The following is a 72,089-nucleotide window of genomic DNA, read 5'->3' on the forward strand; positions in this document are numbered from 1 at the left end:
AAAACTATCATTACTTTCAACCTGTTCCCCTTTATCCTCCTTGATTAACAATAAAACAAATAATTCACAGAATAATCGACACCAATCGTGTAATTAGAATAAATTATTATGCTCGAGAAACACCGCAGATTGTCTGAAATTGGTCTGCTATTGCGAAAGCTATCAGACTGTTTAATTAAGAAGGATGGCAATTTGAATAATTAAGTGGCAAGTAATCCCAAAGCTTTCTCTTAAATGTTTCACATTATAGCTTTCTTGCTTTACAAAATTCAAATTACAAAACGGAGCTAAATTTAGTTAAAATGATTTAAATTACTGAGAATAAACTTATAGGTTAGGTTGAGTGCAATGAACTATGGCGTTTAGAACACAGACCTCACAAAAGCTGTGATGTGTCATGAGCATTTAACGTAATTTAAATTGAAAAATGCCATCCTTGTTAATTAAACAAGTTGTATCTCAAGTTGTAGCTTTCGCAAGCACACAAACTACAGACAATCTATATCGCCCAGCCCTACCTTCAAGCTTTGCTCAGGGTGGCAGACAAAAAGATGCAACCATTAAGCGACAAAGAATAGATGCAATGAGCAGCATAACAGAGAGAATGTATGCCATTTATTGTATACATATATGAAAATATGGGTACATACGTGTATATCAAATAACGGTTTCTTAATTGTAGCCCCTCAGTTCCACCCTTTCATCCTTCCAAGACTCGCTGAATATTTTACACAGTTTCTCAGTAGTCTTCCAGTGAAAATATGCATTTATGATTCTCTATATGGCACATGTAAATGTTCGCCTCAGGACTGTCTTACCTATATTCATTCGCAACAATGTCCCAGGCCTTTCAGAGGGTAGAAAACAAGCAAACACGTTGTGTTGCTTTTAAATAAATACTCTCAGTTGACATATTTTGGGTATTTCAAGGCATATTGACAAAAATCACACTTTTGTATGAATTTGGGGCAAATTTCACAATTACTACAACATTATGACATGCAGGTCCAGATTCGTCTCTGTTCTTGGATTCATTTCAGTAGTGTTGACAGCAGCAGTAGTATAATGGTAGTAACTATCATGGTCGCAGTTCAGAATTTTTTTCTTTTTTTCCCCATTATAAATACATTAATTAAAAGCTTAGGAAATCGGTAATTAAACCCAACGCTACTAGTATACAAAACTAAATCATTGGCAATGCTTAAAGGTTTCATTGATTATTTTACATGTTTGAAATAAGTTTTATGACTTCATACTTCATTAAGCAGTACAACATTGATCATGTACACGGTGTATTTCGCACTTAAAAAGAGAATTTTTCAATATTTGTCAGCTTTGAAATACTTACATACAATTTTTGGCAATGGAATAAGTGCACAACATATTGTGGGAATTGAGAACGCAGTTTCATGTTTGCAGTTCCTAGACTGACTTAGGTTTCTGTTTCACCATTTTCAAAGGGCATGAAAGGGATAGTGACATTTACTCATTCAATGACAATTTATGTACCTATACCAAACCCGTCATTTTTCAAGTTGACGGTAAAACTCATAGTCCTGTAGGTTCCATCCTGAAAAAGTTTATTTCTCAGATTGACGCAACAACGAGGAAAATCCTTGCGTAACACATTACGGGAAGCACCGCCCAGTATGTACGTATCATCTCTACAAGACTGTTTTGATATTCTGGGTTAGTCGGTTGGGTCTGTGGACACGACAAACTTCAAAATGGGAAAAGTAAACAGCTGTTTAAAACGGGTGTTCATCTTCTTCAACTTCTTATTTGGGGTAAGAAACTGTTATTGCAAGAAGCCTAACCAGGCAATCTACGTATTGTTTTAATTAAGGTTGACGCCTTAAATTATAACGGAAATAAGCATCGTAACAGTCCTGAATTAGTGTATAGGCTGATCTGATAACAGATGAGCATTTTCGTTAGTAGTAGTTATTCAATAGTAGTTTGGTTTTCTACGGTGGCCGTTTTCTTTACTGATACATACGATAAAGTGTGCCAGTAATACGACCGCTGCATAGTGTATGCGTATCTGAAGGGTTTTTGATAGGGAAAACTGGTGTTGTTGGTGTAATTAGTAATTTTATGCACGTATTTTCTAACTTGACCTAATGTTGAAAGGTTGGATTTCTGATAGGGGTAGTGTATGTGGTGTGGAACTGCAGTAGGGAGGGTTCGCTTCTAATGCGAGAAGACTACGGATTTCTTTCCTAACTCTCTCTGTATGAAAGACGCAGCATGAATTCCCCGAATATCCAGCAGTCCGGGGAAAAAAAGAAAGAAATCAAAAAGTCTTACCTTTAACTGCGTTTAAAAGAGCCAGAATTGCATCGTGCTCTTGCTGATTGAAAATATTGCGCAAAAGTTACGTAGACTACTTTTAGTGTGTAACATGGGATCTGTTGTTAAAGCTAGAAGAACATATAACTTGAATGTTACATTTCAATGACTTTGGAGAACCTTGGCATATCGAAAGTAAACGTATGAATAGGTATACGCCTATTTTCTAAACGACATCTTGCCCACTTCCTCTAATCATCTATTCAAAATGGTGGTGAATTGCATGTTTGAGGATGTCCCAATTCCACTTCCCAAACCATCGTTTCCGCCAGATGGCGTACGTTGACGCTTGTTTTGCTTTTGTGCAGGGTCTTAACACAAAATACAGTAGTTAATTCTGAACATCACTGCTCCTCTGGGCAAACCGGTTATTGTACTACCGCATGCAGATCAAGCCTGCAGCTGTTTCAGTTTGTACAATGATGCTTCTGTCCTCGCTGACACGAAATTGGCACGCATTAACTATTTGCAAGCAGTTGAAAGATCAGGCAATATATTGGTCTTCAGCCAATGTCATACTGAAACCTAGCTCTTTTTTACTTTCTCTTTCACCCTTGAGTGCTTGCAGACTCAGGAGGATATTGGTGTAAGGTACTGTGACTGAAGATGGTGGTCCCAAACTATATTTGTTATTTGCTCACTTGCCCTAACCAACTTCCTCTCAAAACTGAGTTGAGAAACGTGATCCAGTGTCCCAGACTAGAAAGAAATATTTGTTTGCTCTCAATTGATCCCTTCAGCTTTAATTGCTCTCTTGGACTGAGGTGTGGCTATGCTTGCTTCATGTTCCTCAAGGCTTTGGTGAGAAGGTGAAGTCCATGTTCAGTGCGTATGCACTTCTCTTCTTGTAACCCAGCACTCCATCTCCCATCCTCTTGGTATGTTGTGCAGTGTTCTCTTTCCTGTCAAACTGACTCAGTATGTGTTGTTTGTGTTCAGATTTTAGGGGGAGTTCTCTTGGTGTTTGGGATATTGGCACATGCTCTCCACCATGAGCAGGTAAGGCTCAGAAAAGGCATAGCAATAGCATCAGTAACAGTGAAGTATATTGGACAGGATTCCATCCGCATCTTGTGATTTAGCCAGTGAGTAACCAAGGTTAAGGAGAAATTAGATCAAATGAATTTATCTGTAAAAAGAATTGGGAGAAATTCTTCATAAATGAAACCAGGGGTGGCCAACCCTCTCCTGGAGAGCCACATGTCCTCCATGTTTCAGATCTCTCCCTGCTCCAACACAGCTGATTCAAATTATTAGTTTGTTATTCAGCAGCTTCAGAAGTTCATAACGAGTTGATCATTTGAATCAGCTGTGTTGGAGCAGGGAGAGATCTAAAACATGCAGGACATGTGGCTCACCAGGAGAGGGTTGGCCACCCCTGGATGAAACAAAGGAAAACATTTTGTAAGGACAGGATTTCATGCCACCCATGGTTTATAGCTCATATTTGTGAGACGTTAGCACCACTGGCCAAAACTTACAAACTATAAACAAAGTACCAACACTCAATATATGCAATCTCTGATCTGTAAGAAATATCTGATGCTACCTGTCTGTGGCTTTTCAGATTGAAAACAAGATGATAGGGATATTTTTTCTATACATCATCGGAGGAGCCACCATGGCCATATCATTTGTTGGCGCATATGGTGCATACAAGGAAAAGAAATGGGCACTGATTGTGGTAAGCATTCTAAGTGATTTTTTATTATTATTAATGGCATGAGTAAATAATAGAAATGTAAACTCTTGCCATGTTTCAGAAAGCAACCCCGTTGATCAGTGTGAGAGCTGAATATGAAGTCTTCAAGGAGTGTACATGTGAAAGTAAATGACAAGATGGGGTTCTAACCTGTACTTCTCTCTAGTTTGTAACAGTGATGAGTCTGGGAGGCATTGCCCTTCTGTGGATCGCAGTCCCCCTTGTGATTTCACGTCCAACGGTAATTTTTTAAATTCATTATTAATAACCCCCCTTACCACTTGAATTATGGTCTATCTGGCATCATGTCCATGTAACCAATATTTCACCTCTTAAGGTCTATTCAGTGATCGAGGAGCAGTTCCGCTCTGTGGTGCCTTTGGATGAAGCTGATCCACAAATACAGCAAGCTGCCGAAACGCTTCAGGCCCAGGTGCCTCCCAGACGCCCTCATCTCCACCCACCTCTCACTACCTCCACCACTTTGAAAACGCACACTAGTATCTACGCATGGCTCTCAAAATTGATCAACTAACCATCATCTGTCCATGAGGTCTGGTCAAGCGGTCTGTGGATACGCTGCGTCATCATTAAAACATTGAAAGAAAATGACCATAACCGCTTAGCACAATATTAAATAGTTTCAAAAGAGCATTTTTCCAAATAATGAGATGTATGCAAATGCTAAGTATCAGTCTCCCATAATTTACAAGTGGTCTGCTGAAGAAACAAAGTTGGGGACATGAGGTTTTCTCTCAATGTAAAATTGATGAACCCATTCTCACATAAATTAATCAACACCAGTTCATCCTCTTGTAATGACTACACATGTTTCTACTGCATCTTTGGTAAAGTCGCAGTAAATCTTCTGTAGTGCTCTGTGGAGAGGTTCTCGAGGTTCTCATTGTTTTTTTAACAGTTTAAATGCTGTGGACTCTTTGATGGCTACAGAGATTGGAGGAGCCACATCCCACAGTCTTGCCTGTGTTCACCTGATCAGTCAGCCGATAAGTGTGAGAAAGCTGAACGCTCCTACCGGGTAAGTCAGCCATGCCCCATATGATCGCTTAGATTCACGTTTTAAAGCGGGCACAGCTCGTACTTTTTATGTTTTGTGCCAGTCTGATTGTTGTGGTTGGAGGAGAGATGATCTCCAGCCAAAAGGCAGTGAGAGCTGGAGATGGGGTGAGGAGAAAGGGACATAGCTTGCAAAACAGAAATGCTGAAATTCCCCCATATGCCCCAAAGCAGTTATTTCCCATAGTTTTGTTTTGCGAGGCTTTTTTTGCTGCACACATTACAACTTATTTCAGCGTATTGCCCTTGCCAAAGTGAGCGCAGTTCTGGTTTTGGCTATGCAGTTTGTTAAAACCTTTCGGATGGTTCTTTATTTTCCACCTACCATGACTAATTTCAAAAATGGCATTTTGTTTTTACATTAAAGTGTACTGTATCCTTACCTGTGGAGTGTGTGTGTGTGTGTGTGTGTGTGACAGTGAACAGTGCAAAAGTATTTACTTTCAACATTTTTATACACCACCCCCAGATGCTAGACTTTAGCCGTTTCTCTGACAGACTTCGTGACACAGAGAAGCTGGTGTACAAACAGGTAAAACCATGTTTCTTCAATTTCCATCACCTTGCATTTTCCTCACCAGATATGAATGACACTTGAAGTTCAACCAGTGTGTGGTCAACACTACCAGTGTTCTAACTGTAATTAAGTATTTATCAGAGGTGGAAAACCCCAGCTTCAGAAAGTAAAAGTCCTGCCACGTGTTTGTTCCACGCATGCACTACATCAGTTGAATTTAATTAGCACAACTCTTCAGCGAGGTAGAGGAGCTAATTAGTGAAGTCACCCTGTTTAGTGAATGGCTAGAAGAAATATATGGTAGGACTTTTACTTTCTGAAGCCGGGGTTTTCCCACCTCTGGTATTTATGAGGTCTGTTTGTCCTTTCAGTCTTGCTTTCCCATACTTATGACGTACGCAGAGAAAGCGTTGGACATAACACTGGGAATACTCTTCGGGCTTGCTGTCCTGGCGGTATGTACCCCTTTGTTTTCTCTCTACGCTTGCTCACACAATAGATGTGGGGGAAAACGTTTGTGGTGATTTAGCATTTCTATACTCTGATTTAACTCTGGTCAACATTATTGTAAGTGCTGATCCATAATTGCTGACCCATTTTAGCTCATTTTTATGCAAGGGGCTCTTACAGTATGCTTGATTATTGCACAGGTGACAGTGGATGCTTAAAGTTTACTTTGTCATGGAATATGCACAGCTGTATTTGGAGCCTGAAATTTGTTTGTGGTATGAAATATGGCATTTGTAAATGGTCCCCAAGAAATATTAAATTTGCTGTCTGTACTTGGGTCCCCAGTCAGCTCTTGCAAGACTGATTTGCAAATAATTGTCCACAAGACCTGAATTTTATTCAACCCCTCGCTCTTAATTGTATCTTTTGTCTTTTCAGCTGTTGGGGGCGTTGATGGCTGTGATTATGCTCTGCCAAATCAAAGACCAACCTGTGGCGGCACCGGCAGTCTTCACCGTGAATCCCCAGCCACCCAAGTACAGTGAGCTGTTCAACAACGATAACTGTTAGACGTGCCGCTGCAGGAAGCCGTGCTTGGGGTTCCATTCTGTAAGATACACGGTGTAATGTCATAATCTGTCTCGCGCGCAAATGCAGGTCAGATTGGGGTATGGATGACTAAAACCAAAAAAATAAATAAAAATGTTCAGGAGGTTGTATGAGAAGAATTGTACTGCGATTTTCTTTTGCCACTATCACACCCCTATGTTTACCTTAGGTTTTCATAAGGGATTAATCAAAGGGAAATATTTACACTGAAATTTAAAAAACTGAGCAGCTTTACTTTTGTGCTTCTTTTTTAATGGTACAAGCAGAGCGAGCTGTATCATCCAAAACAGAATGTACTGTATTTTTTTGCACCTTTATGTAAATAAATGCATTTGTATGTGATTTGAATAAAGAGTGTTTGTTTAATGCCGAGGGATTCTCTTAATCTTCCTTCTTTATACACCCGCCTTGCTTCACCCATGAGTATTCAGGGATCAGTAGCAGGGATCCCAGTTTTCCTAGGTGAAACAGTGTTTCTTCAGCTGTAGTTTACATTTACATTTACTTTTATTCATTTGGCAGACACTTTTATCCAAAGCATACAGTTACCTTACATAGGTTACAGTTCTTTACAATGTTATCCATTTATACAGCTGGATATTTACTGAGGCAACTGTGGGTTAAGTACCTTGCCCAAGGGTACAGCAGCAGTGTTTCGAGGGGGATTGAACCGGCAACCTTTCGGTTACGAGTCCTGCTCCTTAACCACTATGCTACACTGCCACTGCCTAGTTGGTAACTATGCTTAGTGTGTGATGTGTGCATTTTTTTAACTGGACTTTTAACTGGACTTTTAACTTAGCAAGTAAATGCTCATCCTTCAAAATGTAATGAACGAGCTCAACAAATAATTTTGGCTCAGATTTACAAACGTGCTCAACTGAGAGGTCACATGCTGAAGAGTGGTTGTCTGTAATAAATAAATAAATAAATGTCCTGTTTTCTGTGGGCAATGTTTTCACTCAACAGGGCATTCATATTACAACAGTGTTTATTCCTCTCTGGGAGAATGTATTCCATGAAGTGCTTCATTCAACTCAGCAAGTGTGTGTGTGGTTGTTACCATGGTGCGGCATGCCAGTACAGTGCATCCCAGGGGTGCTCTGCTGAAGTCACAGTCCAGAGGGGCTCACGTGTTTGACGCTGGAAAAGTCTCACTCCTGAAGCTGTGAATTGTCATGCGTGAATGGGCGAGTGTAATATTTGTGCAAGCTTAGGCTTAATGCTCCTGAAATCCTCATGGCTATGGGTTAATTCTCAAGGGTCTTGTTTTAAGAATTTTACAAATTTCAAAATGAAAAGAATGCAGCTCTTTGTGATCATCTGTAAATGTTTCATTGACTTAATATTCTGCATGTAGTTACGTGGTGGGTGCCCCTCGTGGGATGGTTGGAAACTCTGTGATTTCAGTACTTTTGGGGTTTCACTATGAATTTTATATTTATGTATTAACTTCTTACTAATGTTTAAATATTTACTTTATCTGTAATTGCATTGTATAAAGCTAAGTTCTTTGAATGAAGTCCATCTGAATTAGGGTGTATTGTTAAATATCTTAATAACTGAACATCTTAACAACTACACGATCACTACTTAGTTTTTATCTGAGCACCATTTAATATAGTGCTCTTAAACAAAGATGTGTCACAGTACTTTAGAGATGGAGCTTCATATGTGCAGTTTACAAAATCATTGCTATGGTTGTCATGGTGCTAATAAGGCAACTTTAAAAATTGTGTTTTGATTCGTTAAAACACTTGAGGAAGCATCGAACAGTATGCAAGTACTCAGGTCACTCCAACAGCCATTTCCTGGTGCTGAGGTGTCAATCAACGATTCATTCCAATCAGTGATTAGTGGCTTCTATTGTATTTTACATCACAAAGCCACAGAAGATGAAGCAAATGCAAAAATGCTTATCACCAAATGTCTTTATTATTTTATGGATTAGCAGCAGTGGTTGCAATATTGCTATGCAGCAGATGTCCTTAACCATGCAGTTATGATTCAATGTCAAACAAGGTCAAGAATAAAATTAAAATAATGGATCAAGAACATATCACATATATTAAAGTTGAAATACAAGCTGAACAAAATCTGATAGGAAGGATACAAATCTTGGGATTTAAGGAAAGATAAAGTCATTTCACATTAAAAATGAAGCTCAAGGAAATTTAGCTGTTTACAGATAATGAATAAAGTAGTAATGTCCGACCTGTAATTAAGCAATATAGTTACAGTAGCGTTTATTGAGGGTGTGTGTTTGAGGGTGTGAGTTCAGTCAATTTACTGCTCAATGGCTCTGTTTCTCAGGATGATGTGATAACATGTTCATTTCTCTCAGCCCTGCGCACCCTTTGTTACCAATACCATGCGAAAAGCATCAAATATAATGCTGGGAATCTGTTTTGGATTCGCTATAATGGCGGTATGTATTCCTTGCCACTTTTCCCCCTTTTTTACTGTGCTTTGTTGAGCTGAGCTCTGCCAGCTGGATGTAGGCTGGCAATGGTTGCTTTGTTTTCTATTGAAGCCTGCCGCATTTAAAACATATCACAAAAAATTTGAAAAGAAGAGATGCGTTTTTGTTAAACATAATTTATTTACTGATGAGAAAAAATAGCTTTGAGAAGGAAATGGCTCGGTGCTCAACATCTGGACCAATAACTCTTGAAATTTGTGTGGTAGATTGACACAATGTCATCAGGCACTGACAAAAAATGTTATGTATGACAAACTAGCGAAATACAGAACACCGTTGCTCACAGTTGCTGACAAACTGCATTGCAGTCAGATTTAACTTTGTGTTTGAGACATTGGGAAGAATTCAGTCTAACTGCAAGGTCATCCTTAAGGTTGAGCAATGAACTGAAGCAACTTTTACCTCTTTGTCTACACTTGTTGAAAATCACGGGGCCACCAGTTGTTGATATTTGCTTAAAGAGGCATAAATTATGGACAAAGTACACTGTGGTTGGTCTGGATAGGTGCCTCTGTGCTCATACAGTACGCAAGGAAAGTCTTTGCAGCTGCTTAGTCATCATCATTCAATAGGTGCAGTTCTCTACAATATTCATAAAGTACAAATCCTTACACATGTGTTTTGTTTGGATTCTGCATATGCAATAAGCCTGTGTTCTTGATTGTGATGGGGGAAAATGCAAAAGCTGGCCAATGGAGCAGGATTCATTGAGGGAGTATGTATAGTTGTAACTGCATATAACTTTCCCTAGACATGCTTGAGCTTGTTGCACTAAAAAACAACCACTTCGATGTCTTTCCAGGAGGGAACTTTTGTTCCTCTGCTTAGACATGCAGAACAGATTAAATCAGAGGCCCTGGCAGCACTGTTAGGAAATAGTATGGTAACACCTAATAATAGGTGGGTGGGAAGAGAGGTGGGGGCTGAGTGCGGAAGGGGCGGAATTATATCCTGAATATTTTAAGGACACATTTATGTAAATTTGGGGCAAAAAATATGTACAAAACAAGGCCAACTCTATTTAGGGAAACAGGAAATAGACCTCCAAACAGCAGAGCAGTTGAACCTTGAAATGTATTTGCGATATCTGTTCACCAATACAAAAATACAGTAAGTCCACTACGAAATTATATTCAGCATTCATTACATGTGTAGGCTATTTCAAATAGACTTCTCAGACTGACAAATGCGCATATTATTCTGACCTATCCATTTATGGTGATCTCTGTGCCTTATGGACATGGCCTCCACCATGACACTTGGGAATTTACAGTAGAAAAAACCCAGGACAGCTCCCCCTCACTGACTTTGTGGACATTGTGCACTTACCTCCATCACGCTCCATTATTGGAGCGTGTTATTAGTTATTAGCATTAGTTATTTTCATCTCAATGACAATGGCAAAAATTCACGATCAATTAGCCAGATAGACACAAACTCACAAAACCCTGTGGACCAATCTGCTGTCTGATCACGTGCACTCAGAAGACCTAAGAGTCTCCATCCGTAGCCAGCTAGACACCCATCAGAATCTGGAAAATCTTTTCATTAATTTTTAAATACAAGACTGATACCACCACAATTCACTGTAGTCAACCCATTAGACTGCTACAGGAGCTTCTTGTGTAAATCACTACCTCACCATGAGCAATCATTACAAATGACATATAAATAAATGTCAAAAGTAACTGCTTTTCTTCTGGTAACCACCATTAGGCTATATTTCACAATAGGTGGCAGGAGGTAAAAGCGTAAAAAAAATTTTTTTCTCTTTAAGTAACTGAGACACACTCAGGTACATGAGGCTGAGGTTCAGTTTGAAACAAAGACTGTCTATTCAAATACACAAAGCTGGAAGGCCACTCTGAAAGCACCTCAGAGGGATCCTGGAGAAAAACAGAGTTTATGCAGGTCTCCTTGGGAAAAGGTCCACTCTTCCCCTTAACAATCTTTGGCTAGCTTTTGCTGCAGCACGATTTGTGCCATTTCTACTGGTTACCTGAAGCTGCACTGTGTTAAATGTGCAATATATGGAATAATATGCATAGGTGTTTGTACAAGAGTTGAAGAAGTGCACACATGAACACATGAAAACACGAGAGCCATGTGGTCAGACTGAGCCCCTGAAGGGGGCACACTGAACCACTGAGCTCCTCTCTCCCTCTGATGACCTCAGTAACTCTCGTTAATTGTCAACGTCTCCTCACAAATCCAGCGTTTTCCTTCACCCTCTCATCCTGCTCCCTCCAAGACATTTCTCAGCTCTCCAAACCAGCACACTTGAAAGGCCCCTTCAAGCTTTGCTCAGGGAAGCAGAGAAAAAGATGCAACCATTAAGTGACAAAGAATAGATGCAATGAGCAGCATAACAGAGAGAATGTATGCCATTTATGGAATACATATATGAATATATGGGTACATACGTGTATATCAGATAACGGTTTCTTAAATGTAGCCCCTCAGTTCCACCCTTTCATCCTTCCAAGGCTCGCTGAACATTTTACACAGTTTCTCAGTAGTCTTCCAGTGAAAATATGCACTGAAAATAATTCTCTATGTGGCACATGTGAATGTTCGCCTCAGGACTGTCTTACCTATATTCATTCGCAACAATTTCCCAGGCCTTTCAGAGGGTAGAAAACAAGCAAACACATTGTGTTGCTTTTAACCCTCCTGTTATGTTCAAATTTACTAACATCCGTTATGTTTGGGGTCAATTTGACCCCAGCAATTCAAACCTCCAGAAAATGGTGGAAATTAAAATTGCTACCCAAATTTATGTGCCAGGTACTTTATGTTTCTTTGTTGACTACGTAAATAGGCTTTAAATAACCCCCCACCCCCCACCCCCCCACCCCTATACATGTAGAATACCTTTTATGCAACTATGGAAAAACATGACAATCACCATAAAATCTCACTGATTAACCTAAAATTGAACAGAAAGATCTTTTTGGTATGTTAAGGCCTTTATATTATTTCTAAGTACAGATATGTTATATGCTATGTTATTACGAAATGCATTCAGACATTCATCCACAGTCATGTGGGGGCCTGGATTGTAAAGAAGAGGTAATCGCTGAACCCACTTGTCCCATACATCCCATATTGCTGCGAGTTTGTCACGCTCTCATTGGCCCTGCCTTGTTTCTCTGTCATCAAAGCGTATGACACGGGAGAAAAGATGAAATTTCTGTAGAGACATAGTTGCTGGAGATATTGCCCTTCCAGTGTCAGCATTCCAAAGGCTTGCTGTTGCTTCGCCTTTTGACTTGTAAACTCCTGCCAAAATGAGCAACCCAATATAGGCTTGCAAGTGGGTCACATCCAAGTGTTTCCAACTGCCCCTATACACACGCCTCCCCTCCAAGTTTGTCATCTCCAGTATATCCTTTTCAATTGATTATCAAGAGCTCAAATGCTAGTTTTATTTCTTGGGCATGGCTGACAGCGTATCTGGTAGGGCCTGAAACCATCCTGATGACATTAGCAGCACTAAGTCTACCCTGTCATTCAAGTGGGGAAAGGGACCATAATAACTTTCCATTTTTTGAAGGTAACATGCCTTCTGGTGGTTGAGAAACAGGTGGGTCAACACTTAGAGTCTCATTCTCATCAGAGGAGGATGCCTCATAATCAGGGTCCTCCTCAATGTTATCCTCTGTCTCATATACAGTCTCCTCTATGTCTCTCTCACTGGCAAACAGCTGTGACAAAACCTCATTGGCAGAAAACTTTTGCTTAGAGTTCATTTTCAATAGAGAGAGAGAGCATAAAGAGAGAGCACACAGAGCACCAAGAGGAATGGTTTTGAAGGATGCTGTGCAAGCTTTTATATGTTTGCTCCTCCTCTACTGTCATGCGCAGACACAGGTGTGGGAACCATAGTTCCCCTCCCTCACAGCATGGGAAATATCAAAATTCTCATGGAAATTATGTTTTCCCCTCCCCCATGTCATGTGAACTGTCCATGGTTCTCACACTACTACAGGCATTATTATGATTATATATTATTATTATTATGATTGTATATAAAGAGGCATTATATAACCTCTGTTTTAGGTTATGGCCCTAAAACAGAGGGAAGTCTTATATTATATTATAAAATTATATTATAAAATTGCATGTTGCAGTGTCCTCAATATCATCCAAAACAAGTAAAACAAATGTGTGTAAAATGTTGATATTTCTTATATGTTTTATACAGCTAAAACAGCCTGGGGTCAAATTGACCCCAAACAACACCAATGCGTACAACATGAGTACAGGGCATTAAAAACATATCATCATGTTAATTTTGTGTTTACCCAGTTGTCCCTATTAAATTAGGAAAAGTCATTAAATATGAAGCAAAAAAAATGATGTTGAGCATTTATTTAGAGACGTTAAACATTGAATGGGGTCAAATTGACCCCAAACATAACAGGAGGGTTAAATAAATTCTCTCAGTTGACATATTTTGGGTATTTCAAGGCATATTGTCAAAAATCACACTTTTGTATGAATTAAACTCAAGGTTACTAGTATACAAGGTTAAACTCAAGGTTACTAGTATACAAAACCAAATCATTGGCAATGCTTAAAGGTTTCATTGATTATTTTACATGTTTGAAATAAGTTTTATGACTTCATACTTCATTAAGCAGTACAAGATTTATCATGTACATGATGTATTTTGTACTTATATTAATATTCTTTAGTATTTGTCAGCTTTGAAATACACACAAATTTTGTCCATGGAATAAGTGCACATATTGTGGGGATTGAGAATGCAGTTTCATGTTTGCAGTTTATGCACCTATATCAAATCGTTTTTCAAGTTGACGGTTAAATTCATAGTCCTGTAGGTTCCATCCTGAAAAAGTTTATTTCTCAGATTGACGCAACAACGGGGAAAATCCTTGCGTAACACATTACGGGAAGCACCGCCCAGCGGAAAAGACACGATTACATCGACAATACATAACTAAATCTCTACAAGACTGTTTTGATATTCTGGGTTAGTCGACTGGGTCTGTGGACACGACAAACTTCAAAATGGGAAAAGTAAACAGCTGTTTGAAACGGGTGTTCATCTTCTTCAACTTCTTGTTTGGGGTAAGAAACTGTTATTGCAAGAAGCCTAACCAAGTTGAAGAAGGAAGGCAATCTGTTTCTTGTTTTAAGGTTAACGCCTTTAATTATTACGGGAATTTATAAGCAGCGAAACAGTCCTAAATTAGTCTATAGGCTAAGCACTGATCGGATAACACATGGGAGTTTTCGTTAGTAGTAGTTATTCAATAGTAGTGTTGTTTTCTACGGTGGCCGTTTTCGTTACTGATACATATATGATAAAGTGTGCATAGTGTATGCGTATCTGAAGGGTTTTGAAAACTGGTGTTGTTGGTGTAATTTTTAATTTTGTGCACGTATTTTCTAACTTGACCTTATGTTGAAAGGTTGGATTTCTGATATGGGTAGTGTATGCGGTGTGGAACTGCAGTAGGGAGGGTTCGCTTGTAATGCGAGAAGAATACAGATTTCTTTCCTAACTCTCTGTGTATGAAAGACGCAGCATGAATTCCCCGAATATCCAGCAGTCCGGGGAAAAAAAAGAAAGAAATCAAAAACAATCTTACCTTTAACTGCGTTTAAAAGAACCAGAATTGCATCGTGCGCTTGCTGATTGAAAATATTGAGCAAAAGCTACGTAGACTACTTTTAGTGTGTAACATGTGATCTGTTGTTAAAGCTAGAAGAACATTTAACTTGAATGCTACATTTCAATGACTTTGGAGAACCTTGGCATATCGAAGGTAAACGCATAGGTATACGCCTATTTTCTAAACGACATCTTGCCCACTTCCTCTAATCATCTTTTCAAAATGGTGGTGAATTGCATGTTTGAGGATGTCCCAATTCCACTTCCCAAACCATCGTCTCCGCCAGATGGCGTACGTTGATGTTTGTTTTACGTTTGTGCAAACACACACAAACGGTTCTTAACTCAAGATAGTTAATTCTGAACATCACTGCGCCTCTGCGCAAACCGGTTATTGTACACCACAGCCTGCAGCTGTTTGTTGATGATGTTTCTGTCCTCGCTGACACAAAATTGGCACACATGAACTATTTGCAAGCAGTTGAAAGACCAGGCACTATATTTATCTTCAGCCAATGCCATACTGAAACCTAGCTATCTCTTTTTTACTTTCTCTTTCACCGTTGAGTGCTTGCAGACTCGGGGCAGTTTCCTCTCAAAACTGAGTTGAGAAATGTGATCCACAGTGTCCCAAACTAGAAAGGAGTATTTGTTTGCTCTTGATTGATCCCTTCAGCTTTAATTGCTCTCTTGGACTGAGGTGTGGCTATGCTTGCTTCATGTTCCTCAAGGCTTTGGAGAGAAGGTGAAGTCCATGTTCAGTGCGTATGCACTTCTCTTCTTGTAACCCAGCACTCCATCTCCCATCCTCTTGGTATGTTGTGCAGTGTTCTCTTTCCTGTCAAACTGATTCAGTATGTGTTGTTTGTGTTCAGATTTTAGGGGGAGTTCTCTTGGTGTTTGGGATATTGGCACATGCTCTCCACCATGAGCAGGTAAGGCTCAGAAAAGGCATAGCAATAGCATCAATAATAGTGAAGTATATTGGACAGGATTCCATCCACATCTTATGATTTGGCCAGTGAAGGCCAGGGTTAAGGAAATATTAGATCAAATGAATTTGTTTGTAAAAAGAAGTGGGAGAAATTCTTCACAGGTGAAACAGGAAAACATTTTATAAGGACAGGATTTCATGCCACCCATGGTTTATAGCTCATATTTGTGAGACGTTAGCATCGCTGGCCAAAACTTGCAAACTATAAACAAAGTACGAACACTCAATACATGCAATCTCTGATCTGTAAGAAATATCTGATGCTACCTGTCTGTGGCTTTTCAGGTTGAAAACAAGATGGTAGGGTTAATTTTTCTATACATCATCGGAGGAGCCACCATGGCCATATCATTTGTTGGAGCATATGGTGCATACAAGGAAAAGAAATGGGCACTGATTGTGGTAAGCATTCTAAGTGATTTTTTATTATTATTAATGGCATGAGTAAATAATAGAAATGTAAACTCTTGCCATGTTTCAAAAAACAACCTTGTTGATTCAGTGTGTGAGAGCTGAATATGAAGTCTTCAAGGAGTGTACATGTGAAAGTAAATGACAAGATGGGGTTCTAACCTGTACTTCTCTCTAGTTTGTAGTAGTGATGATTATGGGAGGCATTGCCCTACTGCGGATCGCAGTTCCCATTGGCGTTGCACGTCCAGCGGTAATTTTTGCATTCATTATGATCATTATTAATCACCACACTTACCATTATATGTTGGTACATTGAGTTATGGTTTATCTGGCATCATGTCCATGTAACCAATATTTCACCTCTTAAGGTCTATTCAGTGATTGAGGAGCAGTTCCGCTCTGCGGTGCCTTTGGATGAAGCTGATCCACAAATACAGCAAGCTGCCGAAACGCTTCAGGCCCAGGTGCCTCCCAGACGCCCTCATCTCCACCCACCTCTCACTACCTCCACCACTTTGAAAACGCACACTAGTATCTACGCATGGCTCTCAAAATTGATCAACTAACCATCATCTGTCCATGAGGTCTGGTCAAGCGGTCTGTGGATAGGCTGTGTGATTATTAAAACATTGAAAGAAAATTACCATAACCGCTTAGCACAATATTAAATAGTTTCAAAAAAGAATGTTTCCAAATAACGAGATACATGCAAATGCTAAGTATCAGTCTCCGATAAGTTGCAAGTGGTCTGCTGAAGAAACAAAGTTGGGGACATAAGGTTCTCAATGTAAAATTGATGAACCCATTCTCACATAAATTAATCAACACCAGTTCATTCTCTTGTAATGACTACACATGCTTCTACTGCATCTTTGATAAAGTCTCAGTAAATCTTCTGTAGTGCTCTGTGGGGAGGTTCTCGAGGTTCTCATTGTTTTTTTTTTTTAACAGTTTAAATGCTGTGGACTCTTTGATGGCTACAGAGATTGGAGGAGCCACATCCCACAGTCTTGCCTGTGTTCACCTGATCAGTCAGCCGATAAGTGTGAGAAAGCTGAACGCTCCTACCAGGTAAGTCAGCCATGCCCCATATGATTGCTTAGATTCACTTCATGTTTTAAAGCAGGCACAGCTCGTACTTTTAATGTTTTGTGCCAGTCTGATTGTTGTGGTTGGAGGAGAGATGATCTCCAGCCAATAGGCAGTGAGAGCTGGAGATGGTGTGAGGAGAAAGGGACATGGCTTGTAAAACAGAAATGCTGTAATTCCCTCATATGCCCCAAAGCAGTTATTTCCCATAGTTTTGTTTTGCTAGGCCTTTTTAGCTGCACACATTACAGCTTATTTCAGCGTATTGCCCTTGCTAAAGTGAGTGCAGTTCTGGTTTTGGCTATGCGGTTTGTTAAAACCTTTAGGATGGTTCTCTATTTTCCACCTACCATGACTAATTTCAAAAATGGCATCATTGCCAAAATTCAGTTAAAATGTACAGGATCCTTTCCTGTGGAGTGTGTGTGTGTGTGTGTGTGAGACAATTAACAGTGCAAAAGTATTTACTTTCAACATTTTTATCCCCCACCCCCAGATGCTACTGTTGAGCCATTTCTCTGACAGAACTCTTGACACAGAGAAGCTGGTGTACAAGCAGGTAAAACTTCTATGATGCCTGAAGCTCAACCAGTGTGTGGTCAACACTGCCAGTGTTCTAACTGTAATTAAGTATTTATGAGGTCTGTTTGTCCTTTCAGTCTTGCTTTCCCATACTCATGACGTACGCAGAGAAAGCGTTGGACATAACACTGGGAATACTCTTCGGGCTTGCTGTCCTGGCGGTATGTACCCCTTTGTTTTCGCTTGCTCACACAATAGATGTGGGGGAAAACGTTTGTGGTGATTTAGCATTTCTATACTCTGATTTAACTCTGGTCAACATTATTGTAAGTGCTGATCCATAATTGCTGACCCATTTTAGCTCATTTTTATGCAAGGGGCTCTTAAAGTATGCTTGATTATTGCACAGAGGACAGTGGGTGCTTAAAGTTTACTTTGTCATGGAATATGCACAGCTTTATTTGGAGCCTGAAATTTGTTTGTGGTATGAAATATGGCATTTGTAAATGTTAATAAATAAATATTAAATTTACTGTCTGTACTTGGGTCCCCAGTCAGCTCTTGCAAGACTGGCTTGCAAGTAATTGTCCACAAGACCTGAATTTTATTCAACCCCTAGAAACACCTGGGTTTCGCTCTTAATTGTATCTTTTGTCTTTTCAGCTGTTGGGGGCGTTGATGGCTGTGATTATGCTCTGCCAAATCAAAGACCAACCTGTGGTGGCACCGGCAGTCTTCACCGTGAATCCCCAGCCACCCAAGTACAGTGAGCTGTTCAACAAGGTTGACTGTTAGACGTGCCGCTGCAGGGAGCTGTGCTTGGGGTTCCATTCTGTAAGACACACGGCGTAATGTCATAATCTGTCTCACGCGCAAATGCAGGTCAGATCGGGGTATGGATGACTAAAACCAAAAAAAAAATGTTCAGGAGGTTGTATGAAAAGAATTGTACTGCGATGGATTAGTGTTGTCTTCTAGCTCTCTTTCTGTATTTTTAAGTATTTTTTTTACCACTACCACACCCCTATGTTTACCTTAGGTTTTCATAAGGGATTAATCAAAGGGAAATATTTACACTGACATTTAAGAAACTGAGCAGCTTTACTTTTGTGCTTCTTTTTTAATGGTACAAGCAGAGCGAGTTGTATCATCCAAAACAGAATGTACTGTATTTTTGCACCTTTATGTAAATAAATGCTTTTATATGTGATTTGAATAAAGAGTGTTTGTTTAATGCCGAGGGATTCTCTTAATCTTCCTTATACACCCGCCATGCTTCACCCATGAGTACAGGAATCAGTAGCAGGGATCCCAGATTTTCTAGGTGAAATGTTGGAAAACCTTGAAACTCATGTAACGCAGTATATTTTGCAGGTAACAACTGCATTTAGCTAGCATATAAACCAGGACAATGGATGGCATGAGGCACTGCTATTGTAGATGAACAGTGTTTCTTCAGCTGTAGTTGTTAACTTCAGGTGGTGTGTATTGCTTAGTGTGTGATGTGTGCATTTTTTTTTTTACTGGACTGTATCCTTTTAACTTAGCAAGTAAATGCTCATCCTTCAAAGTGTAATGAACGAGCTCAACAAATAATTTTGACTCAGATTTACAAACAATGCAGTGATTTATTGCTTTGGGAAACAAGTGATCAAATAAAATGATGGTGACATTGACATTGGAGACATTGATTTACAAACATGCTCAGCTGAGAGGTCACATGCTGAAGCGTGGTTGTCTGTAATAAATGTCCTGTGTTTTCTGTGGGCAATGTTTTCACTCAACAGGGCATTCATATTACAACAGTGTTTATTCCTCTCTGGGAGAATGTATTCCATGAAGTGCTTCATTCAACTCAGCAAGTGTGTGTGTGGTTGTTACCATGGTGCGGCCAGTACAGTGCATCCCAGGGGTGCTCTGCTGAAGTCACAGTCCAGAGGGGCTCACGTGTTTGACGCTGGAAAAGTGTCAATCCTGAAGCTGTGAATTGTCATGCGTGAATGGGCGAGTGTAATATTTGTGCAAGCTTAGGATTGATGCTCCTGAAATCCTCATGGCTGTGGGTTAATTCCCAAGGGTCTTGTTTTAAGAATTTTACAAATTTCAAAATGAAAAGAATGCAGCTCTTTGTGATCATCTATAAATGTTTCATTGACTTAATATTCTGCATGTAGTTACGTGGTGGGTGCCCCTCGTGGGATGGTTGGATACTCTGTGATTTCAGTACTTTTGGGGTTTCACTATGAATTTTATATTTATGTATTAACTTCTTACTAATGTTTAAATATTTACTTTATCTGTAATTGCATTGTATAAAGCTAAGTTCTTTGAATGAAGTCCATCTGAATTAGGGTGTATTGTTAAATATCTTAACAACTGAACATCTTAACAACTACACGATCACTACTTAGTTTTTAACTGAGCACCATTTAATATAGTGCTCTTAACCAAAGATGTGTCACAGTACTTTAGAGATGGAGATTCATATGTGCAGTTTACAAAATCATTGCTATGGTTGTCATGGTGCTAATAAGGCAACTTTAAAAATTGTGTTTTGATTCATTAAAACACTTGCGGAAGCATCGAACAGTATGCAAGTACTCAGGTCACTCCAACAGCCATTTCCTGGTGCTGAGGTGTCAATCAACGATTCATTCCAATCAGTGATTAGTGGCTTCTGTTGTATTTTACATCACAAAGCCACAGAAGATGAAGCAAATGAAAAAATGCTTATCACCAAATGTCTTTATTATTTTATGGATTAGCAGCAGTGGTTGCAATATTGCTATGCAGCAGATGTCCTTAACCATGCAGTTATGATTCAATGTCAAACAAGGTCAAGAATATAATTAAAATAATGGATCAAGAACATATTGCATATATTAAAGTTGAAATCTGATAGGAAGGGTACAAATCTTGGGGTTTAAGGAAGGATAATAAAGTCATTTTACATTAGAAAATGAAGCTCAAAGCTGTTTACAGCTAATGAATAAAGCAGTAATGAAGCCAAGAGCCCTTACAGGGCTAATTTATACAATAAATGCTTAGTACATCCAACCCAAATCTTTTCCTGTTTTTCTGTCTCATAGAGAAAATGTCATTTAAAAAGCACACAGTGCCTTTCTCAGGAAACTAGATACCTTTTAAAATTTTTCTGATTGGAGCTCAGCATTTTTGTGCAAAATGTATGTGCATGAATTCTATCCTAATGAGGTCTATAACAGCTGTAACCAACACTGATTGATATTTGAAGCAAATTAAAAAGGCTCTCCAGTATTCCCCCTCACATCATATTTATATTTTTCATGACTCCTTTATGAATTTTTTATGATAAATGCAGTGATTATTTTTAATGTTGCATAGTTAAAGTCCTATGATACTGAATGACTCTGAAGATGGCATTGTGGGGGAAACATTACTTTCAAAATATTGTGTCATGTTGGACATACCTGTGCATGACCTTGTGCAAAAAATATTTTGTTGCAGAACACAGTGGCTCCAAAGCACCTCTTCACATAGCATATTCTATTCACAAATTATGTAAATCCTCTAATATTGAAAAATACTGTAACCATTACAAGGGTACAGTAACTGCCCTTGTAAAGCCCCGTAAACACCAACAATCATAATGTTACTTAATATGTATTGTGTGCACTATGTGTATGTGTGATACACCTATTCCCGAACTCTTGGCTGACTTCGACAACAGATGTTGAAATGTACGCCTCCTAACATACAGTCCTACCACAACATTCCCTGTAGTACGGAATAGCTCCATATGACACTGCATACTCTGTTGAATATGCAGCTTTCCCTTTTAAATGCACAAACATTGTACGTACACTAATATTTGCTTTCAAAGTAAGCAGATGGGCTCCCGAGTGGCTCAGTTGATCAGGCCCTTGCTTTGAACTCTATGGCCGGGATGTGATCCCGGTGTAAGCTGACAGTGAATGGGAGGCCAAAGCAGCGGAACAGATTGGCTTTGTTTTGCCAGGAATAGGGGTGGGTGTGTCGGCGACGGTTGCTCATCTTGCCGCTTTTAAACTCCCTGTGACTGATATTACTGCAAGTCGATCGGATGTCAGTAAATACGTGAGTGAAGCTTTGCCCATCCTCCAACGGGCGCTTAGCTTACTGTGGTGTACTGGGAGACCCGAAGTGCGAAACATAGTCATGGTTGGCATGTGGGTGTATTGGAAGTTTGTACTTGCTATACCTCAGCACTCTGGCATGAGCACAGTGGGTGCCATGGTAAGAATACAACAGCATCCAACTGGTGATTATTAAATTAGGGTTGTAGTCACAATGTAAGGGGGAACTTGTGTAAAAAAACTGTAATGAAAGCATTCTGCCCATTGTGATAAAATGACTGTGTTTCAACAGCAATCCCACTATTAACATTCTATTCCATCTGTAAATGCTAAAGAGCTGGCTCGGGTATTCCTATTTATGCAGAGGCATTTCAAACATTTTCTGTGGCATCAGACAGCTCCCTGTATTTGGACACACTGGCATTTACACTGAAGGTCACTGGCACTGTTGAGGGTCGTCTCCTGATTTGGCAGAGCAGTGTCATTGACAGAATCATCCCGATCAGCTGAACGGAACAAAACACAAATATCACAGAGCTAGCACACATTTCTAAATCTGTTTCATGGGCCTGTACCTACAGCAAGACTGACTCGAATCAAAGTGCAAACATCAATATTTGGGATACTCTACAGAAACCAGTCAAACTTCAAATGACTTTCTTTACCTTTGTGAATACTGTTTTTATACATTTCAACTGATGGAGTCACTTTCTGACTGAGTGCTTCTGAACAGAGAAAAATTATTTAAAGAACATGGACAACATTTGGATGCCTGGAGATATTCATCAGGACATTGAAATGTTGTCCATGTTCTCTATGTGCGAATAAAATGATTTGGGAGGTTTAGAGTAACGTACAGGCTATTTCTTTTTTTTTTCCAGTTTACACATGATGGACACAACTTCTTCTACCGGCCTTGCCTGAGCTTGGGGAAAAATTACTATTGTACCTCAGACTTGCTAACATGTCATTGGCCTGAGTGAATTTGCTGTAGAAAGGCCACTGGTTTGTTGACTCAAATAGCTGAACCAAAGCTAAGGATGGTCAGTGGAGATGCAATTGTTGGATAAAGTCCCCACAATCTTTTCATTTGGTGCCTACGGCATTGGCAGACTCATGGCTTGTCTGTGCAGAGGGAGTGTATTGAGAAAGTAAAGGGTCTCATACCACAATGAAGGAAATTCCAAAAGACAGTCCCAGAAATATGTTGACTATTTCATCCACGTACGCGGCCATGAATGGTAGGCAAGGCTGAAAGGGACAAACTCAGATGTTACATTTTGTAAAACAGAATAAAAAGCAGCATAATATCTGTATACATGCTGTGACCTGGTCTGATGGCCCTGAAGTACTCAGGACAGAATAGTAAAAACATGCACCAAAAATGGGAAAATGGGCACAAACAGAAAAAGGAAATCTTGACACAAAGAGCTGCCACACCTTTAAAAATATGTAATGCATACAAAAACTTATGCAGACAAGAAAACCCACATCTAGGGTTGCTCTAAAAACAGCAAATGAACAGACAGCTCTACAGTAGTCAGCTTTTCACCCTCTAGTGGTAAAATACCACTACTGTAGGAGACACTCATCCAGCCACAGCTAATAAAACTCAGGGAAAATATTTTATTGCATACATCAAGAATGAATAAATGTCTTATTTCCTTGGTATCTTATTGGTGTGTTGAATTAAATATTTCCTTCAAAATGTGTATATTTTTTGAACAGCATTTAAGGCATGTAATTATTTGCTGCTTGAATTTAAATGATGACCAGAAGGCAAACTATTAATTTTTCAGGAAAAAAAACCCTTGGTGCCTTTTTAGCTATTATTAGTGTGCTTGGGCAAATCCAGTTAGACAGAAAATAACGAGACCGTTTTACTGTACCTCAGAAAACACCAACGCTTGAGATTGATTGGCAGGTGGTGTGTCCTCAGTGCTTATGTCAATCTGAAACAAAAATTGCAAATATGCTCAACCAGTGACAAAAATTGTGCTAATATTTTTTTTTATTTTAATCTATGGCAAATCTGTGCTTGTGATTTCCTATTTTTGTGACACCTTGAAACCCCACTGTAAAGTGGATAATCACGAACGAAAAACCATTTCCCTCAGGATGCAATATTATAAACAGGGTTTCATTTTTTGAACACACCGAATAAATTTCAGAAATGTTTTATCTAAAACATTTAAAACATTCAAACCATTATGGACATAAGGTGCTTTGCACAACAAATGCATATACCATGTCATAAATACCTCCAAGTAAACAAGTCATATAGAGTGCATTAAATGTGGCTTGATAAATATAAGGCTCTAAGTATCAGGCAAAATGCACCAGACAGCAAAAACCAGAATGCTATTTGCTCCTTCCATCTTCAGAGTAGTACTTTAAACACCCATGTACTGCAAAGGGATTTAAGTTTTCAAAGCCCCTCACAAAAGATGTGTGGGCACATTTTAGTTTTGACAACATAGGTGTGACACTTACACATTTAGAGGAGTTTTTGTATTGTTCAGGACAGAGACACGATTGTGGAACAGTTTTCCCCCAGTCCTGATAACCCTTGTTAAGTCCACAGCATTCTAACTGCAAAGAAAAAAAAAAACATATGATCAGAATGTAGCACACATGCATGGAAACAATCTGTTAGTGTAAAAAACAGCAGCAGAAATTACACAGCACCATTGTCATTCTGATTTAGAGTTATATGTCTGGTTTGGAAGCACCTAAAAAGCAGGAGATTGATGAAAGACAATTAGGTAAGGATTAGCTGACTGGATTAAAGTCCCTGCCGCTGCCATGAACGGGTAGTGTAGCTAGGGAGGTCAGATAAGATTCAACTTACTATTTTATTACCAAAATTGATTTTGACACACCCTTTTGACAACAACCCTAGGAACTGGTGTCTGCATTACACAGATGCATTGATTTTGCTTCAACAGCACCCATAGCGTGTACATATATGTTTAAGTCTTGAAGAAATATTTAAGATGCATCTCAAACTTATTCTGGAGAAATTCAAAGCCACCTCACAGACATATATATGTGAAATACTGTAAGAGGTGTGAGTCAGAGACTGTGATTCAGAAAAAATACTTCAGGTGCATTTTAGAAACATGATAAGGTAACTGGGCTCAGGGGGGTAGAGCAGCCACAGTAGACAATACCTCAGTTTGCATTGCTTCCACCTCATCTTGTGTGGACTGGTCAGCCTTGTCCAACGGCACTGCACCCTCATAATGCTTGTTCAAAGCGTTTGTGATCTTCAAATGAACAAAGAGGAAATTAAGGGCCTGGTTCAAATCACTGCACACTTCACATTTAAGAATTCAGGTGACTGGTACATTTATATACACTGTTTTTTTGAGTTTGTTTCAGCAAAAGCTGAATACATGGCATTTTAAATAACCCATAAATGAGCACTGTTGTTACATTCAATTTGGGTCCCTGTTCTTGGACAGTTATTCCCATGTATGCGAGGACCAGAAGCACTTGTCAGCTTTCAAATCCTTCCATGATCGACGCACACCTGACTGACAAACACATTAGATATCACAACTATCTTCAAGATCCCTCCCATAAAAGGAAAGTATAATCTATTGTTGGCATGAAATTTCAGACAGACTTCCATGAGACCAAGTGATCTGCTTTTTACTTACAAAAATGACTGCATAATATACATTGACACAAACTGATCAATGACATGTTTTACTTCTGCTAGTATTAACAGATGACTGGAAAAGGTACCTCAAGCTCATGTATAACACATACCACAAGGAAAGTGTTTAGTTAGACATAGACTAAGGATTTATACGTCTGCCGTATAAAGTCATCACTATGCTTGGTGTGTTTATCTTTCAATTGGCTCTTAACCTTAAAATTAATTCAGAGCAATAAATTTGCACAAATTTGACAAAAACCGAGTACTTCTGTTTGAGAACAGAAGATGAATATTAAGTTTGTCATACCTCTCGTCTCGATACTGCCACACTCCCTGATACCCACAGGAAGAAGCAACACATCAGTGCCATCCCTATGAAAAACTACAGAGACAGTCTGTGTTCAGTTAAGGTCAAATTAATGTAGCACATTTAACAAATGACTGTATTGCTACGGCCTAACAGGAATGCAATACCACAAGAGTAACAAATCTAACAAAAATAACAATTTGGACAACAACTAAAAAGGGAGTGATAATCAGAGAAAATGGTAGAAGTAAAAAAAAAAATTAAAACCAATTTTGTCATTTTCAAGTACAACAGCTTGACCATGCTGTGCCCCGTTAGCACATAATGTAGACTCGGCTCCATTTGGTCCAGATATTCTTGTGACTTGTCTGAGACAAATATTAAGAGTGGGTGTTGGGTGCAAGTGGAGGCAGTTGTCTTTGGACTACATTCCCCTTCCTTGGGTGGCAATCAATCCAATTGCTGTGGTTCTTTGTCTTTAACTTTGTGTAATGCAGTCAAGTATTTCATGCTTTCTTTCGTGCTGAATTTTTAAAAATAACTTCAGTCGCAGACAAACTCATGAGGTTTGGAATAGAAGAAATTCATTATTCAAATTTTAAGAAAAGTACCAGTTGTGAGAGAAAATGCCCCCTATAGCTTTCTGAGGGAAGTAAGTGAGTGGTAAGTGCTTTTAGTCTCCGTTTGATGTCCACTGTAGCAAATTGTGTTTTTCAGGTCACAGGGACCTGTACTGACAGGCTTACCAAGATCAGTGCCCATTTCCTCTCTTTACGTCCATATGCCCCAATCAAGGCCAGTAGTATCATAACTGCACCCACAACATAAAAAACGATGATTCCTGGCAGCATCTCATCAATCTGCACATAAAGAAAAATGACATCACTGTTATCAGTATAGCCTGAGGTGCAGTGCTACCTGGTTACTGTGTCACGTTACAATCTGCCTCACAAATCTTTGCTTCTGAGTGTACAATAGCGGCACCTGATTATACAACAGCGCAGGTTATATGTTCTTTGACAGCCTTTGCTTCAGTCTTACCTCTTCAGATTTTTCGTATGCACCGTGTCCAAATAGTGCCAAGGCCAGCAGGAGGCCCCCGATAATCTGTAGGACAGAGAACAGATATGTGAGGTGTGACGGTGGCAGTATAGCATAGTGGCAGGACTCATAACCCAAAGGTTGCTGGTTATATTCCTCACTGGGACACTTCTACTCTGCCCTTGGGCAAGGTAATTAACCTGCAACTGCCTCAGCAAATATCCAGCTGTATAAATGGATAACATTGTAACAACCAACGTAAGCTTCTCTGAATAATAGTGTCTACTAAATGCCAATAATGTAATGTAAAATGATTCGTGTCATTTAACAGTCGTCTACCAGATCAGATCTAACCCAAAACAGGAGAAGCATAATTTAAGCAGGAATGAGTACAAAACAGGAAGTTCCAATTGCGCAATGAAATATTATGCGCTGCATCAGCCAGATCTACCCACAGAACCTGTTATGTCAGCCATCACATGGAGGGACACAGAAGGGAAACTACGACTGTGAGACAAATGGATTAACTGTCTCTTTCTCCTTGGAAAAATGCAATGCATGCAATACAGCCCACGTTGACCTCTCAGAAAAGAGCAATAACACTCTACCTTATTTGATTTTCCAGTTGGACATTTTCAACAGAAACATCACAACGAACCCCAAGGATAGTATTTGTTCAGACATTCTGTGCACACTGCACATGCCAAAGATTGTCACTTGTCAGGCATAATAATAAACATTAAAAGTGTTATTGTTTTGTACTAATAAACACTTAGCATTAAAGTAACACTGCCCCAGATGTTTTTCTCCCTACACCACGTTAATTTAAAGGCCCACGAGGAGATGCACTTCTTTTTTCCTCAGCTAAGATTCAGAAAAGTAGTGTTATGTTTAAATGGAACAAGTGGTATGCAGATGGCATGGATCTCTATGTCATAATCACTACAACTGCAACCCACAGGAATGCTTACTTAGCCTCAATAGGCTTTTCACCTGAAGACTAAACTTGGTGTATTATTCTTGATATTACAGAGCGGTGTTTCACCATTACATTCGAGTTCTACTAATCTGGTGTTCACTGAGTCAACATTCAGTTAACAAAACCATGGGCTACAGTCTAGAGGTGGATACAGTGACAGCGGCAACAAGTAAACAAAGAGATGCAGCACACCTCATGGACGGACGTGTTTTAAGGAGACTAAAACATATTTCCTACTGACATGAAAACAAGTGTTATGCTCCCTCATTGCAAAGTTGCAAATACAGCCATTGTCAATACTCAGCATGAAAGCGCAACATAACGGGAAACACCTCGAAAGAACAGATTAATCTCATACAGCCTTTTACAACTGGATGACAACAGGAGTTTACCCCGAACAGGATGCAGAAGACATAGAAGCACCGTTTCAGACAGACGTTAGCATTCCCCATTTTGTTGCAGGCAGGGTCCCGGTAACTGTATTCTGTGACGAAAGGCGAGGCTGTTTTCCAGAGGAGCTTTCGAGTATTTATGGGCTAGCGCTTGGTAGTGGGAAGTACCAACTCGTTGTTTTCGTTGCATTCAGAAGCACTTCCAGGAATAGACGATATGTCGCAATAATGTCAGTGTGTTTTAAAAAATTATAATTATTTTATGTGACGTGTGACTTGTGCTCATTAACCACTGCTTGGTTAAAATTCACTGTAAACCTATCTTGGCATTCAAAATCGCAAGACATTCAAACTTCAGTAGTTCTTTAACTAAACACCCAGTCCCGTACAAATTTTGTATTATTATCAAGAGCAAAACGCACAACATGCCACAACAATCGTATTTTTATATAAATATTTGGCGTGGTATAAAAACGTCACGTCGGAACGTGAGAATAATATTGAAGAAAGTTTTGATTGTTAAACTATGATCTTCGATGGTAGTGTACGCTGACACAACTTTTACAACTGATGTGCAGACACGTGGGTACCAGGTGCGATTCTAGGATCATACCTTTAGGGGAGCTCAGCCCTTAACGAGAATGTGACATGCATACAGTGCCCTGCAAAAGTGTTCAAACCCCCTGTTATATCACTAATTTCACTGAATAACAATTAATAGATTAACATTTTTCTATATATGATATTTTAATTTACAACAATAATACTTTTAATGAATTACTAGTAAGTAACATGAGTTTTACACCACAAAATATTTTTTAAGAAAATGAAAAATGGAAAATGCTGTTTGCAAAAGTATTCAGCCCCTTTTGCTTTGGCAAACCTCAATTCAATTACCTTCAGGAGCAACCTAATTAGTGGTGGTCTATTGTAGTGTATAATAACAATGGTTCAAATGTACTGTAAATATAGGCCCACCATAAAGCCAAATTCTATCAGAATAAGAAACATTGTGACTACTTTAACTAAAATAATGCATCAGTTAGCTCCTTAGCTGGCAACTGTGCAAGCAGACTAGCTCAGAAAGCTAACATTAGCTGTTAATCTCTAGTGATCTACGTCAGCTAACGGTCTTTGACACTATTCACACCGTGGAACTATAACCAGACACCTTCTAAGGAATAAACCACAACTGGCGGTACGGCTCTATGTAATAAACTACTTTAGTGTGGTTAACGGCCCCGCGGCGAAGGAGTGGTTTATTCCACTTACCACATACCATGGCTACTTACCAAAGAAATAATTCAGCACTCATATTAAATTAGGCAACTATTTTATTATTTTTGAACAAAATATATATTACAATATGTGCACATCCGCAGAATATAGTCCATTCATATAGCTAGTTGACACACCCAAACTTTCAAATTTAATTATTTTTAAATGTACTATATTAGCCTACATTTAAAAATACTATACGTCACACATCTAGGCTTCAGCTACTGAAACTACAGTAACTTAGCCCACTAACTAGAAATTTCTGATATAGCCAGCTACACAGCGTCCGCTTAGCTGGTGAAGTGGATAACGTTACATTCGTGTCCGTCATTTTAAACGTACGTATGTGGAAACAGTGACTATAAGCTACATCGTACTCATTTATTGAAATTAAATTGAACGTTTCCATATATTGTAAAAGTCTCAAAGTCTCAATTCTTGCCAAAAAGGTTAATGTTATTTCTGAAAATTCTCCATTTTAAGTGGCAAATGTCACGGTGTATTGGCGATGTCACTATATATATTGTAAATTGTAATGCAGACACATTGCTATTTCTTATATTCTACAAACAATTTCCCTCATTTCCACCTGGGAATATTCAGGCATGAACAGTACAGGACTGTACATGAGGAAAGCACAGCAGAACATGAGGACAATATCGTCTTTGAAAACAAACATACCAAGCTGATGACGAAACCAGAGGCTCTTCCAGTCAGTACAGCTGCGTTCAAATCAGATCAGAAGCTTTGCAAAGAAAGGAATGCAAGACTGTCGGAAAACAATATAGGTCATTGTGTCGAGGAATATTTCTAACTCAGATTATGATGTCCTTCTTACTGGCACAACAGCAGCTTCAAATTGATGCATGCATGAGAAATGCTGAAAGGCTCTGTAATAATCAGTGACTGTGTGTGATCTTTGAGCGTTAAATTTATGATGAGTGTTTCAGTGATGTATGAGGAGTTTCAGTCTGATTAATAGCCTTAAGGGCTCATTTATATTGGATATTTATATTGTCCTCAATTAAGTGCAAGCTCCTGAGCAAGCTTTCATTCAAAGAAACACTAACAAATAAAAAAGTATATTTATGTATACTCATATATATATATATATATATATATATATATATATATATATATATATATATATATATATATATATATCCTGCTCATCTCAGTCCCAGCACCATGCAACTTTTTTTGCCTGGCTTTCCTGCCTGTTCCACCAGAATACATCAGTTCACTCAGAGTGTGGCTGCTGCCTTGGCTGGACTTCAGCCTCTCATAATATATCAATTATTGCTTCCCCTTGTCTCCACTGATTGTTACTGCTGTCCTTGTGAGGATCATAGTACAATAGTACAAGGAAAATTAATGTTGCTCTTAGGTACCATTACCTGACACCCATGTGAACATGGTAATATAAGGTAATGTTATCATTTTTATACTGTGGGTTCTCATGAATATATGGTAGTTATTTTCACTCTTGGGAACTGGTTTTCATTTTACGCTTGTATATTGGCATGGTTTTCAACTTCATTCTTTATTTGCTGGGTTACTAGCGGGTTCTGTATCGATGTTCTTGTTGCATCTGTCATATTGAATAAATCTGAACAAGACTGTCTGCCAAAATAAATCACAGAGAAAAACGATAAAGATAGTACAAAATACACAGGAAGGCAGTGGTCCTTAAAAGCAGAAGAATGACCTATTTCTATATCCTGTCCAAAAAAAAAAAAAAAAACATTTCCGTATTTTCATTTTATCCGTAGTTTCATTTCCGTATGGAACAACGCTCACTTTTCTTCTTATGTTTTTTAGATTTTGACCTTGTACTCATCATTCAGTGGGTCATGTCCATAAAACTACAAAATATCCCACTCCCTAGTGTTGTGTGATAAATGTGCAGGAAAGGCTTTGGGTTTTGAACTGCCTTAGCAATGATAGCATGCTTATGGTATTGCCTTGAATGACAATTACCCAAGTGCCCTGCTAGTTCTTCAGTGGAACATGCCACTAAAGATACAAGGGAAGTGGTTTTGTTGCACACAGTAGAATCTATAGCTCAAACCAGAATTCTATCTTTGAAAAGCTTTGTACTGCACAGCAATCACATTATTATATTGTCTTAAATTTTTGTGCATTACATTACTTTACATACAATTAAAGTAACTCTGAGAATGGCAGGTGAACATATTCAGTGGTAGATGAAGTAGTTGAGTCAGTAATGAACATCCATTGCAGCATATTGACAACCCATCCCCCTCGGATGTTCGCACACAAGTTATACACTCTATAATACCTCAGCATCTTACTGACTCTTGTAATACTTTGCGATGTGTACCTACTCTAACTTCACATTACAATACATCATTTAGCAGACTTACTCAGAGCGACTTCCAAACACTGTATTTGTAAGTCTTGCATAAGTCTGCTAAATGTAAAGTTACACAGAACAGGAACCTCATCTTTGTTTCATCTGTAACCCACATGCCACATTGACCAGATTAGTCACATTCCAGTTAATGTTTGTGATACATTTGTTTTTGGTTCGTTTGTGTTTTTTATTACAGTTCATTACAGTTTATTACAGGCATTATAACTATGCAATTAGGCCACTATTCAAGCTACCGTGCACTTAATTCTTAACATTGAATGAAGACAAATGCATTCTACAAAACATTTCATTCATTTCAGTGAAGGGAAAAAACATGCTGTGTAATGACTGAAAAGAGGAATTAGTGTTTCAGAGTGACGTTCATTGTGATTGCTAATTTGAACACATGTGATCATTGATCAGTCGTTCTGTTTGACGAACTGGCTCATGATTAACCATGGAACTGGTGTGAAGAGTTCAATTATTAAGTGTGAAAATGTTGAACCAAACCTGGAATAGTTATTTGCAGTGAGTTAATAATAATGTGCATTTTTGTTCACGTTGATATCACTATTTTAATCTGTTTTGAGATTGCATTGCAATAGTTTGAAGTTAGTTTCAGTAGTGAATTTAGAGATGTATCACTTTTTCAGTTTACTTACTCAAAAATGGTTCTTTATCTTGGTATTACCTCTCCTATGAGGAGCTGTCATTGTAGATATAGAAAGGGTACATGAGTGACAATTTGGAGAACTACTTATCAAATGTGGAGTCAATATGGGAATGTGCTGTAGGCATACTACAGTCCCAATACATTACATTATTTTCATTCAGCAGACGTTTTTTCCAGAGCAACTGGTTGAACAGTTGTTACATGCTACCCATCTATACAGCTGGATATTTGCTGAGGCAGTTGCGGGTTAAATACCTTGCCCAAGGGTACAGCAGCAGTGTCCCAGTGGGGAATTGAACAAGCAACCTTTCGGAGTGGTGCTCCTTACCACTATGCTATACTGCTACCACAACAACACTGTTGGAATTGCCACTGTAGACCTATGAAAGAATTTTTGGACAAGTGTAATCTACAGTATGTAATTCTCATGTATTAAAATTTGCCAGATTGGGCCTCAATTTAATAAATGTTGCATTGGATTGCAGATAAATATTTCCTTGAATTTTCTGGGCAGCTGTGTTGCATAGTGGTGAAGTAAAAGGGCTATTAACACAAACACTGCCAGTTTGAATCCAGGAGGGGAATTGCTGTTACATCCTTTATGAAGGTACTTAACCAAAACTGCCTCAGCAATGTGTCAGCCCAGCTGTATAAATGGAAAACATAAAGATGAATTCCATTGTATTTTCTCTGGATATGTGCATATGCTAAGCTAGTGTAATTAAACCAAGTGAAAAGAATGATAAAGCAACCACTATTGTACATATAGAAAATTTTTCTTTTATGCTGATGATCTACAATGTAATGGTCACTCTTGCAATAACTGTGCAAATCAGCAAATATCAATGTTTTTTTATTCCTTAATTTACAAATTCCGCTTACAAAAATACTTTGTATAACAACAAACAGAAATTTTGAATTTTGTTATCCAAAGTTTACAAAAAAAAGTAATTCTGTTTCTTGTCATTTCTGTTGGCTTAGCTTCAATCACAATTTGAATTCTTCCTATAAACCAGTGCTATCACTCCTATAGCCACTGGATCATTGGATAGGTTGGACAAAGGCTTACATGTGATTCTGCAGCATTATGTATTTTTTTTTTTTAAAGCATGGTTTTTTTATGGTTTTTCAGTATAAGCATTAAGAAAATAAAATAAATTTTACACAGATTGAGGAATTGAGAACATACATATGGGGATTTCTTGGGTATTTATGGGTAGAAACGGAAGAGCTCAAATGCAGTTCTCTATTTTTTTCTGATTGCTTTGATGCAGTAAAGAGGAAACCATTGACAGAAAACTGCTTCTTGAGACAAAGTCTGTTGTATGTGAAAAGCCTTAACTTAACCTTATACTGATAAGTAAATGAAACTACAAATAATATACCAAACGCAGAATTTATTTCTGAAGACCCAACAAAAAATAGAATGATTTTATTGGAGAAATTTAACCAAACAAAAAGGGCTCAGCTGTTAGAAAAAAAGCAGTAAATTCAAGACAAATAAAGATTCATTCTTCAAAGAATATCTTATGAATTTACAAAATAATAATGAACACAATCCATTAAAAATGTATGGCTTAATTTGCAGATCTCACTCATGTGCATCAAGCTTCTTTTGTGAATTTTACTAATAATCTTTACCTACGTCACAACAAATGTCCTCCTTAACCATGCACCTAGTGAACAACCTTTGCGCACGACAGATCCTGAGAAACAGGAAGTGATTATGAGCATCACCCATTGCCCCTAGAAGGGTGGACGCTCATGGGGGTGGTGATCATACATTTTCCACCTCCAAGCTGAAAAGACCCTCTCAGTGGGGTTGAGGGAGTGGCCGTATAGGAAGGGAGGTAAAGGACAATGAATTGTTGAAAGATCTGGGACCACACATGATCACTACTGCATAGCGGAGGTGAACATTGTCCCTAACAATACCGTATGTGACTTCTTGACCCTGACACACATGTACAAAGTTGTCCGGGAGGGTCAGTAGACAGATGGCAGTGGATGAATCAAGCAGTGGCCCACGGCCCACTACACTATGCTCTGTACACAACGTGATGATAGTCACTCCACATTGTCATGAGACAAGGTGATTGTATGCTGGCCAATGGCGTTGTGTCCACGCTGTCTTGTGTTAGGCAGGTTGAGGCCAGCCCACACAATGAAGACAAATTTTGGGAGATTCAGTGTTGCCTCTAGTTCCATGACTTTCGAGAAAGATTTTGATTACAAAGATTTACATGTGCAGTAAATACTTTATATCAATTAGTGTAAAACATCATGACAACCAGTCTTGCCTGAAATTCTCGACTATCCAATACTGTCATGACAAAACAATAATAAATCTCAGCTGGCCAGACTGGGCCCACAATTGGGAGCATTTCTCTAACTACCAGTGAAATGTTCCTGCAAATTCAATGCATTTTTACTAAATGAATTAAATGGGCTAAATACTTACTGCAAGATTGATAGATCCAGTCATAGTCACTAACACCCTGCTGCATGTTTATAACAAAGAGGACCACAATGCCTGAAAAAATACAATGAAATTCTTCTAATAATGAGGGGAATTTGTAAGGGCTATATTAGAATACAGATTTTTTACATTTCAAGTAAAGAGCATCCCTGACACAGGGCTATTGTCAGAAGCAGGGTGAATCCAAACACAGAGAGAACACAAAGACACAAAGCCTGGTTCAAAGAAAACAAAGTTTTCTTTATTGAAGACTCAAGAAGCAAAAGTACACGTGGTACAGGAGAGCATACATAAAGCATGGTGACTCAAGACTGAGCAACAGTGAAGGCAAAAGACAGGCCTTAAATAACAGACAACAGGTGACAACATTAACAAATCGACACAGGTGGAAAATATTAAATAAATGAGACAGGGTACAAACTGGAAGTGAGATCATCCAGTGGTTATGCCAGGAAGCAGCAGCCAGGAACCCTGCCAGGAAGTTATGGAGCAACCCTACTGGTCATTCTGGGAAGCAGCAGCAGCTGAAACCCTGACAACTATCTCCTTGTACTCCTTTACCTCAGAGATAGGAGAATATGCTCAAGATGGCTAGGAGGAACAAAAAGTGTGACTGAAACAAAGCTCCAAAATCCAATCCATGCATGAACAATATGCTGAAATGTAGTGCAACTGCTCAAATACTTGCTCTTCAGACTGTAAGGTAATGTGGCTGACACAATGCTTTCTATAGTCTCCTTTATCATGATGGTACTATACCTTCATAACTGCTGCATAAAAAAATCTTGTCTTAACACCAAATGTTGTTGGCTACCCTGCTGCACATCCTAAAGGTTTGAAATCTATCTCCCATAATCCCTTTTTAGAAATGATTTATGGATCACTGACTGTTGATAACAGCCATGCCCTATCATATGTTTCTGGTCAATATAACTGTTATCACAGGAGGGAGCACTATAATTTTGCTTTAGCCACTAGGTGGTAACACCTCTGACATCCAGTTCCCAACATCTCGACATGATACATTCCCTGTTTGAATACATTCATTTTAACTCTGCTAATCAGTTGCAGCATCAGCTTGCTGTTTCATGGTATAAACTCAGAGGTCCGTTACAGCAAGGCCAGCCCTTCACAATGGTATTGCTCCAGAACAGCCCACAGCATTCTGTTCAAAACATTAACCTGGATGAATAAAGGATTTATATGATAGGGAATGACTCTGTCCAAAAAAAGGATAAAGGATGCTTGAGGTTGATGCAATCATAAAAACACTACATTCAAAGGGAACAACACCACACTCTAATTTTTATTATTGTCTTTTCACAATCTATTTACTGAAAATTTTTATTTTAAATTACATTTTATAAAGAGTATATAAAGATTTTATATATGTATTTATAAAGGTTTTATACAGAGTGTAATGTTTGATGCTTTGGTCTGTCAATGGATCTGCTGCGTACACACTGCAGTGAATTGAGATTACAAGGGATTACAGCCTCTTATATCAGGTCATCAGCTCTATCCAGTTGTTTTCCAGATCTGAAGCATCTCTCAAATAATCTGTAACCTTTGAGGGACAAAAAATATTGATTTAAGAAACACAAATGTTACTATGACCTGAAATGAAAAAAAAAAACAAAATCAAGTAAAAGATCTAAAGAAACAAAGTGTTACCGTCAATATTAAAAGGAGTGATGAGATGAAAAAGATTGATTTTTCATCACCGATTATATGCAGCATTGAACAAAAATAAATTTTAAAAATGTGGTGGAAAATTTTTGGCTAAGTTTATACCCCATATGTAAATTGTAAGCATTGCCAGTATAAGTTTTTGATTTTAACCACTTTATTTTTACTATGGACAGATAATTTAATATGCTAACCTTAAATAAACTTCTTGCTTTGTTTGCATGTGAGTAAAAACTAAAAGGAAGGGTCAGAAGAGTACAGAAGACTGCGGGAGGGGTAAGCAGCTGTGAGATACCTGTGTGCCAAGTAAGGCTTGTTATTGGGGCTTAGCTGGAGACTGTCCGAGCGCTGGAGGATGGACCTTGAATGTAAGAGATGGACTCTGTAAAGGGGGGGGGGCTGCTGAACAGGGATTCTTCATGGAATAAAAGAGAGATGCATTTGGGTTTTTTTTTTTCAGAATGAATGGGTGAGAGTGAATGTGTGTGTTACTCTGCGTGGACCAGCCCAGTTTACTCTATGTGATTTGCGCACATATACAATAAACCAGTTGCATCAGACTCTGAAGATTATTTTCTGTACTTATTCTCTGTGATTATTTTATAACATTGTTTCATTCAGAATTGTTACAGCACAAGTGTGGAGGGAGCCTCCAGTCTATTCAGCCCACACTGGAAGGGGTTTTCCTACCACAAAAGCTATGTCCAATTAGGGCATATCCAGTAATATTGTAGTAATACTGTCTGAGGATCCATAGGTCATTGTATTTGGGTTATTTGGACTCACATTATAATTATTCAGATGGAGTCATTGATTGAAAAATATAGTCTTAGCTGAACAGCTTCACTGAAACCCTCAGGACCATGGACCACCACTATCATTTTCAAAAAGCAGCAGTGAAGAGTGCCAAACATCTGTTCTTTGACTTGATCACTTTTTCAGTAAATGCACTGGAACTGTGTGGGTTTGTATTTCCGTTTCCAGTAACTCCTTTCTTTATCTCTTGGGGAGGATCCCTGATGGTGAGAAAGTTTGCCAACAGACTATGCAGATGTAAAAAACCTGACAAACCAGAACTGTGAGGAAAATAACAGTTGTAATGCTGCCCGTGTGACTCACAGAGATTTGACAGGTTAATGAAACACAAGGCATGGCATGGAAATGGCAGCATATAAATGTGAGACCATTTCAAATTATCTTTTTACTATTGAAAATATTTATTTTAAAATGGATTTTGGAAGCTCACACTTTTTTCAATTAAAATGTGCTTGTTATCACTATCCTATGAATATTTTCCTATGAACCATGGGAGACAGGATTGTGAAAGATAGCAAGCTTTTCACTTTGTGAAGCAGGTAGTTACAAGCAAGTAATCTGATCCCATTTATACTGAAAGCTGTAACATTTTGGGGATTTATTTCACCCAACTAACAGTGCATTTGCCTCTGAAACTTAGTTGGGAAGATGCACTTTGGTTGTACAAGGTCATAGTCAAATTGTAGTATGAAGAACATATTTTGCTGCATACTCTTTTTAAATGCTTACATACGCTTTTTAAATATACTAATAGCATTTAATTAACTTCTTTAATAAGCATCTTTAATGATGGTTTTGATAATGCCTTTTATTGGTCCAGATATAATAATATATGACCACAACCACTTCTAGCACTTCTAGCACAAATTGTGATACATGAAATGCAGCTTGGTAGCTTGTTGTTATAAGACACTATACAGGACCCTGTTAGTGAGCTAGGTCTTAATTTTTCAGTTCTGTACATCTGCACTTAACTTGCTTTTGTTACTCAGCAGTTCTGCCAAACCTTTGTTTGGCAGAACTATTGTTAGATGGCCCCTTTTCATTTTGTAAATCATGTCTAATATAAGATCATAAATAAATGTGTAAAATGTGTATATGCCCCTTTTGAGCCAAAATAAAGCCTTGTTATAGTTATCAAATGTAAGTGCTTTTCAAATATGAATTGCGTAGGGAAGCGCAGTAGTCTGTTTTGCTGAATGGCTCAGAGTAGCAGTTGGGTGGGTGGTAGATGGGCGGTGGGTAGGCAGTGAGAGGTCTGGGATCTTCACTGATGGTGAAGTCCATTGCTGCAGTTTTGTTTTTGACTTGACAGTAGAGAATCATTGAAAGTATCATCCCAATGAGCTAGAGGGAAGGATACAAACACAATTTTTACATGTTTACATTCATTGCTGAACATCTGAAATTGTATGTAGCATGATATGTGCTTACTGTATGGATTATTTTCAGCATTGTGGCTGAACTATGGTCTTAACCAGCCATATGTCTCTGACCACATGTTGGGTGACCTCCCCCCAGCAGCAAGAGCAAAGTGACGGGGTCAAATTTTAGACAGAGCAAAAAAACACCTACCACTTGTTCTAGCATCTCTCCAAAATCTCTAAGGCAAGAATGAAGTGGAAAGTCCTCCAGGTTATGATGGGAAAAGAGACAAGTCCTCTATCCTGAAAATCCTGCTGTTTTAGTAGCATGCCCATAATTGTGTTTTAAGGTTACATGAAGAGAGAGGTTGTACCTACCTGAACTCACTACTACAAGTCTGTGTTCCCTCTTGATCACCACGCTCTGCTACTGAATGGTGTCTGGTGGACTTACCACATTGCAGCACAAAATCGCTTTAAAGAGCCTTCATCGCTGTTGTCCCCTGATGGTGGAATGAACTTCCACTCGTCATCCATTCTGCTAAGTCCCTAACTCTCTTTAAGAAAAATCGGAAGGCACAGCTCTTCCGCGCTCACCTGAACCCCAGAAACTCTACTACCTAAAGCAATTTCATAAAGCAATTGTAAATTTTGTTTTCCATTAAAAAATACTACACGGTTTCATGCAATTTTAACTCTACCAGCTAGCTTGAACCTTGTCTGGCCAACTACTGAAACGTGGTCAGGACTTCTAATATTGTTGACTCCTTATGTGGCTTTGTAGTCTGCCTCACTTGTAAGTCGCTTTGGATAAAAGCAGCTGACAAATTAATCAATGTAAATGTAAATGTAAATACCTCATTCACAGTAAGGGTTTATGAGACTGATTTTGCTATTAGAAAATATTTTTTGGCTACTTTGAAGAAACTAAAATATGATATCCTTACTTTTATTCTAAAATGTAGAAAGGTTTTGACTGGTATTATATATACATAAATACATATATAATGATTAAAGAAAATAAACAGGTCCACAAAGTATGTCCTGATTTTATTATCGAAGGGTTACGATATTAATATATAAGATGGTCTATCAGTGCAAGCGCAAATGAAGATGACAAGTTCATAATCTTTAACAGACATTTTTAACATAAGGATTAGTTATAAAAAACATGGTATGGTCTTTATATATTCAAAAGCTGCATCCAAGGCAACTGCAAATGTAAGTTGCTGGGAAAATATACATATCCACATAAATTGATAATATGCACAATTATGCAAAATGTCTTGTGTACACAACTACAGATATGGGATGTCCACTGCACAACAAGTTAGAATACCTCTTTGGAAGCACTCAAGTTTATGCCTTGTGAGAGGGGTCATACTTGACTCTGCCAGGGGTATTGTTGTTAAACAGTGCTGCTTCTGCTGCTTGCTGCTTGTGGTGCTTATGGAGATTCGAAGCCAGAATCACTGCAAGGACCTGCCAGGGAGACAAAAAGCACATCATTTTGTCCTTAACTGAGAAACAAATTTATGGATGTGTTACCCCTTTTTTGGGAGAACAGCACAATAATTTGTAAATATCAAAATAAAGAGCTCTGTGATTAAATTTGGTACTCAAAGCTAAGGAAAAAGAAAAGCTCTGTTTTTTTTTAAATATTGCAAAATCTAAATATATATATATATATATATATATATATTGTAAACATATTGATAAATTAGATCACAAAGATTAATTAATTAGATCACAAAGAAATTAATGTCACATCCAACCCTTCCAACAGCATCTCCTAACACTGGGACACCTTTCTCACTATAATTGTCTGCTGTGACATGTGACACTGTTGGCAAGGTTGGATGACACGCTAATTTACATAACACGTAATAACATCTGATACAGTGCATGTACAATGCACAGTGTATTAAAAATGTTTACTGCAGCCATTATGCCATACTTGTGTAGCATATCCTTAAGTGCTAAGGACAGAGCTCTGACACTAAAAGGGGACTGATTATGTAATACCATTTCATGCATTTCATTTGAAGGTATATATATATATATATATATATATATATATATATATATATATATATATATATATACAGTATATCAAAATTAACTATACCGTGACAGCAGCAAATGTAAAGGTGATTCCAAGCACAAGCTGAATTCCAAAGTTCAAGATATTCAAAATGATGGGACCGCAGGGCTGAAATGAAAATTGACAACAGACAAGATACACTCAGGTTCCAAAAACTGAAATCATAATGCTGAAATGACTGCAACACTGTGGAAATGGACAGCCATTGGCTGTCCTTTTCCCTACCACTCCCTTCACTATATCAAGTGTTAAAGTATGTTTAGGAATTCAATTAACTTGATATGCAAAAATGTTAAATAAAAAAAGGATTTAAACAGCTGGAACTGAGAGAACCCTGGTATTTCAAAATGCATATGCGAGATCCTTTCAAGAGAAATTAAATTGCATGTGTAAATGTCGGCTTAAGAGAATGTTCTGATGTGATGGTACCGAAGCATAAAAATCATTCAAAATCATCACCTTCTTGTACACTTGGTATTCCGATACCTCAGGGTTGCTCTGACCTCTGTCCCGATTGTACCACATGTGTGTCTGATGGAAATAACAACAACAACAAGGCTCAAGACTCATCCAGGCCTACAGAATTAGTTTGCATCAAATAAGACATGAGCCCAGAGGTTGGTGCTCTTCAACTCATTCCGAAAGTCAAATGCTAATTTGACTCTCTTCAGAATGGGGAAAAATTTAAATAACAATTAAGCATTTAAAATAAGTGATTTGAGCCACAAAAGACAACCTTGCTCTCTTTTCTGAAAATGATAAATGGCCTATATTTCAATTATTCAGTTTGTGACCTTCTTGCATACATTGCAGTAGGCTTGATTAGTTATGGAATATTTATTTAATATTTTGTTAATCTCATGATAAACATCTGTAAGAGAATTATAAAACCCAAACAAATTTCTGGTTATCTGACTCTCTTTAACTTCTAAAAACAGGCTCTGAGCATTTTGCACATTCTAGAAGGTTGATTGGCTGGTGGTATTTATTTTAACATTCTTAAACATGCATGTTCATTACAGTAGTTATTTGGGTTAAATGTAAACGTTATGCATGTTCAACTGATATCATTCTGTAGATGAGTTGCTGAAAAAAAAAATGGTATGAAATGTTATGTCAAGATGCCAAGAGATGTTTTACTCTCAAACTGGACAGTCAACTGTTGACGAGCGGTCAAACAAATCCAATTAAGACTATGGACAAGCGTTCTGTATCTCAGAAACTGCTAAATTTTCCTCTGCAAAGTAGTATGTTAAGTTAAAAAAAAAGTATTGTAAACAATATGACATTGCAATATCCCACATCGTCCACCAGAGACAGTATCCTCAGATAAAAACACAAGTACCCTTACGGTAATCAATCAAGAGTAATATATTGTGTTTTGGTAACCGGAGACATTGTGTTTTGACAACAGTTTGTACAGAGTGCTCTGTGCATTGTAAATCAATATGTCTCAAGCTCCCTTTTTCCAGGAAGAAGTGCTCGGGTCAAACTAAGCTGCAGTAAATTTTACCCCCACAGTGGAGTATTAAACCAACCCTTGTGTCCTCCCGCGATATGTTCACACATTTTGATGCTTTGTCTTCATAGTGTGGGGGACAATGACATGACTGTGGAACTGAATTTCTCCAGTCTTCGTAACTGAGGAGTCCACAGCATTCTGCCTATGGAAACAAAGCATATGTTCAGGATATAAAATATATTAATGATGTCAATGTTTTTGGCTCTTAGGGAGCCCTATTCCCTAATCTTTTGAGGTTTACATAGCTTTACACTCACTTTAAACTTAAGTCAGTCAGTGAGCTTTCATGTTATAAAACATAAATCCTGCTCCTGTTAGCTAGCTAGCAATTGTAAGAACTCCCCAATGAATAGTAAAACATAGCGGTTCTGCCTTTTTACACGACCAAATGGAGGTGTATTTGCTATCAACATTCTAGCTGTATGATGCAAATATAGGATACTCTAGGTAAATGTAATCTCCTCTCTTTATCTTAATCAAAACAATTTCAGTACAGTTTAAACAACAAATCATGGTAATCTTGGGACTTGACATTACTACATGGAGTTGGAATAACTTAAAAAATTAAAATATTTAAATAACTACTAGCTGTTGTTAATAGCAATTGTACCAATATCAATTGTATAGCTTGAGGAAGCCAGAAACTACACTGATTTTTTTGCCCCCACTCATGCAAACATGATCAACAGTCTAGCTGTGTGTATTTTCTGTCAGAGGACTCTGTCAAAGCTTACCAGGGAAAGCAGGAAAAAAATGTTTTTTTTTTTCAGCGTGCTTGGTAATGCAGAATAAAGCAAAACATAAGGGTGTCTGACTGTGGTGCAGAATATTTGAACTCAAACTATAGTAGTGATGCTGAGCTACAGTAGTCAAGCAAGTAAAGCAATTTGCAGAACAAGGTACATGAGCCATGCCTTGATTAATCTAAGAAGAATTCAGATGAGCTAAATAGTTAACCGTGCTCACTTTCTTGCTTTGCTCATTAGTCATTGGCTAGATGGAATATTCGACATGTTTCTACCCATTGCAGTAATTCAGTAATCATGTCAATAATAAAGATGCTGGATATATATTTTGCCCTCATGCAGCCTGTGTTTCTGTGAGCTTCAAAACTAAGATTGGTTAAGGTGGCTAAGGTATAAGACTCACTGACAGTAAAAAGATGTAGAATGTTGTTTATAGTTTACCAGTGTCTGCAGTTTATTCATATTATCCTGGAACTTGGGTCCTTCTCTGTCCAGTGGAATCAGTCCTTGGAATTCTGTGTTCATGAAATCTAGCAGCTTGACAAAAACAAATATCAAAGTCAACGTTTGCTCTGTTCCAGGCAGAGAAGTACATATATAAATTCCTATATAGGAGATTCTTCAAGAATGGTATTGATGCTAGCATTATCATCTCATTCACATGCTAAAATGTGAAATTTACCCACAGCACTAGCAAATTTATCAATTACATTAACATACTTAGATCTTTCATTTGTTTACTGATGGATTGCTTTTTAATGAATTCATTAATTATTTCAAGCATTTCAGCATTCAAGCTGGTTCTCTGTCACTACTTACTTGCCCACACTTGCTGACAGTCATGAAACTCCCAATTTTCCATGTAGCATGTAGGCACGCTAAGCTGCTTTAATAAACTAATGATGTTTAATGTTTTTTTTTTACATTTGCATAGTCTGAGAGATTAGTCCTTGATATTTCTGTTTTCTCTTCTTGATGCTTAGTTTGTATGACAGACTGAGCGAACATAAATGCATAAATGTATCTAACTGAATTTAAGATTTAAATGCAGTACTATTGTTTTTCATGATTGCTTACTTGTATTATCTAATTTAATACACACAACACATTTAAACTGTACCTGGGGATGGAGAATAGCCATGGGGATTGCAATCCATAGAATGATGAAGAAATCAATTGTCAGGAGAAAGACATACTACAGAGACAGTTACGAGTTAGTACCAGAGCAACATTTAGAGTGAAATCTAATGGTTCATGCATGCCAATTGCGGCTTTAATGGTATTAATTATTAGAGTGCAAATCTGAAATTAATCAATCATCAGACATGCACAGAATGCAGTATTTCAGTGGTCAGACTCTCAAGAATAATGTGTCTGAAACTAGGGATGTGAAAGTATAGGAGCTGGTGTACACCAGCTCATCAGATAGCAATTCAAAAAAAAAAAAAAAACACACCACTCTTACACAGTCTTACCCAAACACGTAATAGATCCCTTCAAAGTAACCAATTAAAGCTTGCTCAGTATGTGTATAGTTTTAATAGAACTGATTTCACAAATAATAGTCATCAATAGCCAATATAAGTCAGTAGAATATTCTGCAAAGTAACACTCTAAGGATATCATCAGTTAAACAAACATTGGTTGGTGAGCTTGTCATAACTGTGCATAAATAGTCTGTTCTCTGACTTCTGTGCAAATATTACATCTTTGTTTTGCAAAACATCAAACTAGTATTTGATGGCCTATTGGATTTCAAGCCTTGCTTTAAAAGCATAACCTTCAAAAGACTGATGACATCTATGGTGAGTGAGAAAAGATTATTCCCACCCTCCATAGCCTCCATGGCATAATAAATTAAATATCTGTTTCCTGCAGACAAGTATATTGGAGTATTTGTGTTGGCACATGCCTGGCCTAAGTGTTGAAAGCTTAATATTCAATTAAGGACTCTAATGTTAAGGTCAGAAGGGGGGAAATATATGCTTGCCAAATGCACACTCCAATTGTCAGCATTGTTTGGTTTAATTCCCCCACCTTTCACCACTTAGCAATAACCAGTTTTTGCTAGTCTGTGAATGTGGGGTGATCTGCTTTTTTAAAACATGTGTTTAGAGGGAAAAACTCATCTTATATTTGTGTCAATGTGGCATATTACTCATTTGTAACACCAACATCAATTCCTCTGAGGAGAATGAATAATCTAACAATGTTCATGCGCTTTTATAACAATAATATCACTAAAGCTCCGACACTACTGTTAAATTTAGTAAAGGTACAATACAGAAATCTTGCAATCAACCATTGTCAATTGCCACTTGTCAAACTAAATACAAAGTGTTATTATATTAACTTTAACTGACAAAACTTAAGCATGTTTCATCTTTGCCTTACATAGCATTGAGATTAATGATTACTGACATTAACAAAAAATGTGTAAGAAACAAACTAATAATAAAAAAAAAACTTTATCATCACTTAAGTGCATCATTCAGAGCTGATTAAAGTGTGTAGCAGTTTACAGAGGACAGAGCAGTAAACATAGGTACAGAACCTGACCCCCATGCTTTTTTGCATCAGTCATTCAGAAGTGATTCCAAATATTTACCAGGAATAAGGCCCATTTCTTCTTTTTAAAAACAAAGCAGCCTCCGAAAACAGACGCCATTATGGAGACTGATCCACAAACAGAGGAAAGTATCACTCCAAGGGTGTTATCATTCCCAGTCTAAAAATGTACAGATGGATATACACACAAACGATGAGTGAATTCAGAGGTAATCAAGGATAAACATGTGCCAGGTTTGGGCTATTTTGAACTCTTACCAAATGGACATAAATATTTTTACTGGCCCTTTGTGGGGAAATCTGATTACTATAGAGCTATGTCCTTAACTGTAGGCATTGAACTGAGTCCAGTTTGAATTTAGTTGTAACACAAGTCAATAGTTGCATTCAGTAATTTAGCAGATGCTTTTATTCAGAGAAACATGCAAAGAGTACAAAACGAAATCTAGTAAAGACACAGAAACAACTGTGTATACAAAACAAAACAGACAACATCAGAATACTGAACACTGACTTTACCATTCTCAGTCATTAACATGAGTATAACTGCTACGCGAAAAAAAGAAAAAAGTGTAGTACTTGTATGACAGACTCTTTACCTAAATTCATCACTTAAGGGATATCTCTTTGTTTTTACGCATCAAACACTGCCAACATACCACTGACCTCTCTCGTCTAATTACTCTTTATAACATTCCATGTACCGCATAATCTCTTACCTCATCCGCTTCATCTGTAAAATTACTGGCAGCTATCCCGAATAGCAGTAAAATGCTTCCAAAAATCTAGAAGGCAAGATGTCAGATTAATCAGATTGGTTTTCTCTCGAGCGTGCAGTAGACATCGGCATGCTGTAGTTATTTGTTTACTGGACAACAGTGAGAGCTCTGGGGTGCTGATCACCCGGACCAAAGATATAAAGCTCAGCAGGCTGAGTGATGCTGTATCACAGTGGATTCTTATGCGTGGAACTAAGGTGTATTTCTCAGATGAAGATTGCACCTTCCCAGATCAATATACCTGAGCATTGATATCATGTTTTGAGCGCCTACAGCAGGCTCTCAATAATCCTAGTACAGGTAACTCAAGATTGGCAAGGTCAGTCTTGAACAATGTGTTCTGTTTGTCTAAACAAATATTGAAATCAGAATAATTTTTTCCTCATTCCCTGACTCTAAGCACAGCTAGGTGCAATGAAAATGCACTTACCGCCAGTAAAATATTGATCGCAATACTGAGTCGTTTCAGGCAGATGTAGGACACCATCATGAGAGAAGGGCTAAGCATAAGCTCTGGGGACTAGACTCAGAGGTTTAGCTCTGTTTTGAACATTTTATGGGGCAGTGCTGGTGCTGAATTATGCTGTTTACATGGACAGCCCTTACAACGGTTCACTGCTACATTGCCAAATTTGGTAAGCTGTGGCCTGTGATGCTACTGTCAGAGGAAGGACTTCCTGTACATCTAAAAAAGTCTGTGTGTAAATAAATGAAATGAAGCAATAGCAGACCTTGGCACTGGTGTATCTTTACACTTATACCTCTTTCAGGAAAAAAGTAATACACTATTGTGTCCTTGCTTGTCATAACTGAATTGTGTGAGTAGCCTGTAACAGAAGCCAGGGACATTTTATTATCTGACAGAGTTACCGTGTTCTGCAAAACCATTTGGACAATTGCCCAAGATTTAAACATTTAGAAGTCGCTGGGGATGAGAAAAGGGGTGGGAGGTGAAATGGTTGTTTGGACTTTCCAAATATTTTAAAATGATACTCATACATATAATTTCAGTGATTTTCAAACAATTGTTGACTTTTCTTCAAATAAAATATAAAAGCGTATAAAAGAGTTAGGGTGATGTATACACACATCCACAGGCTTTGCTTTAATGGCATAGGGTTTACAGGCAAAATTCTAAATCAGAAGTGTCTCAAATATAATTAAACTTTAACATCCTTCTTAATGCCTGTATGTACAAATGCCTGTGTGCACAAAAGGACCAAATTAATATATTTTTTTCATATTAATTGTAGAATTCATCTTTATATTTGTATTCATCTTTATTTATTGAAACAGTTTTTTTTTCTAAAAATAAACAAACATAATATCTACAAATATACATTTAAAAATGTAATTTTTTGCCTCTAGTCCAATTTCTACCTTGAACAGCTAACAGCCATAATGAGTAGCATCATTTAGCTGGTAAAAATGAAATAAAGAATTGATTATTTCACACATTTACATTTATCAGCTTTATAAAACACTGTACTGATACCAGTGATCATTCATTTCAGACAGTTAAACCACCTTGAGTAATAATCCAGCTTTATGCATCATGATAACAAGCAATACACAACTTCAATAAAAGTCAAGGCCGGGATCCTTGCCTCTGAATTCTGTGGATGTAATTTTCCATTGCTAAATGTAATTTATGCCTTGTGTTAACTTAATTAATGTAATTCAGTTTGGATGAATCATCTGTTTGACTTGACATCATCTTTTGAAGTAATCCAAGGGGACAGAATAATGAACGGAAAATAGGATGCATGTCCACTTCAAAATTACATTAGGAAATTCTGTTTGTCGGGGAAAATAAGCCTGGTTTGTGGAGTGCTACTGTCTCATAACCTGGAACTGAACGTCTCCACTTAGAAAAAGTCTCCAATGATGTTTTATTCTTCTCTTAAAATATCCAAGTCAAAATTTTGATTGATCATATTTTTTCACAACTGTAGCATGTGGGGACAGATTATTTTAGGACAGACTATAGATGTATTTCATGTATGTATTCGCTATTTCATATAGCGAGCCATATTTAATGTTGTGTACTTGAAGTTGTATCCATTTGTAAGTGCCACTCAAGTGGAAACTGCTGTTTTCATGTCAGTCGCCAGCCATGGAGAGCTGAGAGTATGTGGGTGGGTTTGGGTCTTCATTGGAGGTCGTTGGTATGGCCACAGATTTCCTTCTAATTTGGCAAAGCAGGACCATTGACATAATCATCAAGATCAGCTGGAAATCAGATGTAGAACATGAAGGTGTGATGCAAGTACATACAATATACGGTGCCGTCCATATTTATTTTAAAATGGCCTATTATCATATTTATTTTTAAAAAATGACAATGTTTTGAGCTAGAGTGGTCATCATCAGGTCAGTGTCGTAATGGAAAAGCATTAGTATGTATAAATGAGCTTTCGTTCATAAAAATTACCATATTAATAATGCACAGATTTAAAATCATTCACAACCATCATGGGATGGGGTATTATAGCTTACAACTGTAAGCTATACTAAGGTATACCTATAGAGAGGTAAATAATGAAATGAAAATTTCAATAAAATTGATATTAATTAAAAGCATTGCAATTTGCCTATTGCTAAGCATACACTGATGTAAAAAACATTTATGGATTTCTCTGGGAGGTTTCCATGGGTGGAATCCTATTACATCATAATTACTTGCAATTACACTACATGCCAGGGATGGCACTAATGATTCAATATCTGCGTGGATAATTGACTAACCCAAATGATTGCACTGACAAGCGTCTTGCAAATATATAAATGCAAATAGTAATAATACTGCATTATCACTGATGGTCATATCCACTGATGGTTAGTAATCATACTGATGTACGCACATCCAACCATAACCACCACAAATTGTCTGCTTTGAAGGACCACAACAGGATCAAAACATTGTCAACAACTTGGTCATGTCATACAAGTGTGCAGGTCCTCTATGTTCTTGTAAAATAAGGTAGATTTTGCTTCTCTTTATAATCCTGCAATTAACCACACACCACAGTGAATTAAGTACACTGCAAGAAAATGACTGAAAACAGTGAAATACATACCAGAGAAAAAGCAAATCCAAATATTATTCCAAGATTTATGCAAAATACCAGGTTCATTTTTGAGGACTGAAGACTGCAAGTCTGTGAAGGAAAATTTGGTTATCACATTATAGTTAAAAAGTAAAAAAAAAAAAAACAAAATCTCAGTTTGTCATATTATGTAATGACAGGTTTAGAAGGCAATATTAGGGGAAAGTGATGGGGCGTGTATTGCAGGCAGTGTGTCATCACAAGCATTTAGTTAAAAGGTTTAGAAAAATCCAAGGCTACATGATAAAATGGTAGTACATTACAGGCATTTAGTAGGCACTGTTAGCCAGAGCACAATACATTAGTTATGATTGTATTTACATCTTACTCATTTATATAGCTGGATATTTACAGAGGCAATTGTGGGATAAGTACTTTGCCCAAAGGTACAACATCAGTGCCCCAGCAGAGAATCGAACCAGCAACCTTTTAGTTAACAGTCCTGCTCCTTACCACTATGCTACACTGCCACCTGATCAAAGCACTCTATCATTTAATATCATCTCAAAAAAGAAAAAAAAAATAGAATGGTACAAATAATCACAGAAATTGTTTTACCTCCTTGTACACCCATACATCAGTGTGAAATGTTATGTTTTTCAGAAAGCCTGTCTCTTCCTGGAAAAAAAAAAATGCAACTCATTAGCAACTGAACGAAAACTCCTCGAACGTGATATAGAGGAATCACACTCATAGAAAGGTGTGTCGAACCTACCTCATTTAGCGGGATCTGAACCCTCTGGCATTTTGGGGTCTCTTTATAGTGCAGTGGACAGTAACACGATTTTGGGATTGAAGTCCCCCAGTCGTGGTAACCATTGTCCAGTCCACAACATTCATACTGTCAAAACAAGGTAGGGTTTCAATAAAAGAAACTGCCAGTTCTAACTGCAATAAAATGATGTACAGATCAAAGGTGAGGACTCACAGCTGATCATAAGCAAAGGGATTCACTGTAAATTGTTAAATGTTTTTATCTTTTTTGTGCAAGCGATTCTATTTGATCCAAAAAACAGAACAGCCTAAACTACACACGCACAATATGCAAATATATAATTCAAGCTTCATTTCAGCATATTAATTAATTACATAGGTAAACTAAAGTTAATTTTACTGACTAAAGCTATACACATGTCTGTATTAACACAGTGCAGGGCCCCCTCTTCAAATGCACACTGAAAGTCAGTTGAACCAAAGGTTTGTACCTGTGTCTGGAGAAAATTCATAGTTTTATGAAACTCGGCATCATGTTTTTCCAGTGAAAAGGTAATGTTGTTTGCTATTTCTAATGGCTCCTTAAGATAGAGAGATGTAATTATTTCTCAAACAAACCATTAAATAAACCATTGTCTGTTTCATTTAAATGCCACATTTGGTAAAACTGGAACTTTTTAAATAAAGTTTTCCCTTTTGCCAAATATTGCTATATTTACATTTACATTTATTTATTTAGCAGATATATCCCCTGCATTCCCAGTCTGGGTATCCTAAGAGCATCTTCAATAACATCTACTGACAGGCAAAACATTAATTTATAGTTTATCAATAACAAACACATTCATTTTCATATTCAACTAATGCTAAGCTCAAATGGAGCTACAAGGCTATATCATACCTGTGATGAAGCAGTGAGCATTAAACTGCTTATCCACAGACAGAAGATGAATTCAAGAAATGCCCCAAAGAAATACTGGAGAGAAAGTCAAGTATTAGGGCATCAGACACATTTTTTGGACAGTGTTCTTTTCAGTTGCCACTTCGATGTAGCCACAGATATATTCGGTTAAGTATGACTGTATCAAGCAATATTTACCCTTACCCAACACTCCAAGTTTAGCAATCACAGGTATTAACAGGCATCATAGGTATTAAAATGTAGCATGAGAAACAAGAAAAATGCTACACTTGCCTGAATTCTTTCCTCAAAAGTACACTGTAGATAGATTGAATTAAGGCATAAATGATGTGGCTCTCCATCAACCATCAATGAATACTCTTGGAGAGAAACATTAATCATTATTAAAATTATTTGAGATGCCTTAGAACCTGCATAGGCCTACTTCGTTTTCATATAATGCTCTGGTTTGTGCCTAGGAATGAACTGCACGCTGCTGTATGCACAAACAGGTTTTACCAGAATCAGTGCCCACTTCTTCTCCTTGCATGCTCCAAATATACCAACAGATGACACAAGTGCCGCTGCTAACGTATACAGTGACATGTTTGCCTGCAATATAAATATATATATATATTTAATAACAAGTCAGTAAATGATGTCAATACACTATTTACTTAGCATGCAGACCACCTTTTCCAGAGAAAGTTATTTACAGCTTGCAAACTCTATGTTTATAATGCTGGATATTGAACTGAGCATTCTGGGTATAAAGTCGACAACTGCTCTCTCTATAGTGTCCCGAATACAATTAAAACCCCACCCAACCACCCATCTCCTTGCATTCCGTATGAGAGGGAATTCAGTCTAACTACTATGACAGGGTATGCATAAAGTATCAAGTTGCCAAAGTGGTAATTTTGCACCACTTAAATAATTTCCTGGTTTACTGTGATTGGTAGTTATCAGTCAAACTAATTGGTCAAAATGAAAGTCTTTGGGTTTTTTTGGCCAATCATATTGAATATGTCAATGAGAAAGTTTGAAAGACATGATGTAACACCAAGAACAAATGCAGCCTGGTGTGCAGAAGCAGCTCTCGTAGCTTTGTCGTTTGCTACAGTTCCAGTATAAACCATGAGAAATGTGTTGTTTTTTTAATGCAGCGTCAAAGTAGGACGGCCCTTTTGTTTCTCATACTGATGCTTTGAAGTATTGGGAATAATAGAACTGCCCTTTTGGCATCACTTCAGGAACACGCAAAGTGATTGGAAAACACTTTATGTGTAGCTGAATAAAAATATCTGCATTTCCTGCAGAAGTAGTGTCAAATAGAACATTGAAAATTACTTGAAGATTACTGTGGAAGTCTCCAACATCGCTTGGAACTATTGTATAAGAAAGGGCAAAAAATGTATTACTTAAATTAGTTCCCAAAGTTACAGACAAAGCATCTATGTGATTATACTGAGGGCCTCTCATGACACAGTATATCCAACCCCACATTTCCTAAGATACTGTAAATAAAACACTTGTTTTCAGCTAATATCAGCAATTTTATACTTGTGTTTTTCCTTACCGTATTACTTCTGAAAAGGCCAAATAGTTGTCCTAAATACCCACATGCATAAATGATGAGTCCTGCAGTCTAAACACAAATAATGTTAGACACATCAGTTATGTCATACGAAAACAATAAACACATTTACAACAATATTAGAAGGATTGAAGCTGTTCTGAACACAAAGGGCAGCCCAACTCCATATTAGTTAATAAACATAAATTTATTGTTTTGGGTTTCCATTATTTTCTTTCCCCCCTGTACCGTCATATGAGAAATTAGCTGCCTAAACAGGCTTCAAATAAAAAAGCTTCATTTTAAAATTATGAAAAAAAAAAAATTCCATTAAATAAACTAGCTGAGGCATAGCTAGCTAGCCATCAGTGGATATGTTGCAAGCATGCTAAACTGGTTTTGCTAGTTAGTTAGCTAAATTCTATGGTAACCAGCAGTATTTGTCATTAAGGTTAGCTAGCCAGTACCCAGTGTTTATAGGGGCTCTCTGTCTCTAAGTACAATTTAAAGGATTTTGAAATCATTCTGGTAGATAAATAATGAAGGAGGTCTCCCTCCAAGGAGACTGTTTTGTTCTGTAGCCTGAGGTTCCTCTCATCTTGAGCTAAGCTGTGCCAGGTCTACCTAACATAATACCAACTCGTTACGTGTGTACTATTTCCTCAATACAGTCACATTACATTAACAAAGTTTTTTTTATTTTTCTTATTGGCTAAGAAAATGTTCTGGTTAGCCAGAATAAACTGGGCAGAAAATGAGGGAAATGGACTGTAAGTTGTTATATTGCCAATCTATATTGTGAATAACATAGGCCTAGTGACTTAACCAGCCGAAGGCAGATTAGCCCAAGATAGCCCAAGCCCAATATAAACCCTGTCTACATCTTCTCCACAACACAAATAACTACAAACCCTCAGCTTTGTTAAAGTGCAAGAAAGAGTCAATTCAATCTCCACACAAAGTTTACAGGGATATGAAAAAAAAGGAAAAAAAAAAAAAAAGACAAAATTAGATTATGTTTATTGCTGCCATTTTCTGTCCTGTTTATTTTTATTCCCTTTTCCTATGGATTAGATGCTATTATGCATGCATATATGTGTAATTAACAGCAACAATAGTAATAATAATAATAATAATAATAATAATAATAAATAAAAAACTTACCACACATATGACATTACAGGAGATGAATGACCATTTCAGACAAGGGTTTATTTGTGCCATTTTGCAGGTGGAGAGATTTTCTCTTGACTGCTATGTAAAGAAACTGGAGGTCCAGCTGGGTGCCCAGCATTTTTTTTTAATGGACGGGGCTTCCTAACTAAAATGTGCTCTCAGCCACTTCCTCAAAAGAACAGGTTTGTCTGGGCCGGTGCCGGTCAGTGCCTCAGGGTTGTTCAGACAATTTCCGCTTTGTCCCAAGGATTGTAAAATTTTTGCTTTCACTCACTTTTGCTTATGACTTTTCTACTCCAGTTATACTTTCATTGCCCAGAAAGGTCCTGATTCATAGCAAACTAGTGTGTTGCACTAGTAATTTACTAAAAATTTTGTTGGTGCAATTACAATGTAATTAACACTTTAATGGCTTCCTTCCCCTCACTTCAGGCTCTCAGAGGCAGTTACTATTTTGGAATGACATGTTTGCGTGCATGTACTAATACGAATATGGAGCCAGGTGTATTAAATAAACAAATAAACAAACTCAAAGGAAAAAGTGCTTTTCAATGCAAAGAGAATTAAAGATTTATCAGCTGCTTGCTTGTTCCATCAAGGGGAGGACTCTGAAGAATACATGTGATTATATACACATCTGAGAGACCGCTAGCCTGTATACGCTGTCATTATTGATTCAATTGCAGGTGTAAACCAGTTGCTGACACTCAATCTGTCCAGGACTCTCTTCCCACTCTTTATTTCAATATTTCTTGTTTACTCCCTTGAAGAATTAACTCCTCTAGTTACAAAAGAGCAGAGAGGTTGCCCTCACTTCTTTGGTTATTAAGGCATTTGAGGAACTGCTACAGAGAGAAATACTTGACCCAGAGCAAACACGATCTCTCACAGTTTGCTTAAAGGGCCAGAGAAGCAGGGTTCTTTTCAATGTTCTATTTAGCAACAACACCCACATGAGACTTTTGTTTTTTAGGATCTTCTCTGCTTTTTATTGGTTTATTTGGTTGGTGTTGCCAACCAAATGATTGCGTTATTTTCACTGCCATATTCTGCAAAGGGTGTAGGTTTTTTTTTTTTTTTTTTAATTTCCTTATTTTTTCATGCAGGTAAAGATAAAGATCTTCAGCAACAGGAGTGAGTAGAATGCAAGAAATGGGGGTGGACCTTAACCACTGATTGTTTTAAATAGCTAAGCTATCAAAATGGCAAAACCCATACTTAGCTAGCTTGCTAATATTTACAGTATGGCCACAGTTGTTAGCTAACTACATGTGCGTGACAGTGTTGACAGCCTCAAGCTATCTAGTAGACATTAGTTAGCTAGCTAGCAAAACTAGTAGTAGTCTAAAGTAGCATCTACTATTTAATGCATAAAGAACACATGGAAACTTCACTTATTGTTAATCATGTCTGATTTTTATGTGTAGTAAATTAATGTATAACGGAGTCTTGTGTGGTTCATGGATCTGGTAAATCTGATGTCTACTCTGTAGTTTAGGATACGAAGTTACAGTTCAACTCACACATCTCCTGTGCCAAGCGGCAGCAGATTTCATCTATGCTTGGGGAAAAAAAAAAAAAAAAAAAGTGGTTTCTTCCAGACATTCTCATCACATGCAATTAAGGATATTTGTTTAATCGGTTATAATTTATGTTTGTTAGCATGCTTAGTTAGCTTGTTTGCTAGTGTACTGGCTTACATACCTAGATATGTTGGCAAAGTTAAACCATAGGCTACAGAGCAATTAATGTTTATGTCTTATAACTTGTGAAAAATCAAATTTTGTTGAACATGAGTTTTGTTATAGCATCATAATATAATTAATGTTGGAAAAATCATCTGAGACAGTGGAATCTGTTTCAACAGTTTGCTTTTACAACAAACCTGGAAGTCAGCTTGTTCCCCTCATTGTTGTGTTCATTCCCCTGTGCTCTTTATGTATTGTATGCAGATAAGAAGAAGACTGTTATTTGAGAATAATGGTGCCATCTGGCTAGAGGATGAGGAAATCAGCCATAGACTGCCACCTACCGCTTTACACATACCATATGGGTGATACATAACTTAAAAACAGGGATGACAGAAAAAAAATACTCAATCTTTCTGCCATTTCAGACTGATTGCCTAACCGACATTTTGATATTTTATATTATACACAAGCTATTCACCTGACAATGAAAGTTAGAAGCATTTGGATGACAATTCAATAAAAATCCTAATTTTGATGAGACACTCATTTAAAAATGTTTTTGTGCTGGTAATGATCTCTTGTGACAAAAGCCTTTCTGTCTATAGCACGTCACACTTATTGCAAGAGTATCACACAGATTGATTACTAAATATGTTTTACAGGTATTACACATTAGTTGTGAGATGAGGGTTGAGGTTGGCACTAGCCAATGGTTTTGCATTGTTTTTGAAAAATGAATCTACCACCAGCCCCTGAAAGCAGATGATCTCTCTAAAATTCCCATCTTAACTCAAACAAAATGCTGTGCTGTGTTTGGAGCACAAAAGCTCACGTAACGTTTTTCCAGCAACATGCACCTAGAAAATGGTATGAGCTACGGGTGGATGCATAAGTATATAGCTCATATATAAGATCCATACACAAGAAAATACATAAGAAATCACATTTTGGTAATCCATCATGTGACCATGGCTTTGTATTTTACAAGTCTAAAAAAGAATGATGTGCAACCTCCAAAAGACAAACTTGTAGTCACGCTTAGTTCGCTTAGTTCTTTTTTGCTCCTCTTTACACCAAAAGCTTGCCGCACAACTTTAGTTCGTAGAAAAATGCTCCATCTGCTGGCTGCGAATGGTAGTCCATGCTGTTGCCTCAGCAGCCTTTACCTAGCAGGCCCAATCAATTCAAGGCAAATAAAAAAGAAAAAAGTACAGAGCCCTCTGAAAAAGCAAACTGTCACCATTAGGAAGGAGCATTAACAGAGAAAAGAAGTGGTGGGGCTAGGAAAAAACAAAGGATTCAGCTGATACCAAAAACATCTGTAGAATTAAAAGTCACAAGAGCATCCTGGTTTGTCATCAGATGAACCATGCTAGGGGGAGGATTGATTTTGCTTTATTTTGTTACACAAGCCAAAGTGCTTCTATTCAAGAATTAAAACTTAAAAGTACATTATTTCATACACAATAGTCTGAGAAGGAAAGAACTGGATTCTACCTACTGTATACTCCTAATACTATTTGCCACATAAAATTGACCAGTTACATGTATCATAATTTTCTCATTAGTAACTGCTTGAGTCACTACACAAAAACATACTTGGACCAGTTTTTCAGACACCGGCAAACTTTTGCCAGAGGAATCAATCATTCACAACTCCTCTACTCACTTGTGGTAGGAATCACTTGAGCATTTTAGTATGCTGCTTGGAAACATACCTTTATTTACAAATCTGTTTTGCATCCCATAAACACACCAAAACTCTAAGTTAATAACGCCTGTAGGGTGCTTGTCCCATTTCCATATTGACCACAACAGGGCTGTGACCCATTTCATCCTCTGATCTTTGTGAAGTGCAAATCATCCTTGCTGACAGAAGCATCCTGATCACCTAGAAATGAGAGAGAAACAGATTCTCTCACTAGTAATATTTCACCTACATAAGATATATAATATGAAAACACAAACATGAGAGGTATTATTCAGTCAACTGAAAAATAGCATGTACTTACCACTATGATGCCATATATGATGCAAATGTATCGTACAATATACATTTCTTCATACATTTTTACAAAAAAATGAATACAAGGCTGAAAATGAAGACAAAAAGAAGACATTTAATGCATGTATTCTCAAAGAAGGAGACTGGACGAAGAAATGCATAGTGTACATGACCAGCATTTTCTCTCAGTTATTTATGTCTGTAGCTTATTTATGGCATTGCTTAATACATTACATTACTGTCATTTAGCATACGCTGTTATCCAGAGTGAAATACAAAGGTTACAAATTTATATGTTATGCATTTATGCAGATGGATATTTACTGAGGCAATTGTGGGTTAAGTACCTTGCCCAAGTGTACAGTAGCAGTGCCCCAGTGGGGAATCAAACCAGGAACCTTTTGGTTTTGAGCCCTGCTCCTTGCCACTATTTTACACTGCTGCCCATACAGCAGTGGTTATAAATACAGGATTGAGCTTTTTGGTAATGCATACAGGATTGAGCATTATACTTTTTGAAGAAGCTATCTTTCAGACAGTGAATTGCCTTTCTCACTTTTACAGTGGTACAAGCCACTCGTCTAAATATCCCAAATTTGATTACACCTCATTGGCCTGAATATGTGACAATATGTAAACATGTAATGTTATATTTGTGAACTGTATTGTTTTCAGTCAGTTGTGTTTCTACCAGTTGAAACTACTTAAAACAGAGCATGAAAATGGTCTCTTCCATGACTGGAATGGTTGTGTTTTTTTTTGGCTGTGTTCTGATTTATATTCAATTATTGAATGGCACAAAACTCTTAGCTTGTGTATTTTATTTCAATGATTAGAGATCATAAGATCACAACTTGAAATAAGTTGATTTTGTTACCTGCTTGTAGACGTTCCTGTGTGGTTGTTGATCCTGTGTAAAATCAAAGACAAATGTTAAACACAGTTGCTCATAAATTGCCAATATTCATTCCTCTTTACATTCATTGAAATGATTGCATGATCTTCTACCCAGAATTTTAAGAAGAAACCATAAGCCCCAGAGTAAAGTAGGGTTTAGTGTTATTTGGACCTTGTTCCAACTGATATATGACCTAATGATATTTACTCTGAGAAGCTGAACAGTAGCAGTACCCCTTATGTTTCAGAACACTTCAGATCTACAGTCTGTGGTTCAGCAGCTTCACAAGAACTGAAAGAAGAAAGCAGAACAAAGGCCACATTACCATGGAAACACACTCTGAGGATGTCCCAACACGGCAGTCACATGATGGAGGTACGTTTTCTCTCCAGTCTTTATATCCATTGATCAATCCACAACACTGGCCCTGTTAAACGGATAATGCGTTATTCTGTGACTTTAGAAGTAGGTCAGCAGTTTAAAAAGAGCAACCTTGCATACTTCATGTAGTGTACCATTGGGCAATTCTGAATTCATTTTGTCAATGACCACCTTGTACTGAGGTATTATCACAGAAGCCTGCCTGACATGACAGATCACACAGAATAAGTTCATATAAGGACAATATAAGCACAATAATTGCAAGAAATACTTCTCACAGTATAAGTGTTAGTATGAATATCTCAATATTTTCTGTAATCCCATAATTATCAAGCCCCTTTTTGTGAAATAATACATTTGTAGCCTGTGCACAGGAATTCAAGCCCCCTTTTAATATAAACTTTTATAGGAAAATGGGATTAAATCCTTGATTATCTGGTTTAGAATTGGATTTTCAGGAATACATGGCGTGGCTGGGATTGCCTATATGTTTTAAATGCAAATAAAGGTAAACTACCAATCATCTATGTAGAGACCAGCCTTTAATTGTGAACTAAGTCTCAGAACACATACGTTATGCGCCTTTATACGTTTGTTAGTTAGCTAGCTAGGTTAAGTTTAACACATTTTATAGGCTCCTTAACAGGACAATTATATAAATACAGTTACAAAGGAAAAAAAAAATGCCTGTCTGATAGCACAGAGAGCTGACACAACTGTATAGGATCCCTTTTCTAGATAGCTAGTAGTCTAAACCATCAAATAAAAAGCTCAGACTATGTACAACCTCCTCTGCTTTAGTGTCCATGGTCTTCACGCAGTACCTGTGTGGGATGATATGCCACACAGATGCCTTCATAAAATTTCTGAATGAACTTCCACACTTCATCCATTCTGCCGAGTCCCTCTCTGTCTTCAAGAAACATCTGAAGACACAGTTCCTCTGCTCTTATCTGAGCACCTGAAACATTACCTCCTAAAGGAATTTCTCATGTCTCAGAACTGTTTCCTACTAAACTCTTAAATAAATTTAAAAAACACACTCGTTATCTCTACCAGCTAGCTTGTACCTTGTCTGACCAGCCATTGAAACCTGGTCATGCAGCACTTCTAATACTGTTGACTCCTTATGGTTTTTTGCTTGTGCTGTACTCTACCTCACTTGTCATTTGTTTTGGACAAAAGCATCTGCCAAAAGAATAAATGTAATGTAATGTAATGCAATGAGGACTTTTAATTCAGTGTGAAAATCTATTGGCCACTGGACCCTGAGCAGAAAGGTATGGTTTTTCAGGGAAATTTGTGTTATTCACAGCAATATGTACTGTCCATTTAAGAGACATGTGGGTGCATAAGTCAAGTCTGAATCCCAAATCACAAAATTGTAGTTCACAAAAAAAGTGAAAAAAGTGAGCTAAAACACTCAGCTCTTCTAAGAGAGCTTCATTCCCCCCTCAGTATTTAAACCATTATGGTTATGTGACTTCATCAAGCTACAAAAAAGCACACAAAATAAGGCCTTACATATGATTGTATCACATTCAGATTTCTTGCGATATCTTCATTTACATCTAGTGGCATCACCCTCTCAAATGTTGCTTCCAGTATTCTCTCCATCTGAAGCAAAAGATGGAGAAGAAGAAGTCAATTCAAAATATTTAAAAGACAATTTACTATGTTTAATATCAGACATATTCCATTAATAATGTTATTTGCTTGCTGCCATTGTTAAAAGACAGTTATTTTGAACATATGGAACCAGTGCAAAGAAAGTTCTGTTTTGAGAGACAGATTTTACCTGTGGAGAAATAAAGTATCCAATAGCGACCAAACCAAGAAGGCTAACAAATGATCCAATGCAGTACTGCCAAAACAAAGGTACATAATTGGGCATGACATATATGAAACATAATTTCTGGTAAATTGTAACAATTGTAACACTCACATGCACATATCCATACAAAATATACTGTAGTTTTGAGAACAGTCTCAAAAACTGAAAATAACTTACGATGATGAGGCAAATCTTGTGTCTCACACGGGCACCATGAAAACCCACACCCCCGAGAAAGAGGGAGACTCCCCCGGCTATTGTCAAAACCACTCGAACCTGGGACAATTCTGCATCGTGCTCTTTCTACAAGAAAAAAACACACCTCTATAATCAACAACATAAAAACAGGACACCATGACATAATGGTAACATAATATCTGTTCAAGAGGTACTATACCATTCCAAATGCAATGCTAACACATACGCTGAAGTAAACTTTCTCATATATAATTACATATAACCCTAAAAGTACACTTCCCCATATATAATTACTTATAAAGGGGAAAAAAGAATATGCTTGGGTGGAGGAGCTGAGGGGTAGCCTGAAGCAGTGGATCTTCAGTCTGCAATGGAAGATGGCAAGTTCTGCTGTTCTGACCACAACAGGAAGTTTTTTTCACATACCCTATGTCAGTAACACTGGTAACTCTGTTACCAGTGTTCAAACGAGCATAAGTGGTTTCAGTTACAAACACAATGACGTATGTTCTAGAAACTAGAAATTCCCCTTTCTCACTGTATATATAGCATCAACGGATGCTCTGTGAATTTTATTTTTTCATATAGAGTACCAGTCAAAACTTTTGGACACACTTTTCTTTTTTACTATTTTCCAGATATTAGAACAATAGTAAAGCCATCAAAACTATGAAATAACACAAATGGAATTATGCAGTGACAAAAAAGTGTTATAAACAAATCAAAAAATGATCTTATATTTTACATTCTTCAAAATAGCCAAAAATATTTTTTTATTAAAGTTTTTGGGATGAAATTCATGTATACGCATCAACTTTATTATTTGTATTTGTCTAAGAAACAAATTTCAAGCATTCAAGCATACGTCTTTAGATCAAAATGTCTTTGAGTGCATGTTTCCGATAATCATTGTCCAAACCTTTGACGGGTATTGTAGATCTCAACTTTTGCTTGGCTTTGCTATCTCTGATGCAGAGATTCAACATAATTGGGAGATGGACATATTATTTTACCTTTTCTGTCTGGTGAAGAAGCATGAAGTTAGTTCAGGTATGTATTTAGACATGATCGCAATCTTGCAATTCCAATCTTTGACTGTTTTGTATGAGTTAATTGGGAAACATTTTGTTCTCTAACTGCATTTTAGCTAATACAGAATTCAACACTTAACATTTCCTTAGCTACATGTTATTAATCATTATGTAAAAACATGAATGTAGACACTGTGTGAAAGCATCGAGTCATCCTTTTTTGTTATATCTGGAGATATGTTGTGTAATAATGCTTTTGTGTTACACTGTATTACCATACAAAACCAATGAAATCCAAAATATTTACTTACATTGTTCTTAATTCTAATGGTTGTCCACGGATACGAAAGTACTCCTATGCCATCAAGCTATTAAAGCAAAAAAAAAAAAAAAAAGTCAGTATTCTGTAGAAACAATCATTCAATGAATTCATTCCTTTTAGAACAGTGCAGTTTTATTTTTAAACAACAGTCATCTTATACACTAAATAAAATGTACACATAGTTTTTTACTTCATAAACTTTGGTCTCACCCAGGCATATTTTTCATTGAAACTGCAGCTTTGGCACTTTCTGACTACTGCTTGAATGCCTTTGAAGTTCTTTTATCACAGTTTAAATGGGGGTGCATCTTTAAATTATCGGTTCACCTCGTAGGATGTAAAACAATGGATAGGCAATTATCATCAGCTCAACCCAGACATTTGTTTTTACAGGTAATTGAGACTCAAAGATTATGTTATCCAATCACAACCATATTTTCCTGATGCAAAAAAAGCAATTAAAATCTAAAACGACAGTTTCAAGTGTCCTAACAGACCAGGTCAAGGCTTTATTTAACCTTATTGTGGTTTAAGACATTCTGTATGGATTCTCTGAAAATGTTGTTACTAAAGTAAGGTTACTGTAATCACCAAACTAGTAAAAATGTTCTAAAAAGAATACATTTGATGTATGTTCACACATGCACAAAGACTATACTGGACACTTCATATTTGCACATTTACACATATATTTTAATCATGGAAATACATCCCTGATGTTTTTGTTTTTGCTTATGTAGTAAATAATATATTTTTGATACATGACATATTTTGAAACAATTCTGAATTTTTACTCACCATTTGTCCAACTGTGAAGAAAAGCAACCAGCCCCTTACACAACACATGCCTATACCTTCAAAGGTCTACTGGAATCTACTGTAACTCGACAGTGTGACTTTTGAGAGGAAAGTCAGATTGCAACAGGAAGGACTGCCCACAGTGCACCTCCTTTAAAGCCTGTACAGCTCAGACTACACATAGGTGACTTAGTATTGTAATTGTTGAGCAAGAGGGACATAGATGCAGAGATTATACAAAAAAACAGAAGTGTTTTAAAAGACAAATTAGCTTTACTAGAAAACAAGTGAAAATGGTCACAGGAGAGCACACAACACACTCAAGGCTGAGCAGGGAACCAAACTACAGGCAGGGTTTAAACAGACCACCTAACACACAGAGAATAACTTCACAAATGTGAAAACAATCTAACTAGATTAGGCACATAGAGGTCAGGCACAAACAGTTCCTCTGGTGAAAGCTCAGGGAAGCAGCAGGTAACCGGGCCAGACAGGTTGTCACAAGGACACCTGCTGGTTGTTGCAGGAAGCAGTCTCTGAAGTCTTGACACGTGGCTGGCCCAGAACACCTGCCTGTCAGCAGAACATGGATGGAGTTACACAAATATTGAATGGCTCTGTTCTTTTTTAATAACTTTGCACTTGCAATCCATTCTCCATTGTAACTAGTGAATGTTTTCTTGGGTTTTTTGTTTTCAGGTTTTTGTCTCAGAACCTTTTTGCGAAACACGCTAACATCCTATAGTTAGTTTCTATTGGCAGCTGTACCTCCTTAAAAATTGTTATGATTCTTAATAATCAATAGTATTTTAGAAATTAATTATGAAACAGTGTATAATGAGGGATATGAAAACTACATAAATTCATATCAACAATTAATTACAAAAACATACAATTATCTTCCCTCCCAAGAAGGACATCACTCCTCAAATATCACCCTGTCTCACTGATATCTTAGGCTGGATGAACAAGCAGCAGCTCAAACTGAACATTAACAAGACTGAGCAAATATGTGTTCTCTAAGGAGCCTCTTAATTTGCATTGACAATGCGAAGGTAATGGCAATCACAGCTGGCAAAAACCTAGGGGTAACCCTGGACAGCAATCTGTCTTTCAAGGAGCATATTGCAGCCACAACCAGTATATGCAGATTCCTTTTATTCAACATTGGGAAGATCAGGCCATACCTCTCCAAATACACAGCTCAAGTTGTGATCCAGGCTCTTAACCTGTGACATCTGGGCTACTACAACCCGCTGCTTGCCGGCTACCCGGCATGTACCATCCGACCGCTGCAGCTTATCTAGAACGCAGCGCCCCGACTGACGTTCAACCTCCTCAAACAGAACCATGTGATACCTCTCTTTGAGTCCCCCCACTGGCTACTGGTTGCAGCAAAGATCAAGTTCAAGACCTTGTTACTAACTTTTAAGGGACTTAATGGATCAGCCCGCCGATACATACAGGACATGACCTCTACAGGCCAGTAAGAGGGCTGCACTCTGCTATCTCGGGTTGCCTCTGTGTCCCGAAATACAAGGGTAGCATATCTTGGACCAGGTTCTTCACAGTACTCATTCCACACTGGTGGAATGAGATTCCTGCTTAGATTCGTACAACAGACTCCCTGGGTGCCTTCAAGAGAAAGCTGAAAACTCACCTCTTCCAGCTGTATCTCTAATCTACCTTTCTCTCTATCTATCCGATCTATCCCTTTTCTCTATTAAAAAAAAGCTCTCTACACTAGTTTAACACTTAAGTCAGTATCTTACTAACCTCTTGTAATACTTCTCGATAACTACTCTTAGCATGGTGATGTACTTATTTGGAAGTCGTTCTAGGTAAGAGCATCTGCTAAATGACGTAATGTAATGAATTGTAATGTACAATTGAATAAAATAACAAAAACTAAATATTAGTATGTATCAATTGTTTTTAAATGTTTCATTGCACTGTACTCTTTTTTGCAATGTTTTTACTGTATCAAAATGATCATATTATGAACCGCATCCATTGCTTCATGAAAAACACAGATGGAGCACAGATTCCGGTGTGCTCCAGATGAAGGGACACCCTGATTCACAGGGAATCGCTTTCTCAACCATTGCAGAAAAGAATCTTAACAGTAGCCCCCCCTCCAAAATCTCAGCCCAGAAGTAGAATAAAGGGGGGTTTGTTTTTGGAAAGTGAAGTGTTCATCGGTTTCCAGTAAGCTGTGGTGTGGGCTGCTGTACTGAAAGTACAAGTGGTTTCTGTGGTCATGTTTCTCAGGGGTGGTTTTTCTATAGAAATTAGTTACCATTGTACTTAATGACGATCCTGTACATTCGGAAAGAACTGTGCACACCTTGACCTACTTTCATGCAACATTTGGAAATATAAATACAAAATAAAATATAGGCATTTATTTGAAGTGATGTCCATCCCTCCCAGGTTACCAGGGTACTAGTTTATTTTCTTTGAGCATATAAGCAAAAACATAATGAACCTTTTCAGCCTTTTCTTCTGATCAGTTAACTCTTCATTACTTTCCAGTGCATAATATTTAGATGTAACACATTTTGTAGTTAAAGTGCATCAATGTTGAAATTCTTTACTGTGCAGAAATACACAATATAGGGAGAGAGGGAAGTTCTCTCAGAGTGAATCTTTTATGGTTGTTAAGTCATAAAAAAATAGAGTTATTCTGTAAACTTCCACACAATACCCCACTTCACCTCTGCCAGCTGCCCCCCATGTACACCTCATTGGGGCTAATAAATCATTCAGTCAATCATAGCTTACCTTGGAACAACTGGGAAATGGATGTGAAACCACATAATCCAAAAAGGAAAGCGAAAAGGGCTGCCAAGTGTGAGTGCCTGAGTAAGAGTAAGACTTATTTTGTGTGATACTGGTATCTTTTGCTAAAGGCAGGCTTTCTTATACAGGCTTTCTTACACCCCTTGGAATACCCACACATAGCACTTAGGGAAACACTTAAGGTGAAATGAATATTTTGTTAAACATAAAATGAACAACAGCTTTGGACTGACGCGATGACCTCACTGGATGCTCTGAAGAATTGATGAATTGTAACATGTGGCGTTAGTTACAATGTGACTGGAAAAGTTACTTGCGTCCTTCCAAAGGCCCTTTTCTCCTTTACAATGACTTTACATTTTCACAAGACCACCTCAGATGAAGTGCATGCCCCTAAACTAGGTCAAACATACAGATGCACCAGATTAATTTGTCTCACTTCAGTTACTGGTGACACCATTATTCTGCAACGGTATTCTAATTAGGCCCTATGGTATTGATATGATGATGAGTTTTCCTTATGTTTTCCCATGAGCTGCCATCATTGAACAAAATGACCATTGCAGATTCTCTATTTCTTTAATTACTTAACATTACATTGCATTACATACATTTAGCAGATGGTCTTATCCAGAGTGACTTCCACCACAATAGAACATAAGTGTATCCTGTTAACAATGTCGCACTAGGTTGTCATTTGAAATGTATATTCTTAACTAGTTGTACTTGATTATAAAACCTAAATGCAAAGTGAAAATGGCTAAAAATAAAAATGTAAAAATGTATAACTTCCCCTCCCTTTTTACATTCTCAAGATACATTATATAGGCTATAAAGTAAAGAAGTCAACAACATTTCAATATCACAAAGCCTGCCATTGAATAAAGACATTTTAGACTCAAAGTCTGTAAAGATAATCATGCGAATGCCATATCTGGGCTTGTCATATTAGCACGCTCCTCCTTTGTAAAGTGCAGAGTATGCTGGTGGTTTAGGATCTTCACGGGAGGTCACAGGGGTGGTGTTAGTTTGTTTCCTAATATTGCAGCACAACACCGAGGACAGTATAACTGAAATGACCTGCAAAGAGCATGATAAAAATGATTGTCACAAAAGTTTTATAACATATAGCATTCTTTCTCATGACCTGCTTGTTAGTGGTAAAATGTTAAATTTGGCTTAAGGCCTTGTGTAACATAAAATATGGCCTTATTTAACTGGAGGCATAAAGATTAATGCTAACGCTAACCCTAATATTTTAGCTGAGAACTTCTTATTTTCTTGTTGTTGTTTCTAGACAGACATTGTTTAGATCAACTTCTAAAACAGATGTTTTGCCTAATATTTCTTCCTTTGCTTTTCTTTGGTCCCCGTTAGCTGTTATAATTATGTTGTCTGTTGAGTTGTCTACACGTTGCTGTAGCAGCCATTGACGCTTCCCCTCTCATTCATGATGCAAACAGCATCAGCTAACCACAGATATCACAGGGCCAGTGCCGCCGCAGTTACACAGCTGTGTAAGTTTTGCTTTCTGAGGAGTAACATTAAACATCAGTAACATCAAATTAAGCATGGTCAGCCACCAAACTCATGTAGGCCACCATCTGCCAATGACTGCCTGTGTCTGCCCAAAGGATTAAGCCACCCAGCGCAATAGTAATGTGGAAGAAGGAAAGAAATGAACATTAAATATTGACAATTAATAGTGTAAAATATGTCAAAACATACCACAACAATAACAAATGTTATAATCAGTCCGAAAACAAAATTATGCCCCATCTTCAGGTATCTCAACAGCATAGGGCCACAAGGCTGAAAAGAACAGAGATAATATATTTCAAACTCAAATTGATAGACATTGATATTTGAGACTGTTGATATATGTGAAGTATCTACAGGTTCCAGAAGTTCAAATATTTTCTGTTACTGTCATACACAAGCTCTTTCCATTTGGTTCCAGAACAAAAAAGTCAATACATAAATTCATGTACATCATAATGTCCATCGCTGATCTCCAGCTGAGCTGCATTAGTGCTGTGTTAAAAGTTCCTCTGGAGTGACACCAGGAGCATATTGGTCCTGGGGATATGCATTTAGATTACTTTGGTACAACCAATGGTTGCCAGTCAATAAGTTGAATAACTGAATGGCACTTATTCCCCAAAGCACTATATCAGAAGGCTGTCACATGAACCATATTACTAAACTTTTTTCTGTGTAAATAATTACCCTCTTCATATCAACATGATTTCTCTGTGAATCAGCAAAATGTCTTATTTTATGATGGGCTCCAAATCTCTCCTCCATAAATATGGATTAGAAAGAATGAAACAGAATCTGTATGCATTTCAGTATAAACACAACAAATATGAGTGCTATTATGTGGTCTTTCATAGTGCTTTATAAGGCCTTATATATGTCTGCTACACAAGCATCATCTCTTACTAATCTTCAGGTAAATTTACTTGCTGTGGTAATGTATCAGATTCTTAGCGTCTGGAATGTGTTTTTTTTTCCAGGTTTTCCAACATTCATCGTGTCAACGGAGCAAGAGGTGGTGAGATAGTATTACCGTCTTGTAAACCTCCACTTCTGAAGAGGAATCCTGGTGGAAAATAAAAAGATTATGTATTATATATTTATTCCCCCGCTTAACATCCCAACTCTGTCACTTTTTTTCAGAACCGCTTGCCAAACATCAGTGGCATGGATTCTTGTAAAATCACTAGGAAACTCTTCTGTTGTCCCGTTCAGTATTTCCTTAAAGGCTTACTGGTCAAAATAACTGATTTGACCATTACTACAATACTTATCTGTCGATGTGCAAACATTAACAATGAATCACCCCTCCTTCAGGAAAGTGCTAAACTTACCAAGTTGCCCTTCACACGCTCACATTTTGAAGCCTTGTCATCGTAATCTGGGGGACAGTGGCAGGACTGTGGAATTGAATCTCTCCAGTCTTGGTAACCAAAGAGTCCGCAGCATTCTGACTGTTAGCGTTGTGATCAGTGGAAAGAGCGTTACATTAAAGTGGTCAAAAACTGTACAGTATTCATTACAATATGTACATAGAAATGTATATAGAAATAAAAGACATTGCCAATGAATTTAATGATTACTTTGTACATGTTGGATACAACTTAGCAAATGAGATTGTGGAGCCAAGAAATAAGGATGGCATAGATGAAGATATTGTTCATAAAAACTCCTACTCCATGTTTATAAGGGGTGTTGATGAAAAGGAAATACTTGACACTGTTAAAAAAATAAGAATAAAAAGTCCACTGATTGGACTGAAATTGATATGTTGTTAGTAAAAGATATTATAGAATGTATAGTGAAACCATTGGCACATATCTGCAATCAATCCTTCCATTTTCCCGGCAAAATGAAAACAGCAAAAGTCATTCCTATTTATAAAAATGGGGATAGACATCTATTCTCCAACTATCAACCAATTTCTCTGCTTTCCCAGTTCTCAAAAATTTTAGAAAAACTATTTGTACAAAGGCTCGACAATTTCATAGAAAAGCACAATTTATTGAGTGACCATCAGTATGGCTTTAGAGAAAATAGGTCCACTTTAATGGCAGTGATGGAACTGGTAGAAGAGATTTCTACCGCAATATACAACAAGGAATATACTGTGGAGGTGTTTATAGACTTAAAAAAAGCATTTGAAACTGTTGATCATGACTTATTAATGAAGAAACTGGAGAGATATGGTATAAGAGGGATAGCATACTTGTGGCTAAGAAGTTACCTAGATGACAGATATCAATATGTCCAAATAAATAAAGTCAAATGTGATTTGATGAGGGTCACTTGTGGGGTTCTACAAGGTTCAGTGCTAGGCCCCAAACTGTTTATATTGTACATAAATGATATTTGTAAAGTGTCTAAATTGTTAAAATTTGTTTTATTTGCTGATGACACTACCTTATATTGCTCTGGGAAAAGTTTGGAACAACTTCTGAATACAGTAGAAAGTGAATTGAAAGTATTAAAGAAATGGTTTGATATTAACAAGTTATCACTGAATTTAAGTAAAATAAAGTTTATAATATTTGGTAATCGGCAAATCAATAGTCAAGCTAAAATTATGATCAATGATGTTGAAATAGAAAGAGTGTATGAAAATAAATTTCTGGGCATAATAATTGATGATAAATTATGTTGGAAACCACATATAAATAATGTAAAAACAAAAATGTCCAAAACCATTGCAATATTAAATAAAACTAAAGATATCTTGAATCAGAAATCACTATATATACTGTATTGTTCTCTCATAGTTCCATATATTACCTTCTGTGTGAAGGTATGGGGAAACACGTACAAAACCATCACAAATCCAATTTTCATGCTACAGAAGAGAGCCATAAGAATTGTAAGTCGATCGGATTATTATGAACCAACCAATGCACTATTTATTAACTTAAATACTTTAAAATTTTGTGATCTAGTTGATCTTAAAACTGCATGGATAATGTGCAAATGACAAAACAAGTTACTTCCTAACTGTATTCAGAGGTTGTTTCAAATTAGAGAGAGCCAATAATTTAGGGGAATATGTATATTTAAAAAAGGAAAGGTAAGAACAAATGTAAAAAATAGATGTATATCTGTCAAAGGGGTAAAATTGTGGAATAGTTGTGACAAGGAGTTAAGAATGTGTAGCTCACTTTGTGAATTTAAAAAAATGTACAATATAAGACAATAACTAGAATTTACATTCAGCTTCAAGAATAATATTACACTCTGTAAGTTGTGTCATTTTTAAGTGCTTCCATTTTAATTGATTAGTTGATCACTCAATCTGACTGAGGGTGACGTGGTTCAGTGCTTGACTTTGCATAATCACTGCACCACCTCATCAGAGGTTATGTGGAATATTTAATTACATGATTCAAAGTTGTTAATGCCAAGTCTGTTTTACAGTAATTAAGTGTGCTTTTTTACCACTGTCTGCAGCTTGTTCATTGACCTCTGGATTTCAGGAAAGGCTTGATCCAGCGGAGTCATTTTTTTGAATTCACTCTCCACCATCTTGACCAGAACAAACATTAAACAGTAATCATCCATTGCTAATCTGTAGAACATCTATTGCTACTTAAAACATTGCAGTGGTAATCAGAAGCAAATTTTCAATCCCATGAAATAATAATAAAAAACAATACAATTCCTGTTTTTAGGAAAGGCAGCACAAATATCACTACTTTATTGTGCAAGTCTACTGTAATAACCACAATGAAAAAGCATATTATACTTTGATTTAAGTTTACATCCTGTGGAGTTGATGATGATCAGTTTAGTAAAGGAAATCAAATATTCTGTGACACGTGACATCAGTATTTCTTTAACCCCACAAAAGAAATGTTCACCTCCACGATACAAATAAGGATGGTGAAATGAAGAATTTTTTGTGAAATGGTTTCCTCAAATAATGACTGAGATGTACGTTGGATCACTAATGATAATCATTTCATTGACGTTAATAAACACTCATAAACAAACTTTAACTTAAATTTTTAAAACTTTACCTCTGTCTGGAAGGCAGTCAGTGAAAATGCACCTTTCACGAAGCCGAAGAATTCAAAGACCAACAAGCCAACATACTACAGATACAATTACAAGTTAATGGTACACTTTTTTTTTTTACCAAGCTGTGTCAATATCATAGTACAGTATGTTTGCTCTGGGGTGCAAAACATTTTAACAATTAATTGCTGTCATGCATCATTTACTTTTCTCATGTCAAGACAAATATTCCTTTTCAATGGGCACTTTTATTTGTTTATATTGAAAGAAAAGTCTTCTTATAGTTAGGGATTTACCTTTAAAAGTGTTATGTTCCTTAAATGCACCAGTGTGCTTCGTACTCCCAACATTTTCCCATTGGTTAAATTGAATTGTTTTTCC

The 72,089-nt window shown here is 37.4% G+C and overlaps 3 protein-coding genes across 3 annotated transcripts; 1 reads left to right on the forward strand and 2 right to left on the reverse strand.

The window, feature by feature from the left end:
- Positions 1-1,647: 1,647 nt before the first annotated feature.
- On the forward strand, positions 1,648-19,601 carry LOC118770680. The gene is made up of 19 exons (XM_036518439.1): positions 1,648-1,787; positions 3,292-3,351; positions 3,920-4,036; positions 4,221-4,295; positions 4,392-4,487; positions 4,974-5,093; positions 5,601-5,663; positions 6,020-6,103; positions 6,537-6,663; positions 6,756-6,766; positions 14,194-14,286; positions 15,709-15,768; positions 16,113-16,229; positions 16,417-16,491; positions 16,610-16,705; positions 17,193-17,312; positions 17,827-17,889; positions 17,990-18,073; positions 18,516-19,601. Exons 1-19 carry the CDS (start codon positions 1,728-1,730, stop codon positions 18,645-18,647), a joined length of 1,653 nt encoding a protein of 550 aa, XP_036374332.1. The 5' UTR covers positions 1,648-1,727; the 3' UTR covers positions 18,648-19,601.
- Positions 19,602-20,327: 726 nt separating this feature from the next.
- On the reverse strand, positions 20,328-28,439 carry LOC118770374 (tetraspanin-8-like). Its single transcript, XM_036518000.1, has 9 exons — positions 28,333-28,439; positions 26,962-27,027; positions 26,667-26,780; positions 25,921-25,995; positions 25,120-25,215; positions 24,440-24,538; positions 23,836-23,898; positions 23,114-23,197; positions 20,328-22,452 (listed from the first exon to the last, which is right to left on the reverse strand). Exons 1-9 carry the CDS (start codon positions 28,390-28,392, stop codon positions 22,318-22,320), a joined length of 792 nt encoding a protein of 263 aa, XP_036373893.1. The 5' UTR covers positions 28,393-28,439; the 3' UTR covers positions 20,328-22,317.
- Positions 28,440-42,599: 14,160 nt separating this feature from the next.
- LOC118770681 (tetraspanin-6-like) lies at positions 42,600-47,235 on the reverse strand. The gene is made up of 6 exons (XM_036518440.1): positions 47,158-47,235; positions 46,668-46,733; positions 45,989-46,108; positions 44,501-44,575; positions 43,822-43,917; positions 42,600-42,776 (listed from the first exon to the last, which is right to left on the reverse strand). Exons 1-6 carry the CDS (start codon positions 47,233-47,235, stop codon positions 42,600-42,602), a joined length of 612 nt encoding a protein of 203 aa, XP_036374333.1.
- Between the last annotated feature and the right edge of the window lie 24,854 nt (positions 47,236-72,089).

This window comes from Megalops cyprinoides, chromosome 23 (genome assembly GCF_013368585.1).
Source record: "Megalops cyprinoides isolate fMegCyp1 chromosome 23, fMegCyp1.pri, whole genome shotgun sequence".
Lineage (NCBI taxonomy): Eukaryota > Metazoa > Chordata > Actinopteri > Elopiformes > Megalopidae > Megalops > Megalops cyprinoides.

Bases quoted from the DNA above. Each gene is read 5' to 3' on its own strand.
- LOC118770680 (XM_036518439.1), top strand. From the start codon at position 1,728: ATGGGAAAAGTAAACAGCTGTTTAAAACGGGTGTTCATCTTCTTCAAC. The intron at 5,664-6,019 runs GTAAAACCATGT...TTGTCCTTTCAG, and splicing joins AGAAGCTGGTGTACAAACAG to TCTTGCTTTCCCATACTTAT. The intron at 16,706-17,192 runs GTGCCTCCCAGA...TTTTTTTAACAG, and splicing joins CCGAAACGCTTCAGGCCCAG to TTTAAATGCTGTGGACTCTT.
- LOC118770374 (XM_036518000.1), bottom strand. From the start codon at position 28,392: ATGGGGAATGCTAACGTCTGTCTGAAACGGTGCTTCTATGTCTTCTGC. The intron at 27,028-28,332 runs GTAAACTCCTGT...TCTGTCCTACAG, and splicing joins TCTTCTGCATCCTGTTCGGG to ATTATCGGGGGCCTCCTGCT. The intron at 22,453-23,113 runs GTATGAGACCCT...TGTTCCGTTCAG, and splicing joins TTGGAATTTCCTTCATTGTG to CTGATCGGGATGATTCTGTC.
- LOC118770681 (XM_036518440.1), bottom strand. From the start codon at position 47,235: ATGCTTAGCCCTTCTCTCATGATGGTGTCCTACATCTGCCTGAAACGA. The intron at 46,109-46,667 runs GTAAGAGATTAT...GTACATTTTTAG, and splicing joins TTACAGATGAAGCGGATGAG to ACTGGGAATGATAACACCCT. The intron at 42,777-43,821 runs GTAAACTATAAA...TTGTTTCCATAG, and splicing joins TGAATAAACTGCAGACACTG to GCAGAATGCTGTGGACTCCT.